We start from the raw sequence: 72,089 nt of genomic DNA, 5'->3' as shown, positions 1-72,089 counted from the left end.
TATATTGTAGAGCTAAATGGCATTTCAGTGAATACCAACCTGCATGACATATGGTTTTGAAGAGTATCAAATTCTGTTACAGAGGTTGAGAGTTAAAAAGTATATATATATATATCTCTAACTTAAAGATATGGATATTTAAATGATGAGCTTGACAGCATAAAAAATGACAATGTACCAAAACCACAGGAGAGATCAGATGGCTTTGATCATGAATGTTCAAATTAAAATAATTTTTTATTGCTTACACTGATAATATCTAAATAAACTCACCTATCCAGCTTGCTCTCATTAAAACAGATATATTCCACCATGTTTGTTTTTAGAGAGTCTTAAAATTCTAATGTTGATCTACACTGAGACACATTATAATCATGTCAGAAATCAAAGACTAAGAGAATTTTGTAAGCAGCAAGATAAAGGTGACTCGTGAAGTAGGAGGAGCCACCATTATTCTATCAGTGGATTTCTCAGCAAAAACTTTGCATGTCAAAAAAGAATGACATGATATAATGAAAACGCTGAAAGGGGGGAAAAAACCTGCCAACCAAGAATACTGTATCTGGCAAAATTATCCTTCAAAAATGAAAGAGAAACAAAAACTTTCTCAGTAAACAAAAACTGAGGGAGATTTTCACACTAGACCTGTCTTATAAGAAATGCTGATGGGAGTGTTTCAAGTTGAAATGAACAGATTCTAAACAGGAACATAAAACCATATGAAAATATAAAGCTCACAAGCAAAGGTAAATATATAGACAAATACAGAATACTGTAATACTGTAATGATGGTGCATAAACCACTTTTAATAATGTAGAAGTTAAAAGATAAAAAAGTATAAAAATAACTAACTGAAATATATTCACAGATATGCAATATAAAAATATAATTTGTGACATCAGTAACATTAAGTGTTGGGGGAGATGAAAAAAATGTAATTTCTATGTGATTGAAGTTAAGCTGTTGTCAGCTCAAAAGAGATTATTATAACTATACAATGTGTTATGTAAGTCCTATGGTAACCACAAAGAAAATACCTATAAAGATATATGAAGGAAATTAGAAAGGAATCAAATCATGTCACTAAAAAAAAAAAAATCAATGAAACGCAAAGGAAGACAGCAGGAGGAGGAAAAGAGAGACAAAAAGTTTATAAGACAGAAAAAAAATGAACAAAACGGTAATCAATATTAACTACTTCCCTATAGATAATTACAAAAGGACGGACAGATATTCCATGCAAATGGTAACCAAAAGAGATTGGGGTGGTCATGCTTATGTCAGGCAAAATATATTTTAAGTCAAAAACTGTAAAAAGAGACAAAGAAGGATATATAATGATAAAAGGGTCAATTAACCAGGAAGATATAACAAGTATAAATACATAGGCACATCACAGCACCCACATTTATGAAGCAAACATTAATAGAACTGAGGGAAGAAATAGAAAGCAACACAATAATAGTAGGGGATTTCAATACTCTACTTTCAAGGATAGAGCATCCAGACAAAAGATCAATAAGGAAACAAGGGATTTGAACATTATAGACCATATGGACCTCACAGACATATTAAGAACATTCCATCCAGTGACAGCAGAATACACATTTTTCTCAAGTGCACTTGGAACATTCTCCAGGATAGATCATGTGTTGGATCACAAAACAAGTTTTAAGAAATTTAAGAAGACCAAAATCATACCAAGTGTATTTTCTGACACAATGAGTGACACTAGAAGTTAATGGCAGAAGGAAAACTGGAAAATTCACAAACATGTAGAAATTAAACAGCTTCTTGTTTGAACAACCAATGGGTCAATTAAGAAGTCAAAAGGAAATTAGAAAATACCTTGAGACAAATGGAAATGGAAATACAACATACCAAAACTTATGGAATGCAGCAGAAGTAGTACTAAGAAGGGATTTTATAATGATACACACCTACTTAAAGTAAGATTTCAAATAAACAATCTAACTGGACACCTAAAGAACCTAAGGAAAAAAGAAACAGAAGGAAGGAAATGATTATATAATTTGTGACATGGCAAAAATCAGTTGCATTTCTATACATTAACAATGAGAAACTGAAAAAATTGAAATAAAGAATAGAAAAATAACAGAAAAAAGGAAAACTAAGAGTTGCTTCTTTAAGAAGATCAACAAAATTGACAATCTTTTAGTTAGATTAACCAAGAAAAAAAAGAAGACTCAAATAAATAAAATTATAAATAAAAGAGGAGACATTGGGGTGCCTGGGTGGCTCAGTCAGTTAAGCATCTGACTCTTGATTTCAGCTCAGGGTTGTGAGATTGAGCCCCTCATTGGGCTCCATGCTGGGCATGGAGCCTGTTTGAGATTCTCTCTCTCCCTCTCCCCCCCCATTCTCTCTCTCTCTCTCTCTCAAATAAATAAATAAATAAATAAATAAATAAATAAATAAATAAGAGGAGACACTGCAACTGATGTCACAAATATTTTTTAAAAATATAAGAGACTACAATTAACAATTATATGCCAACAAATTGGGTAATCTAGAAGAAATGGATAAATTACTAGAAGCATACAATCTACTAAGAATGAATCTCAAAGATATAGAATATCTGAATGGAGTTATAACCAATAAGGAGGTTGAATTAGTAGTCAAAAACATGCCAACAAAGAAAAGTGCAGGACTAGATCATTTCACTGGTGAATTCTATCAAACATTTAAAGATAATTTAATATTAATCCTTTCTGAATTCTTCCAAACGTTTGAAGAAGGGGGAAAATTTCCAACTCATTTTACGAGGCCAACAATACCATGATACCAAAGCCCCCCAAAATGTCACTATAAACAACAACAATAACAACAACAAGCTACTATCCCTGATGATTATAAATGCAAAAATTCTCAACAAAATATTAATAAACCAAATCCAACAGCACTTTAAAAGAGTCATGCACCATGACCAAATGAGACTTATCCCTGGGATGCAAGGATGGTCTAACATGAAAATCAATCACTTTGATACATAACATTAATGGAATAAAGGATAAAAATTACATCTCAATAGATGCTGAGAAAGTATTTAAGAAAATTCAACACCTTTTCACTCAACAAACTAGAAATAAAAGAAAATTACCTTAATATCATAAAAGCCATATATGAAAAAACCCCACAGCTAACAGCATGCTCCACAGTAGGAAAACTGAAAGCCTTTTCTTCTAAGATCAAGAATAAGTCAAGTGTGTCTACGTTCACTACTTCTATTCAACATAATACTAGAAGGACTAGCCAGAGCAATTAGGTAAGAAAAATAAATTAAAGGCATTTAAATTGGAAAGAAAGAAAAAATTATCTCTGCTCACAGATGATATAATCTTATACATTAGAAAATCCTAAAGATTACACACATACACACAACTAGTAAATTGTAACTAATAAATTCAGCAAAGTTTCAGAATACAAAATCAATGTACAAAAATCAGTTGCATTTCTATACATTAACAATGAGAAACTGAAAAGGAAATTAAGAAAACAATCCTATTCATAATCTCATCAAGAAGAACAAAATGCTCAGTAATAAACTTAAGCAAGGAGGTAAATGTCCATGGATGGATGAATGGATAAAGAAAAAAAATAGAGAGAGGGAGAGAGAGGGAGAAGAGAGAGAGAGTATTATTCAGCCTTAAGAATGAAGGAAATCCTACCATTTAGAACAACAATATAGATAAACCTTGAGTATATTACGCTAAGTGAAATAAGCTACTCACAAAAAAGTAGCCAAACCCATAGAAGAGAGTAGACTGGAGTTTGCCAGGGGATGGGGTGAGGGAAAATAGGAAGTTGATGTTCAATGGGTCTAGAGGTCAGTCATGACAGATAAAGAAATTCTAGAGATCTATTGTACAATATTGTGCTTATAGTTAACAATACAGTACTATACACTTAAAATTATTAAGAACGTAGACCTCATGTTATGTGTTTTTTACCACCTTAAAAAAGATGAGGAGGGGAAAAAACCTATTGGTATGGAAGAGAGACAACAGAGAAAGAATGGGCTATCTGGCCCATGTGAGCAGAGGTTTTGTCATTTTGTTCACTAGTGTATTCCTGGGGCTTGGTACAGAAATATCACAGTAGTTTAGCTCAAAAAAATACATTGGTTAAAGGAGAGTAAGGATCTGCACTATACTTAGGGGAAAAATGAAGAAAGAATGATCAGAACCCAAAACTTCTGCAAAACTTATCCAGAACTGGAAAAATAACATACTCAAAATATTCTTGACGAAAAGAATAAAAACTGACATACAAAATATATTCTTTTTTTTTTTTTAGATTTTATTTATTTATTCATGAGAGATAGAGAGGGAGAGAGAGATGCAGAGGCAGAGGGAGAAGCAGGCTCCCCGCGGAGCAGGGAGCCCTATGCGGGACTCGATCCCAGTACCCTGGGATCATGACCTGAGCTGAAGGCAGACGCTTAACTGACTGAGCCACCCAGGCGCCCCTACAAAATATATTCTGATAATCATTTGAACTAACACGATAAAGGAGGCTGAGAAAATGGAGAAACACTTCAGTTTTAGTAAGGTAAATCACTAACGTATCTCAATATATATTCCCTTAACGTGTTAGAACTTTGATGTTGAATAAGATGTATTAAAATACGATTAACATAACATAATAAAATAAAAAATATATAAATACAATAAAAAGTGTAAATCATAAAATATAACAAATATTAATGCAAAACTATGTTGGCAAGGGGAAAATGAGAAAAAGCATGGGAAATATTCAAACTAACACTGTGATTGCCATTAGTGTGTGGAAGGTTATTATTCCCCATTTATCTATAGCTGTAGGTTTTAAAGACTAAATGAAAAAGTAAAAAGTCCTTACCATCAAGTGAAGTAAGAAGTTTAAATTGAGACCCTGGCTTGAACTTGGGGCCATGCTCCCAAGAGACGTGATAAAGACTCTAATGTCTAGCATAGTGGATTTCAGAAATGAAAACTTTCGGCCTAAACTTGCCATAAGTTTAGGATTCAGATTTATACTTGTCACTTGGTCCAACACCCCAGATGAAAAATTAGCAACAACAACACATTGATCTTTAGCTGATGATGCTTCTCAGGTGCTTAGCAGAAACAAATGTAAAATCATTCTTGAAGACATTTGTACATATTTCTTTTTAAAATACGTATTTCTTTAAAATACATGCATTTTTTTTTAAAAAAAAGCTCCCTTAAAGGTGAGCTCACATACATAAATATATATATGAATAAAGACATACATGGAAATATATAAACAATGTGCTAGCGACAGATTCCTAAGGAGAGTAATTAAGCTTTGAGAACTTGAGACTTCATGACTATGTCCCATGACTTTACATATCTATCACATATATAATGACAGATCATGGATGTATATCTCCAGCTTGACCTCTACTCTGAATATTCATATATATGAGAATAATCATATGTAAATAGTCATAATATGTGACTACATTTATAAATATATAAATATATTGCCAAGAAAATATCTCCAATTGAATATCTAATGGCCATCTTAAATTGGTATTTCTGAAATTAAATGCTTGATTTACATTCCAAACTGCTCTTCTCCCTCTCTTTATCATCCATGATTTCTATATTTCTTTTGATTTCTTTGTCCAAGCCATTAGTAAATCTTATAAGTCAAGTTTTAAAATACATTTAAAATTTGGTAAGTTTTTATCACTTTTCCAAGTGTACTCTAGGCCTAGCCATCATTAGCTCCTTGTACTCCTACAATAACTTCCTAACTTGTTTTCTTTCTTCTACTCTTATCTCTCAATTTGTTCTCTACACATAAACCATTCATTCACCAAGTATTTATTGAACATCTACAATGGCCCAAGGACCCTTCTAGGGTCTTAATGTACATTAGTGAATGAAACAGACAAATTTTCAGTATCTGTGGTGTGTATATTTGGCCAGAATGGTTTTTCTGTTGTTAGCTCATGTCATTCTTTTCCTCAAAATACTCTAATAGGTCCTATCTCACTCAAGACAAAATCTTGATTCCCTGCAGGTATGAAGCCTTATACAATCTAATCCCCCCCTTGATTTCTGATCTCATCTCCAAATATTTTCATACCCTTACTCATTTGACTTCAGCTACTGGTTTTCTTGATGTTCCTCAAGTGTGTGAGCCATGCTTCTCCCTCAGGACATTTATCCTTTTGTTCTGTGTGGAGTGCTATTCTCTTTCTTCCTTCACCTCACTCAAGTCTCTGATCCAATTTTACCACTTTCAAGGCTCCCATGAAAACTGCACTCCTTTCTGATTCCTGATTTATTTTTCTTTAGGTAATTTATAATGTCCTAACATTTTCTATATTTATTTATTTTTTTATATCTCCCTAGGCCTACCATTCCCAAACTGTGTTCCAAGGTGCCCTGGAGCACTACAGTAAACTCACAGGGATACTTTGGGATATTGTAAATATTTCAGGGAAATACCATGATACTTGATGTATTTCAGAATCCACAAAAACTGCACATTTGAGGAAGATTGCTTTTAATGTTAGATCATATTACATTATTTTTGGGGCATATTTTTACAAAGCTGGGTTTTTGGTGCTGGTGACAGTGATAAAAAAACTAAGTACCATGAACTAATAGGTGAGGGTGGTATAATCCAGAATAATTCCAAAGTCTGAGCAGTGCTCAACAGCTGCACATTTCCTATTAGTAACTAACTGTGGTTATTAAAGAATGGAGTAAATTATTTTCTCAACATATGCATATTATTATTTTAAATAACATATTAGGACATAAATAAGTTGTTTTGACCTAAGTACTTAATGAAGGGAATTGTAAGGTATTTCTTTTGGCCTGGGGATGCTGCAAAAACCTAGTAAGAAACTAAATGTACTGTGAACCAAGACAGTTTGGGAAATTTTGCCCTAAATTATTAGGTCCATGTAGGCAGGGACTTTGTCTCTTTTGGTTTTTTTCTCCCAATACCTAAAAGAGAATTGACAGATAAGGGCACTATAGCATTAAATTCAGAGGTAGCCTTGAAAAACAATGGTAAAGGGAAATCTTTCCAGTGAGAAGAACTTTAGATATTTTTGGTGGTCTATTTTATGTAGAAGAGATGGTCTGAGGTTCAGACTGATACGTATAGTAGCTAATAGGTTAGATGGCTGATAAAATAGGATTGAAATTAAGAAACTAAGAAATCAGTTTAGAAGTATATGGTTGGACCTCTCAAAGGTGTCAAGGGTATGAAGATAGAAATTTTTCACCAAATGCCCACCGGAGGCCATTCACTAAAAAGTTCTCATTAAGCAGGTGGACAAGATGACCTATCCTGGGGATGCCAGTCAGCCTCTTTCCCTAGACACCCTTGAGTCAAAGGCTCATATAGGAAGAGCCCATGGAGACAGGGATTGAAGCTACGTATTGGCTAACAACATGGATTTCCTTTCACCAAGAATTGTTCTGGCTTCTCTTTCCAGTTGAGTTTTCAATCTTCCAACATCAGAGAGCAATCCTCAGCCCCCAACAGGGCACCATCCACTAATGGCAGGTAGATTACATTAGGCCCCTTCTCTCATGGAAGAGATTGGTGATTGACACATTTTATGGGAAATGGTTTTCTTCCCTTTTGGTAGTGTTTCTGCCAGAACAACCATTCAAGGATATTAAGAATGACTTACCTGTCACCATGATATTCCATAAAGCATTACTTCTGATTAGATGATTCATTTTATACAAAGGAAATAAAACAATGGGCTCTCCCACAGAATTATCAGGAATTTTCATAAGGCTCAGTAGAAGCTAGCTTTCATCACTCAATTGCAGCAGCTTTGATAGAATGAATAGCCTGCTGAAGACTTGGTTGTGGTACCAGCTAGGAGAAAACACCCTAAGAGGGTGGGACTGGATATGCTGGATATGCTATTTGCCATAAACTTGTGATTGATATGTGATGGTATTATCTTATATACAGAATTTGTTGTTCTGAGGAAGGTAGAAGTGTCCCCTCATTATTTCACAAAATTACCCCCTGGAAAATATTTTATCTTCCCTGCCACCTTGGACTTTGGTGTTTGAATACCTACTACCTAAGGGAGAAGTCATCCTATCAGAGAACACTATTGTAGGTCAGATAAATTGGAAGTGGAGGTCTCCCTCTGTCCATTTTGGGTACATTTCTTAACCAAAAGGCTGAGAGAGAGGATCACTGTAGCAGTCAGAGAGGGTGATACTAATTATCAGTGGGGATATTGGGTTTCAGCTGTACAATTGAGGCAAGGAGGATTTACTAAGGCATCCCTTAGAGATCTCTTGCCTAATATTCCTGATCAGTAAAAAGCTATGATAATTCAATAAAAGTAAGACCATCCAAGAGTAGAGGTTTGTTTTACTGCAGCAAGAAAAGGACACCATCCAGTCAAGATGATGGCTAAAGCTAAGGAGAGCATGGAATATGTGGTGAAAGATAAAAACTGTAATTATCAACTTGGACCTTGTGACCAGGTATAGAAGCAGGGCTGGTAGCAGTAATGTTTTATATGGCTATCTATCTGTCTTTCCTTTCATTATTTTGCTGTTTATTTTTTCACTTTCTGCTCATTTTTTCATGACTTTATGAGAATACAGTAAATAAAATGTAAGCTGACATTAGACTGCCATAATCTGAAAAAGAAAAAAAGAATAGATTTTATAGAAAAATGTATGGATGGTACTAGATATTTTCAGTTTTCCATTCCAGATCTCTACCCTTTGACCCCTTCCTTGTTTCTTTGGGAGACAAAGCTTTATAGCCTTCATTACAGGACTCTCTTACTTCTGGCTTCTGGTTGGGTTAGGTCAATGAGAGGCACCCAGAAGTGGTTGGGGGGCAGATGATGAATGAGGTCCTGTCTCTTGCCCTGTTTTGTTGGCAATAGCTTTATCCCTCTATTTAAGGCCACATATGCTATTAGTTGGTTCTTCCTGTTTTACAATTACTCTCTTTGGGTTCCAGTAATCATTCCCTCTCCTTGTCCATTCAGATCTTGTGCTAGGGACAGCACCATTCCTTATTAGTTTCCTTATCCCTCCCACACATTTATAAATGGTTCTTTTATTAAATGTACAATTTTGCTGTTTAAATGTGCTTTATCTTTCATACTAGGACCCTGACAGGTAAAAACAAATAAATAAATTTAACCAACAAACTTAAGTAATTGTCTTTGTGCCATATTTTGAGAGCAGTTAGAAAAGTAGGTGCTGTGGTGAGGCAATCTTACTCCAGAGCTTCTCTTAACCACTGCACATGATCTTCAGGCAGTTTGAAAACACTCTTTTGAAGTGATTACCCTGATGCTTTTAACTCAGACTAGAGTTTGATTAAAGTGTTTCATCCTTTGCTTCTAGTTTGTAAACAATTTCTTTGTTGTCTGCTGTCTCACTCAAGATGATGCAGTGAAATTATACCACATCTCATGAGCCCAGCAAATGCCAGTCTATTTATCTGTTTAAAAGTTAACTGAAACATGAAATAAGATCATTAATACTCTAAAAGAAATAATGTCAAAGACACTAATCAAAATAAAATTTAGATGAGTTAGGAATTCATCATTATTAATTTATAGAATTTATATTTGAATTTTGTATCAATACATATTATTTAGGATACAAAGTTTACTGATTATTATATTTCAGCTAAACCAATAAGCAAAGATAGTTCCTGGAGAATCATCAATAATATCACTTCTTATCTATCTACTAATGAATCTGTGCACTTTCTGATGAGATTAGATTGTATTCCATTCTACACAAAATAATTACTTTTTTTCTGAAACTTGTTCCATATTCTCAATGAAAAAAAAAATCTTTCATTTTCTTTTTATCCAAAATCTGAGTTTGGAACAAACTTTAAGCTCAAACAAATGGTACTGTGGTTATTGGCAAGAAAAGAAAGAATGGTGCAATGGTGTGTAGCAATAATGAAACACAAAATACTGAAAAGCATTTCAAGCAGGTGGTGCCACCTGTACCCATCTAATTCCTGTCCTGACAGTCTGCCACCCACTTGTTAAAAGGATGGAGAACTTGATACTGGTTCAGTCTTGGTAGGGAAAGGGTCCTGTGGCTCTAGCTCAAGTACTAAATCAGATATGGAAGAGGGGATTATTACTATTAGTGCCAGTGGATAATTTTCTTTCTGTGAAACAACTGTGGGGATCCCCTCAACAAATCTAGCTTTGATATTGGCAAGCTATCAAATGTGAGAATGGACACCTGTGGGCCAGGAATTCCCAGCTGTACTTGTTGCCCTGCTGTTCCAGCTGGCTGGCATTTCCTTATAAAGAGTATAGAAAAGGGTCTGGATGAGGGGGCGGCAATCCATTAGAGAAGCTCAGCCTGCTCTGAAATCAAGAAATACATTAAGACATCATTTTAAAGGGTGTTATCTTTGGGGAACCAATAGAAGAATGAAACCAAATAAAGTCAGCATCTTTTAAGAAACTCCTAGGATGCTTTGTTTTTTTCAGTGCCATTATGGTAGGGATGCTATGCTATGGTGGGAATGCTATCGAAGGAATAATGTGAAGCATATTGAATGGATAAATGAGTGACTAAATCAATTCATGAGTGTTAACACTTTTTGTTTTGTTTTTCCAAATCCCAAAACACCAAAATCAGGCTCTGATATGCACAGTTCCACTTCTGCATTTTTTTTTTTTTATTGGAAATGCTGTTGTTAAGGACATTATTCTGCTTGTCATGGTGTTGCGCTATAAAATTTATCACAACTATTCCTGGCTCTGTTGTGTTTGATCATTGATGAATTACTTTACAATGAGTCTTAGATTCCCCATCATCTAATATTTTGTGCATCATGAGAGAATTGGGGCAATATAAGAAATCATGGTGGTAACTTTCCTAGTTAATGAAAATCTCAAGCTTCCTTGGTAGTAATCCTCATTTGAGGGTTTCCTTTTTTAAAAAAATAACTGCCTCCCACCCCCTAAAAAAAGTAAGACCATGTGCACTTGAGTAGATCTGGCTGTAGATACAGTTTCTCAGCAAGTGCCAATTTGCTTCACGTTAATTCATGTTAATTTTCTTTAAGTTGTCTTCTGGAATAAAAACACAAAGATAGGCCAGGCCTTAGCATAACCCTATGACCTCTGGTCATTGTTTTCACTCTGGCCAGTGGCAACCAAGGAGGACAGTCATAATGGTGGTGATAACTTTAAGTTCTAATTTAGCCCTTAATTTATCCATTTCCCAAACATGAGATCATTTATGAACAAGAGTATTTATGTCATATCCTCCATCTACCTGGGTGTTGCAAGTGATATCCATTATGGTTTGTGTGGCCATAATTATCTAACAATAGTAACTAATCCATGGAATTACCTCACCTCCTCTACTAGGGAGAAAGAATAGGCAAACGATGTCTCTTGGAGAAACTAAAAGAGCTAGCATTAAAACAGCAATTATTGAGCACTAACATGACTTATCCAGGTTTGAGATAGTTAAAATTGTCTTTCATAAAGTAATGTGTTCTTTTGCTATTAAGTCATTTTGTTATTACATGTGTTCCAATCTTAGAGAAGGAAGAGCCTGACAGCCCTGGTGGTGTGAGGTCCAAAGTAAGATCCTGTTACTAAATTCCTTTTAGAAGCCTAGAATTTCTTCAAGAAAATGAATGTCTTATGCTTCTGTATCTTAATGCATCAAAGGGACATGTAATTTGTGTAAAACATCTATGTACATGGCAGCATATCAGAGTTCCACAGAAAAAATCTTTCTAGTAGGGATATACAGGGTCCAAAATCCTAAAAAAAATAACAATGGAAACTTTATATTCATTTTCTAGGCGACATATTCAGATTGTCTTGTGTGAAACAGCATTCAGCACCATACTAAATCTAATGCCAAGCAGAGTAACTAATCTCAGCATAGTGGTGACAGGTGCAAGCCTTATGGCTTCTTACTGTAGGTTCGCTGGGAAATGACACCTAATAATGCTGCCCAGGTTCATACTAACTCAGATAATCTGCTTTCCTATATCTTCAAGTCACTGATTTTCTAATTTTTTTTAGAATGATGAGCATTTCTATTACTAATCACTCATCTTGGTACAAATAATTCCACTTTTCTTTTTTTCTGCTCACCCTGTTGTAAAAGAATTTTTGTTTGTTTACTATTAAAGGGGTAAGACTGGTTTAGGTGAATATGTGGAAATGTTTACATGCAAACCACTTTGAATTATGATATATTTAACATATCCCCAATAGAATAATGCTACCTAAAGCAAATGTTTATTTAATATTATGGATAAAAAAACAGGTGTGCACTATGACATATGTGAACAGATCCAATTAATTTTATTTTAATGATTATTTGTATTATGTTTGCAAATGGCAGGGGTGCCATCATTTACTTCTCTATTATCCCTGATGTAATGATTTATTTATATCTTTAAAGGCATTAAAAATATAGGAGGAGGTTGTTCTTTTAGCGAGGTATAGATCTAGAATTTCATTCGCTGGCTGCCTTAAATCATAAGATACCTTTGTAATTGGAAGAAAAGGAAATATTATTTATAAATAACTTTTACTTCACAATCCAAACAAGTGAATAGTGACACAAAAACATACAGGATTACACTATAATGGAACAGGAACATTCATATTATTTCATAGTTAATGCATATCTTGCCATCTACCTATAGGGTTGCAGGGGTTGGGTGAAGGGGTTTAGGGAAAAAGAGGGTACAATTGACTTATTATGACTGCTGTTCCCAGAATGAATTATTGTCCTACTGGAATCTCATTCTTAATTTTACCTCTCAAGAAAGATTCTTCCTAATTTACTACTCTTCTTTTTTTTTTTTTCAGCTTGGAAATGTTTTTTTTATTTATTTTTATTTTTTTTATTCTTATGTTAATCCCCATACATTACATCATTAGTTTTAGATGAAGTGTTCCATGATTCATTGTTTGTGCACAACACCCAGTGCTCCATGCAGAATGTGCCCTCCTCAATACCCACCACCAGGCTAACCCATCCTCCCACCCCACCCCCCACTCCAACAACCCTCAGTTTGATTCCTGCGATTAAGAATTCCTCATATCAGTGAGATCATATGATACATGTCTTTCTCTTTTTGACTTATTTCACTCAACATAATACCCTCCAGTTCCATCCACGTCGTTGCAAATGGCAAGATCTCATTCCTTTTGATGGCTGCATAATATTCCATTGTATATATATACCACATCTTCTTTATCCATTCATCTGTCGATGGACATCTTGGCTCTTTCCACAGTTTGGCTATTGTGGACATTGCTGCTATAAACATCGGGGTACACATACCCCTTCGGATCCCTACTTTTGTATCTTTGGGGTAAATACCCAGTTAATTTACTACTCTTCTATCCGTTAAACAACTCTACTAATTTACCTGCTTCTCAGTGACCATAGGCTCTACACCTACTCGTGATCCACAACATTTAAAGTGAATATTTTTGAAAAAATCAGTTTACTTGACAAATCACAGGTTTTTCAGCTCAAATACCACATTAGAATTATCTGGTGAAATTTCAAACAATACTAATGTTTAGACCCTACACCAGACCAATTAAATCAGAATCTCTGGGGCTACTGCGCATGGTTTGGTATTTTTAGAAATCTGCCCCAAGTTGTTCTAAATTAAAGAAGGTTGAGAACCATGGTGTAGTGGTAGCAAACACCAAGACACATTGAAGAACTGTTAGAGCTCAGTATTTGCTGATTTATTAGTCCAGAAAAAAGCAGAATGAAGGGTGTGATAAAGTGGTTTTGATACAAAACAACTTGAAATTTATCCTGTATGGTAATTGCCTACTACTGAAAGATTTCTAAGCCAGAAATTGATATCAAATTTCAGTTTAAGAATGCTTATTTTCAGAGGTGCAAAGCCTCTTAACCTGCAGTCTATAGCTTAACTCAACATTCTGTGGATGGACTTCAGATTAAAAGTATGATTTCAGAAAATTTTGCACAGATAGGCACACACAGTTTCCTTGGAAAATTATTTAGCTTTCACCTTCTCAAAGTAATATAACTTAAATTATATTCTCAAAAGAATAACTAAAAATTATGTAGAAATGATTAATTTTACTGGATCACTAGGGGATTAGATGTAGAAAAACAAATTAGAATTATTGCCCTTCTAAAAAGATTTTATTCATCTATTTTTGTAGATAATTTGTCAGGGAAGATTGTTTCAGAATCTTAAAGTTTATTATCTATTGTTTATTATCTATTGTTTATTATTATCATTGTATTGTGTTTAATATAGGCTTCATGGGATAAAAACACAATTGGGACACCTTTTTGAACAAATAGTTGGAAATCCAAATGTAGGGTGGGTTTCAGGACTAGTTTATCTAATAACTCAATAACTTCATCAGTACCCAGATAGTTTCTGTCTGTCTGTCCTGGATCTACTGTGTCAGTCAGTCTACCATGCTACTGACTCCACTGGATGACTTTATCTTTTGTAACTCCTAATAGACCATCTTCTGTCAAGATCTGTGGACATGTAGGTATAAATTAAATTCTTGAGAAAAATTAGAATTTGTGAAGAAGGGAGAGAAGATATTCTGGCTTGATAAACAACATTTACCTCAACTCTTTTTTTTTAAGAGTAGTTATTAGGACTTTTAATTGCTATAATTATTGCAATATAATACTTAAAGGAATTCTTTTCCAAGAGTAGAGTTTGTGGATTAATTTTACAATCTACTATGGAGTTATTTAATGAGTAATTTGGTAAATTTTTCATAATACTAAATTTATTTAATTTTAAGATCTATACTTTTCTCAATATCTGTCCCAATTTTAGTATCACAACATTTTTCCTTTATAGAAATAATAGTACTTAGGGGCGTTTGGGTAGCTCAATCGGTTAAGCATCTGCCTTCGGCTCAGGTCTTGATCCCGGAGTCCTGGGATGGAGCCCTGCATTGAACTCTCTGCTCAGTGGAGAGTCTGCTTCTCCCTTTGCCTCTCACCCTACTAGTGCTCTCTCTCTCTTGCTCTCTCTAATAAATAGATAAAAAATCTTAAAAAAGAAATAATTATAGTTAGCAGTTGGCAAAATTACATTTAGTAATAATATGGTAATTATCTTGTTATAATTATTAAATTGGAGTTTTTAAATTTTTTAAATTATTTACCAAATATTTAAAATTTAATCACAAAAATGTAAAGTGATAAATACTTTTGTGTTCCATGTGCAAAATTTGGGTCTCAAATGTTGTAATTAAGTGAATAATAATAATGATAGGTAAAACTTTTTGAATTATTGAATGCTTCCTCTTTGCTTGGCATTATTCTTTTTTTTTTTTTGAGCTTGAAAGAAATTATTTTCTGTTCTCATGGTTTAAGAAGGCACAGGTCTACTATTCTCAGCTGCAGGAAAACAAACTAATAAACAAAACCAAAAGCATATACTCTATAGTTGTGCTACAACAAATGTCCATCATTAGCTCAAATGCAAATGAATAATAGGGCAGCTTTATGCAATTATAACATGATGTGGTGGTTAAATTTATGGACTTTGCAGTAGGTACCATGATTTGCATCTTTTTAAAAATTTTATTTTATTATGTTATGTTAATCACCATACATTACATCATTAGTTTTTGATGTAGTGTTCCATGATTCATTGTTTGCGTTTAACACCCAGTGCTCCATTCAATATGTGCCCTCTTTAATACCCATCACCAGGCTAACCCATCCCAACCCCCTCCCCTCTAGAACCCTCAGTTTGTTTCTCAGAGCCCGCAGTCTCTCATGGTTCATCCCCCCTTCTGATTCCCCCCCTTCATTTTTCCCTTCCTACTCTCTTCTTCTTCTTCTTCTTTTTTTTAACATATAATGTATTATTTGTTTCAGAGGTACAGTCTGTGATTCAACAGTCTTACACAGTTCACAGCACTCACCATAGTCCATATCCTCCCCAATGTCTATCACCCAGCCACCCCATCCTTCCCAACCCCCACCACTGCAGCAACCCTCACTTTGTTTCCTGAGATTAAGAATTCCTCATACCAGTGAGATCATATGATACATGTCTTTTTCTGATTGACTTATTTCGCTTAGCATAATACTCTCTAGTTCCACCCATGTTGTTGCAAATGGCAAGATTTCATTTTTTTTGATGGCTGCATAATATTCCATTGTATATATATACACCACATCTTTAACCATTCATCTGTAGATGGACATCTTGGCTTTTTCCATAGTTTGGCTATTGTGGACATTGCTGCTATAAACATTGGGGTGCATGTGCCCCTTCAGATCACTACATTTGTATCTTTGGGGTAAATACCCAGTAGTCCAATTGCTGGGTCGTAGGGTAGCTCTATTTTCAACTTTTTGAGGAACCTCCATACTGTTTTCCAGAGTGGCTGCACCAGCTTGCATTCCCACCAACAGTGTAGGAGAGTTCCCCTTTCTCCACATCCTCGCCAACATCTGTCGTTTCCTGACTTGTTAATTTTAGCCATTCTGACTGGAGTGAGGTGGTATCTCACTGAGGTTTTGATTTGGATTTCCCTGATGCCGAGCGATGTTGAGCACTTTTTCATGTGTCTGTTGGCCATTTGGATGTCTTCTTTGGAAAAATGTCTGTTTATGTCTTCTGCCCATTTCTTGATTGGGTCATTTGTTCTTTGGGTGTTGAGTTTGAGAAGTTCTTTATAGATTTTGGATTCTAGCCCTTTATCTTATATGTCATTTGCAAATACCTTCTCCCATTCTTTCGGTTGTCTTTTGGTTTTGTTGACTGTTTCCTTTGCTGTGAAAAGCTTTTTATCTCGATGAAGTCCCAATAGTTCATTTTTGTGCCTGGAACTATTCTAAGTCATACATATGGCATGGGACTCTGGACACTCAGTGGTACATTTCTGGTTAAGTGCTTGGATGGGTGATAATCTCTTTAGAGGTAGTGAGGTCAACCTTAGCAGAGAGGCAGTAAGTGCATGTTTAAGAATGTAAACTTTCTGTAACTACACTTGTGGTGGGCATAGCATAATGTATGGACTTGTGAAATCACTGTGTTGTACAACTGAAGCTAATGTAAATTGTGTGTCAACTCTACTTCAATGAAAATAAAATAAAGAATATGAACTATCTGGATTAAAATCTTGCCACCACCACTTACTAGCCATGAGAACATTAGCTATTATTAAATATTATCTATGATTTAATTTTTCATATATAATAGAGACAAAACTGATACCCGTTCCTAGTATAGTTGTTGTGATACTGATTTAGTAAATATAAAGCACTTCAAAGGGAGTCTGGCAGATCATATTGAAAACATTTTAAATACATTAACTACTGTATGGGCCAGTGTTCAACCAGAGGAACAGAAACCACTCTGCATGTTTCAAACAGAGAGAATTTAATACAGGAATTGATTACACTGGTGATGAAAGCCAAGATGGCACCCATGGAACAGTGAGGCAACATAGGGATTAGGAAGAGCAGGAAGCTGCTGTCACATCAAGATTATTTGAGGGGATGTGGATAAGAGGAAAGGTTAAGCAAATTCAGAGATAAGTCACACAAGAGAAATTGTAGCTAAACAGGAAATTCTGGTGGAAGTTAGAGTTTGGGAAGGGAAGTGATTGCAGCTAGAGTGGCTGTACAAAGTAGGAAGTGAACTATCCTAGCTTCTCCCTTTTTCCTAATCTCTAGTTTTCAACCCATGTGTCTCCTGAACCACAGCTAGCTACAAGTTAACTATGTAGGGGTCTGGGGAGCCTGCAGAGGCTAACCCTCCCACCATATAGGGCAGAGCAGCTGAAGGGTAATGAACAGATTTGTGAGCAAACTGGGCCATTGTTGGCGTAGATACTGTTATCACCTTTTTAGGTGATAGGTGTCTTGGGAAAATTATAACCCTACCTGTGGTCTATTTTTGTGTGATTAAAAAGATAAATAAGGCATTCATGTTTATCAGTTTAGACAATTTTACATGTAAATTCATTTTTCCTTTATATTGTCATAAAGTTATTTTTTTTCCAAAATGCATTCTTATCTACTATCTCTCATTAGAACATGAAGTAAAATAAAAAGGCAACTATTATATTCATTTTGTAACTGGAGGAGTTGAGTGTCCAAGTTTATAATCCAATCTATTATTTAAAAATCACTAGGGGAAACCAGATGGATTCCTCTTGTTTCTATAAACTTTAAGTCCATTTGCCCTAATAAGATCAGTCAATCTCAGGGGCTCCTGGGTGGCTCAGATGGTTAAGAGTCTGCCTTTGGCTCAGGTCATGATCTCCAGGATGGAGCCCCGCGTCGGGCTCCCAGCTCAGCAGGGAGTCTACTTCTCTCTCTCCCTCTGCCTCTCCCCATGTTTGTACTCTCTCTGTCTCTCTCTCTCTCTCAAAGAAATAAATAAAATCTTAAAAAGAAAAGATTGATCAATCTATCCATCTATTGTCTATGCAGCTGTAGTTTGTCCTAAGAATTCTGGTAGTATAATTTTGCAAAATAATGTTTTGTTTTTACCTTCAAATTAATATATGAGTAAACAATAGATTCCCTAAGTATTGGGTTGCATAAGTTTTGTGTTTTTGTTTTTCAAATTCAAATATTTTATTTTCAAATAGCCAAATTTCTAACCTCTCAAAATCTACTCAAGTATTTTATTTGACTTCTTCACAAAATGGTCCTTTATTTTGGAAACATTTACATGGAGTGGAAGATTTGGTAAGTCATTTTTACAATCTAGTGTAGTATTCTAATGGTATACAAGTAATAGGTTAGGAAATGTAACTTTTTCTGACATGATGCCAGTTTAACTACCTTCAATTTTTTCCATTAACATTTCTGTCATAGGGGTTGAATACAAAGGCCCCAAGCCATGGACATCATTTTTAGGTACAGCAGAAAGTTAGCATTTAACCTTTTATGGCATCTTGGTCTTTTTGAAAGTAGATAATGACCTCTGCGAATTTGAAGGCTTCACCATTTAGAATATGCGTTTTTTCTACCTAATCAGCCTCCTCCTGTGAGAATGCATGACTTTCAGCATTCATTCCACGGTTGCTTTCTTATATATGTCAGCTCAACATATTTAAAACATAGTGTAGGTTTCAGATTCTTTGAACATTATCTTAACTAATCTTTCCATTATTACAGAGCTGTACCAATTCTGTTTTTGTTTCAAAGTAGGAAAAGGAAAGTTTCCCTCCATTTATTGTTATAACTTATGGGTGTCCATACCAGGGTTGCTTGGGCCCAAGTATGGGAGTTTGATGAAATGGTTTATACACAATATGTCACACACTATCACACAGTATCTTTTTCATTCTCAGGAGGCATAACATATCCAGAGTGCCTGAGTCAAGAAGGCTTTAAATAATAGCCACCCTGTTGACTTTCATACTTTATCACTGAATTGCCCTTATTGTGTCTGCTTTGGTCTTATTTTAATATCAATTTCTTTTCCCCAGAGGCACAGATTCCCTTGTGGTAGATTCTATTATTATTTTTCCTTCATCCTTCTTTCCAACTAACTCTAGGCCAGTGTGACAATCATGAACAGTTTGCTTACTTTGTCAGTGAAAATCCATACAATTACATATACCAGGAAATTCAAAATCTTAGGTGAGGGAGGAAATAGTATTTGCAAAATGTGTAAGTCAGTGCCAAGTACATTGTATGCACTGTTATTGAATGATTGCATACATAAGTGAATGAACAAATTAGTAAGTGGATTGAACTCCATCCCAGAATTACTCGAATCTTCACTCTTGAACCAACAAGTAACCAAAATAATACAAAATAATTATTTATATATTTTCTATTAAAATAAAAATTCTTTCCCATAGAAAATCGATCTAGTTTAAATTTGATAAATAATTAAAAGCCCCAGGCTTTCTCCCACCCATAGACCCAGATAGGGTTTTTGACATCTGCAACTCTCCTGGGATGGAATTTAATGCTGGCCCACATGGTTACACCAGTGTTGCCATTTCAACCTAGAAACCAGTTATTTACAGACATAGCCCACTGTCCATAGTTAATAGGTCCTATTATTCATCAAGATGATTAGCCAAATTCACTATAAATGCTTTAGATGAGAAAACTGTTATCTATATCTTCATTTCAAATATGCACCATAATGATTTGTACACAATTTGTATTAATAGTTAATAAAAGGTCTTTCTAACTATACAGATAAAACAAAGAATGATAGCTCTTTATATTTTAAATTTTTGTCTTCTATGAAAAAAACTAATATTAGTAAAATATTTGGACTTAACCTATTGACAATGAAATAATCATTTAATAAATAATGGAAGTGTATCCTGAAGTTTTATTTTATACTTATATATTTAAATCCTCAATTATGAGACTTGATAATGTGAATATATTCAAATCCTTGTAGAAATTTACACAAATAAGTTACACAAAAATATATATTAATTTTAAGAATCTTTAATTATCTATAAAGTAAAACTTTTACATATAATTTATGTAAAACTTCATGTGTAATTAAAACTTTTAAAAGATATATAATAAGAGTTAGAAGTAAAATAAAAGAAAACTGAATACATTTTAATATTTGGTGGTAAAATGATTTCTATTTAAAGGTGCTAATCATCTTGCATACATGTCTAAATAGAAGATGTTTTCTGATGGATTTCACTTTAGTTTCTGTTTGAAAAAATTGGAAATATTCTGATCTTTCAGGAAGTAAAAAAAAAAAAAGAGTTTAAGCTCATAAAAAAGAAAAAAGTAAGAAAGAAAAAGAAAAAGACTTAGTGGCCCTGCTTAATGTTCATGTCATCAGTTAAATTAGATGTGACAGGACCAGTAAGTCTGGAGATTTTCACCACTAGTGTGATTGCCTTGAAGTATTTTGTCTCCTTAGAATCTCTTTGGCTCCATTTCCCAAGGAAGTTGACTCTATGTTAATCCTGTTGACTCTTTCACAAGGGTTTTAAATAGTCTGTGACCAGCCCTAGGGAAGAGAATGCTTCTCTGAAGACTGCTAGCCCACTTAGCCACCCAATCATCATCCTTCTCCTAGGAAAGAATGCTAATTACAACAAGAGATTGCTTGTATCTTAACACAGCGATGAGAGTTGAAAGAGTCAATTACTTATTTAGGGATTGTGTATGAGGTTAAAGAGTATGCCCTCTCAAAGATCTTTAAACTGAGAATTACCACATTCAAAGAAGAAATGTCTTAAAATGGTGATGAGGCAAGGCAAAATATTTTCATCACTCATAACACAATCATGCTTTATAAGCAAGCTGGTGTTAGGTTGACTTATAGGGATCTGGAATCTTTATCATAATACATAGGGCACATGGAATTTAATAGGTTGACCTTGAAAACAATTTTTTATTATTTTTATCACTTTATAAGTAACATTTAAATAACCTGCTACTGAATCACATACAGGTCAAGATTTTAAACTTTACCCTACTTTTGCTTCAATGATGAAAATACTGGTATTTGTTTTATGCACGCTTTCCCATTTATAACATTTAAGGTAAATGTTTTATTTAAATTGTAAAATCTATTTAAACACTCCAAAGCAAGAGTCTTGAAGAAAATGAACATTTTAAGTGAATAATTTTTAAAGAAGAATACATGTTTTATTAATAACCCTAATCAGAACTTTAGATGATGAATGACAATAGACTAAAGTGTAGTAGGAAAGCATCTCTTTTGAAGGGTAGAAAATGTCTCTCGAAAGATATTCAACTAGCAGAAAAAAATATACACTTTAAAACAATGCTTTTATATTACTTAAAGTTTAAATAAGTTTAATTTTTATATTATTACCATGATCATGATTCAGTTATTTGATTTACCTAGTTGTACTTCCAGTATGAATGTAAAATAGTTATTATGATAAAATTATTACTATGCAAAACACTAACCAATATTTATAAAGCTTTCATCAGTTTTACAGATCATCGATGAGCTCTGGTTTCTAACAAATCTCTACTCAAGATGATTATGTTTCTCATCTTTAATTATTATCCTTTCTAATCTAATAAAATAAAACTGAAAATAATTCTCATGGGATATATTCATAAAAGGTCTTTTAGGAAATAGTAATAATAGCAACTTAGACTAAACTAATTGTGGGGAAAGGTAAAAGCTGATACTCCTTCCCAAGAGCTAGTTTTAAGCATGAGAGCAATTTGAGATACTGTTGGTACATTCCAGAACTCCCCTTGGTCTTAATTAGAACAATTGAAAGAAACTGTTAATTTTGATCAGCTGGTGAAAAGCCCTGCTGTTGCAGTCAGTCATTTCTATGGAGTTCAACTTTCAAGTTCATAAGCAAAAGGGTTAGATTAAAGGATTTTTCCTACCAGTAAATCATTAGCACAAATGCATCATTTCAAAATTAATACTTTAAGATTGAGTTGTATTTTAAGGTTATAGAGTTGCTAGTTTAAAATGTGACACACAATGTATAAGTAATTCATTTCACAGTGGGTTGTATATTTTTAGTTTCCATATTTAGAGCTAAATAGAATATTTTAATTTGTGGAAAATCCACCTTTGGGGAGCATATGCTGATATTCATACTATATATCTACATGATAATCAAAAATAGTTTTGGGCAGAAAGTAATCTAAGGAGGCCACACAATACACAACACACAAATTAGAAGGGGCTACAGTGAAGGGGAAAAGTAAGGTAGGAATATGGTGAATGAGGTGCCTTCAGCAACTTTTGTTTGTAGCAAACAAACAAACAAACAAAGAACAATGGGACCATGAGAAGAGAAAGCTAGATAAGAAAGACATCACATACAGTTACCTACCGCAAAAAATGGAAACACAAGATTTCTCATCAACTGTCATAGCAAGCAGAGAGGGTGTGAATATGCTTACCTGAGAAATCTGTCATTGATGATAGACATATTTAGTTGCTAGTATTGTTATTGATTTGCTTTTCCTATATAGATGTTGATTATTATTGCTGCCACATTGATCTCCAGGTGTGTGCACTTGATGGTACGCCAGGTGCTCTATTGGGATTGAGGAAGATAACATTGGAGCTTCTGAGTATATTTGTTTTCTTTTTTTCATATTTTCTCCTTTATGATTTATAATGTGCATATTGTATTAATAAAGTAGTCCATGTATATCTACATACATTATATGGATGAATATAATGGTGCACAATTAAAATGATTTGGAGGCTACTGATCTGTATAATGATTATGTTTCAATTATGATCAAGGTCCCTTCAAGCCTAACTTCATATTATGCTAAGTATGTGATTGTATGACTGTTTATATTTGTATTTAGATTAAATACTTAAGTAATTTTATATTTGCATCACATGGAGGGAAAATTTTCTATTATCTACCCAGCATCAATGAAAATGCAAGTATCAACCCACACACCTCAATTATCTTGCTGGCAGTCTGGGTCCATATTATGTCTCACCTTTGAACACCATGATTATTGTTTAATCTTTACTGAAAAGAAATGTTTCCTAAGGGGTTGTACACATAGCTTCATTTGCATATATAATAGTTCAGAAACTGTAGGATGTTGGGACAGTTGTTAAACACCCATTTGTATTTCCATAAGCATCTATAGGTGATAGTAAGGAAAGAAGAGTTAACATAGAAAGCAGCAGCAGCTGGATGAATCCAGCAGGTATAGAGGCTGAGAGGAACCAGAGGCTAGAACCAGAAAAAGTATATAATACTACTCAACCCTAACTGGCAGGGTGCTCAGCACTGGGTGGTCTCAAGGGCCATGCTGGTGGAAGCCAGCACAAACATCACCCCAATCATTATACATACTTCAGTTTTTCAGTCAGGGTAATACAGGTAACAGTAGACTGTCTCCTCCCTTTTCCTCAGATGGAGTCTTATGAGAACATGGGCTTTTGTTAGTAAATTGATGAGAACATTCTGGAATGCTCAGTTCATGCTTCTCTGTTTTGTTCTTAGGAGAGTAGCCACTAAGGTATATGCGGCCATTTTTCGTTTCTAGTGGATAGAAGAGGGTGGTTCTTAAGCCAAGCAAAGGTTGGGGAAATATTTTAAAAAGTGTGGAGCCTAGGACATAGTGTCAGATTCTGAGATTTCTGGTGTAGCCCAGGAGTCTGCCCTTTAGAAAAGAGGATTCTGATGCAGTTATTTAAAAGCACTACAGAAATACTCTTCTCTAATCCCTTGCTCAAAAGTTTAAGCATGAGAAGTATTTCAGAATTCTGAACTTTTGGAGTTTTAGAAAGGTAATGACCTTTCTAACGGCCATGTGTGACATAATATACTCAGCAGGTTCTGGGAGGTAACATACCAGTATCAGTCATGATCCAGTCAAGGAAAGAGAAATCTCACTAGATATTTCAGTAGAGGAAATTTAATATGAGAGATAGGCTACACAGGTGTTAGAGAGAGAAAAAAAACATTGGGGCATCCAGAGAAAATAAGAGCAAGAAGAGTTTATGGGAATTTAGAAGGTTAGGAGAAAAGCATTTCCCAACTGTAGCGATGGGGCTGATTCTATAGGCATCAAAAGAACCTAGAGGCTGGAAACAATTGTGGAAGGGATTCTGCTGAGAACAGCAAACCAACAGGAAAAAAGCAAGTGTCCTCTCCTGTTCCTACCTCCCTTTAGTGCCTCTTACTGGTAAAATAGAATGAGAAACCAGTTAGCAAAGAAGAAATGTGTTTGGAGTGGCTCAGCCCCAGCTTTGCAAAGCCAAACATGGAAGGCTATATTGGAGTAAGAGACAATAGCTTAATAACAGGTTAATATTTGCCCCAAGTAGGAACAATGAATAAATGGCATAACATCTGCTCAGTTGAGGTTTTGCAGCTAAATGAATTTGTTCCAAATTTGAAAAAAGAAATAGAGCCTTTTGGATTTCAAAGTTATGGATAAGGCAGTTTGTACTTGTACTACCCTGTGTTAGAGGAAAGCACATTCTCTGCTTTTTCAGTCTTCTGGAAGATTTTCCCTAAGCACACATTTTGCTCCTTTACTGACTTAACTTAGAGAGGTAGAGTGGATTCTTTGAGAAGAATAACTAGCACACTTAGATCATATCTGTCCTTTTTTTCCTCTTGAGTACAAACGTGACCAAGGAAGGAATGAGTTTCCTTCCGCTCCTTTATGTCATAAATCAGACCCACGCAGGACTTTTCTGTGTGGAAAGGCTTTCCAAGTTCAGTTTTGTCTATGACTGGAATTTAATAGTGCAAACGCACATGGCAAAGAGATCTAGATCCACACTCAACAATTTGGCCTCTAAGAGTAATAAAGGTGATAATTTTGCTTCCTTTTTTACTCATCAGGGAAGGTAAATAACAATGGTATGAATATTTGGGGCTCTATAAGATAACTTAATTGCTCAACATAATAATGTAAATTACAAAGTTCATTGATGGAGAGGGCACTTTGCAAATATTTTCTACCTCTTAATGATATTAGCCTATACTCTCCTTTAAAATTGTTGGTCCTTGGGAGATGTGTGCAATGGTGCTCTGCCTTACAAGTAAAATAGTTAAAGCTTCAGATGTGTTGAAATCTACCCTGGTGAGGAAATCTAATCTGGTTGGCTGTTACTCTGGATTTGTTTTCTGAATTTGGAGCCCCGAAGCTTCTTCCACACCTTTCTCATGTTCAGCTTGTGTAGTTGTGACCAGCACTTACTGTGTTGCTAATATTCTGAGATAGTTTCTGAAATCAATGACTCACACTTCAGAAATGTACAAATGAGATAAGAGAGTTGGATCCAGGATGAGGTCCTCACCTGTGCATACAGTGAAGTTTCATGCAAGAAAATTTTGAAGAAGGAGTGGGGGGCAGTGCCAAATTTGAAAGCAAGGAAAGGTGATTAGGAACTGGAGGACTGTGGTGGAAGTAACATCTTTGTGAAGAAGAACTTAACCTCTCAGTTGGTAGTTCTTTGGACCCTGAAGGAAAATCTATAGTAACCTTGAACCTTTTATCAACTTTAACCATTCACCACCTTTGCTAAAACTCCACTTATAAATAGCCCTGGTCCCTGAATTAAAAACTGTGTACTATGTTTGTTTGTCCAGCCAAAATAGTCATCTTGGATTCACTGAGGGGTTGACTGATAGTGAAGAAGTGTGGCTTTTCTTATTTATATTCCTTTGCAGATGCCCATGGAGAGGAAATAGCATCTTTTTTGGAATTTTGACCTTGGGCTTTTAGGTGGTGACCAGCAGTACAATGAATATTAATATATAATAAAACTGAGAGTAATTGGTGGGATAAGAGCATGGACAAATAGGGAACAAGAGGTGGAAAATCAAATTCTTCTGTGCTAGAAGATGCTGACTTAAGAACCAGGTGGATGAATGCTCAGGTTACCCAATTAATGTAACAAAATTGTAATCTGAAACCAAAGCTGCTAAATATAGACATATTTTCTGGGATCCCTCAAAGCTCTGGAACTGCACAACTGTTAAGGAATACAGATATTGGGCATGGAGAGGATTTTGCCCAGGCCATAGATTTAAGGAACCTAAGCTACTGTCTACTTGCTAAAAAGACTTTTTCTAATTCAAACAGACAAATAGACACTCAAATGAGGCCATTCACATGGAGACAAAGGTATTGGTAGAGGAAGGCCGAGATGGGGAACAGAAAAAGACCAGGGGCCCAGAGTGGGGAATATTGAGAGGGTTTCCATGCAAGCCATATCCAAGGTGAGCTAAGGTTTTCTGAGCATATCCCTGCTTTCTATTGGTCATCTTCAAGTTTATTATGAAGTAATCACTCTATTACATCTCTCCTATATCATCTTACTACAGTCTCCAACAGGAAACTCAGCCACAGGACCATAGCTAAAGAGTCTAGGCAGAAATCTACTACTCATAATTAAAGGGTATCAAGGACAATGTTTATTTTCATGTTTGAAATAAAAGTTATCAAAGATACATATTTTTTAGATTTAATTCAATCTCCCAGATTCTTTAAAAGCTCCTTAAACTACTTAGAAGTCAAAACATTTATTATGTTAATGAAACAAATCAGAATTTCTCACTTGAATATAAACTGTATTTTAGGTAAGTAGCATTGTCAGTGTCCTTGGTTATTCAAAATGAAAAAAAAAAAGAAAGAAAGAAGGAAAGAAAGAAAGAGAAAGGGAGAAAGAGAGAAAGAGAAAATGTACCTTGACTCCAACAAGTTAAAATATAAGCTATAGATCAAAGATAAAGCATCAGTATTATCAGTTACCCAATTTTAGATTCTTAGGATATGTCATCTTCTTTTGTCAGTGTCTAAATCCAGAGGTCACATTTGAGTTATAAGGATGGAATCCTTTATATCTGTAGATGACATCATTGTCTGCCTGCTATGGCTACCTATGCAGAGGTTGGGGTGATTGCTCACCTATAGGGGGAGGAGATGTTCAATAACCTACCTTTTCAGTGATTGTGAAAGTCTTCACTCTTGAGTAGTGTCTACAGCAATAAAAAGAGGAGCTGTGCTCTTGTGAGCCTCTCTCCCTCAAGGTCCCTTTTACACCCTCTCTTTTGTTCCCCTTTACTATTGCAAAACAAAACAGAATAAAAATAAAATAAAACAAAACCAGTTGTGGGGCACCTGGGTGGCACAGTTGGTTAAGCCCCTGAGTCTTGGTTTGGGATCAGATCATGATTTCAGGGTCGTGAGACTGAGCCCTGAGTGTGGCTCGAGCTGGGCATGGAGACTGCTTAAGATTCTCTTTCTTCCTCTTCTTCTCCCTCTGCCTCTTCCCCTCCACTGTGTGCATACATGTGCACTCTCTTTCTCCAAAAAATAAAAAATAAAATAAACATCACCATTTGGAGGCAAGTAGATAAATCCGGAATGTAGAGTTTATTTGAACACTGACCTGATCTCTTTAATAATTCATAATAGCCAAATCAGTCTGCAGAATTTTTTTTGGATTAAAATTCAAACGAATTGATTATAGAATGACGTTTCATGTAATTGGGGAAATTTGGATATGAACTAGGTATTAAAGTATAATAAGAGTAAAATGCCAGGATGTCTAAAATTTGCTTTAAACTACTTCAGTATACAAGCAAATATGGCAAAGTAATAACAGTTTAATCTAAATAGAACATATAGGATTCACACTACTACTTTTACAATTGAAAAATTTTATAAAAAAATCGAATGAAAGAAAATTTTACAACCTTCAGAAACCTGCTTTAATTCCTTTACACTATTTATAGTCACCATGAGCTGCGCTGAGTCTGCTTGGGATTCTCTCCCTTTTCCTCTGCCCCTCCTCCCTAAAATAAATAAATAAATCTTTTAAAAAAGCACACAAAACCAGTTGTCTATTTATTGACATAATTTCCTGCTAAAGTTTAATAAATACATATTTGTTTCATTTTAAATATACAAAAGAAAAAGGAGAAGGACATACTTATATCACAGGAGTTCTTTTTTTTCTTTGATAGATTAGACTATTCAGCATCTCTCTAAGCTGTGAGCTGATTCTATGTACTGGAATCAATCTTTTAATTACATAACTTTGATTTTAGGTAACAGGATACCAGGAAAAAACTTAACAGAAGATACAAGAAAAATATGCAAAGACTAGATATATTTTTTTGGTAAACTTCTTTTTTTTTAAAGATTTATTTATTTGCTAGAGAGAGAGCATGCACACAAGTGGGGGGAGGGGCAGAGGGAGAGAATCTTTAAGCAGACTCCCAGCTGAGCAAGGAGCTTAACGTGGAGCCCAGTCTCATGACCCAGGAGACCACCACCTGAGCTGAAACCAAGAATCTGACACTTAACCAAGTGAGCCACCCAGGCGCCTCAGGTAAACTTATTTCTTAATAACTACCTTCTTGAACTCTATACTACTGCTAGATTTTACCACATGATGTTCTTCTACTGCTTTCTTGCACCTGCATACCTACATTCTCTGTCTAGAAAGTTCTTTCTTTGAGTGGTCACATGGCTAATTTATCTGTTATGATTTCATTCCAAAAGTTTTTCCTGTCTGTCACACTTGAGTTTTACCATCCTTACATTGTACTATAATAACCTGTGTTTTCTTATGTTAAAGCATTGACTTCTGGTTTCTGCTTTAACATGCCAAGAGATTGGAATTTATCACTCCTGTCCTTACAACAAAAACAAAAAGGACATCCTGAAAATCAATGACTTTTCTTGGATCTATCAAAGAATTGAGGTTACAGGGCAAATTGCTACCCCCATAATTAGGAGAAACAGACTCATACCAAGAGACATGGTTGAGATCTGCCTATCTGGAGCATAAGTTGCTGGAACCTTACACTGGTAGGAACATTTAAATGTTACTTTTGACAAGTTGTTGGAGTCTGAATGTCAACTGGCATAACATTAAGAAACTCCTGGGGTCATAGTCTTATGGGAACCACCCCCCTTTTCATAAGCTTTACATCTAGCAACTACTCTCCCACACCTAAGTTCTCATGGCAAAGAACCGAGAAATATACCCTCATAATGCTGGCAGGGGAAGGGAAGGAGTAATCATTGTGATATATGCCCTGAACTTTTTCCATATAAAAGGTCTATACTCCAGGAGAAATGACTTTGCCAATATTTTATACTAGTTGGAAGAGGGGCATTCCTTCTCCCATTAGACAAACTTGTAGCCTTACTGTCTCACCTGAGGGAGGAGAAAGAAAATTCAAAGAAACAATAACAAAAAAAAACTCAAAATGGATCAGGGATTCAGAGAAATAAACCAGGGGCAATGTAGGCAAGGAAAGGAATAGGGAGCAGAGGGGGAAAAAAGTTATACCACTGAAGAAACACCTGTGAATATCACAGCCCCAAGAGACAGGCTCACTAAAGGTTTTCAGATTCAACTAGAAGAGTATAGAACCCTCTCCTCTACACATCGCTATAACACCAATATTCCTTGAGTATAACAGTGTATTACCGCTGAAAGACCCTGATACTTTCAGTTGAAGAATATATAGGGAAGCCCAAAGTCAAGAGGGGAGATAAAAATAAGGACATTAGAGGACAAACATTAAACATAGCCTGACTCCTAGCCAGATTATCATACATTCTCACACTAAATACCAGATTACCTCAGTTCTTATTATATATTACACATGTCCAGCTTTTAATAAAAAATTACAAGATATGCCAAAAGGCAAGTAAAAGCAGTGTGAAGAGATAAAGCAATAATCAGAAATAGACTCAGACATAAATGTTGGAATTGCCAGACAGGGAATTTAAAGTAACTATGACTAATATGTTAAAGGAGCTAATGGAAAAAAAAAAAATTAGACAACAAGCGGGAAGGGATAGTTAATATAAGCAGAGACATGAGAACTTTAAGAAAGGTTTATCAAAAAGAAATGCCGGAAATAAAAACACTAATAGAAATACTGAAAGCCTTTGATGGACTCAACAGTGTACTCAACATAGCTGAGGAAGTAAGCTTTTCTAAACCTGAATATAGGTCAGTAGAAACTTCCCAAGCTGAGAAACAATGAGAAGAGAGAGAGAGAAAAAAAAAAGACTGGGAGAAAAAAGGAAATAAAAGAAAACAGAACTGTAGGACAATTTTTAAATGTGTAACATGCACATTGCCAGCATCCCTGCCCTAGAAGAAATGTTCCATTTTTCATGAAGAAGAAAAATGATATAGTTCAGAAACTTGGATCTCTATAAAGGAAAGAAGAGTATTGAAGAATGAATTCATTAAAGCAAAACAAAATCTTTTATTTTTCTTGTTATTAACTTATCTAAAAGATAACTGTTCAATGTAATAATAACAACAATGTTTTGGGTAATTATAGCATGTGGATAAGTGAAATGAATGACAGTAGTGTCACAAGGGATGGATCAAAGGGATTGAGAATACTCTGTTATAAGTTACCTGTACTATGCTTGAAGTGATTTTATTAGACAATCTACTCCTTTATCTTAAGATTTCCTGTTGAAATATATTTATCCTTGGAGACCTGCTGTGAAAAAAAAGATTTTTGAAGTAGATAAATTCCTCTCCAGTGATAAAGGCAACATGATGACCATTTAGATTTCTCTATCATTGATTTTTTAAGCAGCAGAGCCTTATAGAAGAGTACTGTAACTAAGCTAACTTGATGAATTTCCATAGGAATTTCAAGTGGTCTCAGATATACTAAATCTGTTTTAACTAGTGTATATAAAAACTTACTTTTCTGGGATACCACTATTTGTACTCACAGGATGGTACTAGCAATGGCCTGAATCCATAAGTCAATGCAGTTTTTAAAAATATCTTCGCTTGAGCTAGACTAAAAACATATTATCTTCTATGAATGACAATACTAACCTGAATTTAATTTCTTTCTCAAGCAGAATAATTTTATATAAACCCAGCCTAGTGGCTCACTCGAAATTGATGTTCTGGCCTTCAATTAAGTAACAAAGAAAAAAAAAATCCTAATCAGTATTAGAGTGTAAACATATACAAAGTATATAATATGAACCTCCAGTCACTAACAGGTAACATATGAGGTACTATCAAAGGTAAGATCATTTGGCACTGACAGGAAACTGAGAAAGCTATAAATATAGATTTATTTTGTGAATGTTTATATTATAATATATATATTATATTAAAGTATATGTATACTCTCTCTATATACATATATACACATATACACACATATGTATACATATATATGTACACACACGTATATATATACACACACCAAAGGATAGTGAAAAAATATCACTCACATAATGAAATTTAGGACAAATACCGACATATACGTTTAAGAGTTACTTACCCTTAAATCAGAGACCTTCAAATATCTATCATTTAAGAATGAGCATATTATAATAAAAACTGTAGAAAAAATGTTATATTAATTTTTTTTCTCAAAGCTGATTTTAAAATAGAACATACCATATTTGCATAGGAAAACTTATTTAGTTTTATTTTGTCCAGGAATTATTTGCCAAAGCTAATTTATACTTCCAAAATAAAGTAGACAAATTCCAAGACTACTTGCATAATATTCATGTAACGTGCTTTTCACAGGGTTTACATAAGAATGTTCTTGTAATGTAAATGGGTGGGGAAGCAGAGGGCAGTGAGGTAAAGACTGGAATCTTATATGTGTTCTAAAAAGCACTTCCATTCCCCACTTTTCCCCCTAGTAAATGAAGACAGGATGAATAGCTAAAATTACTAATTGGTTTACTGATCAGTTGTACTTTGTTCGATTGATTTGCAATTAATTCTGGTTTGTGATGCACTGAAGAAGAAGGTTGGCGCCAACCTTTGAGGCAGCTGATACTTAATACCCTGCTGGAGATTGCAAGGCAAGGTATACATATTCGGTCTGGAGACAGCTCCTAGAGCCTTTCATGAAGAATTGCTCTGCTCCATCTTTCTAGGGAAGGCGAACTCATATTATTTGTTTCAAGTAATAACAAAATGTAAAAATGCTTTTTAATTTGATGTTTTTAATTAGGAACAAAAACACTACATACAAATAGTTTGGGATTATAAATCCTTTTGCTCATTTTCTTCACTCCTATCTGTACCAAAAACTCCACATAAAGTCAGTCATGCACATACATATGCACCGCACACATAATCCAGTTAGCTAAAGAGAATCTGAAGAGCTGTTCCCACTAAGGAGAAAAGGATTAATGAAAACTTAAGTGTTAACCTTTCTAGGTTAATTTTAAATGTAATTTCCATTTTAAATATCAGAGCCAGAGGCTAAAGAAATAAAGCCAAAATATTGAGATTACCATTATTAGACAATCGTGGGTTAAAAGTGTGCAAGGCAAAAATACCTTATTAGTCATTATGACATTATGCATTTGCTGACTCTATTAATATTCTTCCCTGTCCACCCCTGCCCCCACTAAGGAAATTGTTCATTTCATGCCTTTTGTTTGTAAGTGATTTTTTTCTGTCAATGTCCAAACTTTTATAAGATTTTTCATAGTGTCATTTGTTTACCATATTTTCTATAATCAGGAATATATTGATGTCAATACTATAAAATTATATGACCTTGTTTAATAAGAATTAAAATGATAATAATACATATTTTTCTGGTTCTAAAATCTAAAATCCTCCTGTATAGATATAAAATGCAAAGTTTCACAAAAGTGTTTTAAACATTATTTGTATGTCTTCATAATGGTACAGTGTGTCTCACAGTAACTGCTGATTTTCTGAAATATGTGAATATATTTTCCTTTCACTAATATCTGAATAGCTACTGTATCAGGATTGCATTATTTATTATTATATAATTATTAATTATTGCAAATTTATTTATTAATTCATGAATTCAGTAAAATATATCAAATGTCTACTTTGCATCCCAGTGCTAACCAGAATGCTAAGTATTAAACATACAAACTCAAATAATGTCAGATCCTCAAAGTCAAAGTGCTTAAAGTTTATGAGGAAGTCAGTCATGGAAACAGATGAGATGATGTGTGATAAAGGCCATGATTAATGTATTTATAAGGAAGTCTTCCTGGAGGTAGGACATCTAAACCCAGGTTCAAAATAAAAGGATCTATGAGCTAGACGAAGTATGGTGGGGATCTGATAGACAAGAAGTGAAGAAGGAAGTATATCAGTCAATATGACAGAAGAGCAATATGTGAAAACTCAGGAGATCCTGATACACTGAGGAAACTCTAAGTAGATTAATATAACCAGACAACAGTTTTGTATGTTGAGCATAGGGGAGGAGTGGCAGTGGGTAGGTGTTGATTGTAAAAGGAAGGTTGAAATTATAAAATACAACATTGGAGATAAAAAAAAAAAAAAGGCCAGACTTTGAAGGGCTTATTAGTCAAGCTAAGGAGTTTGATGTTGAAGACAATTAGAAAATTTGACACTGCATAACATGATCTGATTTTCAAAAGTATGCAAAGTAAATTAGAGGTAAGAAAAAAACTGGGAGCAAAGGAGACAATTTAAAACAAGTTACTATAAATCAGGAGAGAAATTATGAGACTATGAATTAAGGATGAGGGAATAGAGGGAAGAGATAGATTCCAAAGGAAGAGAGAAATTTTATAGGACATGGCAGTGGTTTAGGTGGTAGGTTGGTATGGGAAAGGGAGGAGGCATAGGTGATTCATGATTTCTGAACTTGTTAGACAGAAATACAGGAGGTTTATACTGTAAGGGCGATGAAATGAAGAGTGCAGTTTTGCATGCATTCAATTGCAGTTTAAGGACATTTGGTGAAGTCATCTAATCTGTCAGAGCTCTGAGGAGAGACGTGGGTAATAAATTCCTTCATAAGATGTGAATAAACAATTTGTAAGTGAATCCATGGGAGTGAATATATTCAGTGGGGCCTGGTGGGGTGTGAACTCCGCACCCACCAGGAGTTTAAAGACTAGTGAGTAACTTCATGAAGACATTGATAAAAAGTGATTACAAAGTTAAACAGAAACCAGAAGGAAAGAAGTCATGAAGTTAAAGGAGACTAGTATTTTAAGAAGGCAGTAGTGGCTGAGTCAGTTCTGAGAGTCAGCCATCATTACTTACATGGTTCCTTTCTTGTAGAGGATGCTGTCACTGTGAAAATATCTTTAACATTTGTAACTAAGGGAATCCTAGAACCAACAGAATGGTTCTCAGTACTAACTCCAGCATCTCTCAGAGCATCTACAAAGTTCTGGACAAATGATTGGTATTTGAATGACTTTTTTTACTCAGTATCTTACCAAATCAAAAATAAAATGAAGGTTGGAGAACAGAATTTCCTCTCATTTAGTGAAAATCCCAAATTGCAGACTTCATTTGTAAACCATATCTTACCTTAAAGGACAGCACTTAATAAACAAAAATATAACTGACTAGTAAATTGTTGAAAGTTAAAGAAAAAAAAAAATCTCACAAAAGTCCTAACTCACTATTAGAATGAGGTATTTGATAACATCTGTAGTAGTTTTTGGAGTTTTAAGGTTATTTATTTATCTATATTGAAGGCACTCAATTTTTATATAAGAATATGGTCATTTAAAGTTTATTTGTTTGGTTCCCCCCCCACCCACTTTACTGAGATATAATTGTGTATATAACATGTTTAAGTTTAGGGTATAAGATGTATTGATTTGATACACTTATGTATTAATAATGATTACCACCATAATATTAGCTAACACCTCCATCATGTCAGATAATGGTCATTTCTTTTTTGTGGTGACAATACTTAAGATCTACTCTCTTAGCAACTTTCAAGTATATAATATGGTATTATTAGCGATGGTCACAATGCTATACATTAGATTCCCAGAACTTATTCATCTATAACTGAAAGTTTGTACCCTTTGACCAACATCTCCCCATCCCCTTACCTTTTAGCCCCTGGCAACCACTATTCTACTCTCTGGTTCTATGAGTTTGCTTTTTTAGATTCCATGTATAATTTGTATCATTTAGTATTTGTCTTTGTCTGACTTATTTCATGTGGCATAATATGCCCTCAAGGGCCATACACATTGTTGTAAATGCCAGGATTTTCTTCTTTCTCATGACTGATATATATTATGATACTATATAGATGTAAATATAGGTAAGTTGCTGGATCTATTTTTAATTTTTTTTAGAAACCTCCATATTGTTTTTCATAGTGACTGCACCAATTTATATTCCAACAACAGTGCCTATGAGTTCCTTTTCCCCCACAATTTCATCGACACTTATCTTTTGTCTTTTTGATGATAGCTATTCTACTACATGTGAGGTGATATCTCATTGTGATTTTGGGGATTTGCATTTCTCTGATGACTAGTAAGGTTGAGCATCTTTTCATGTACCTGTTGGCCATTTGTATGTCTTCTTTGGAAAAATACTTATTCAGTTCCTCTTCCCATTTTTCTAATTGGATTATTTGTTTTTTGTTTTTTGTTTTTTTTCTATTGAGTTGTCTTAGTTTTTATATATTTTGGATATTAACCCCTATCAGATTGATCTGCATATATGTTCTCCCATTCCATAAGTTGCCTTTTAATTTAGTTGGTCATTTCTTCTGCTGTGCAGGAACTTTTTAGTTCTATGTAGTCCCACTTACTAATTTTTGCTTTTGATGATTGTGCTATTGGTGTCATATTTAAAAGTGTTGCTCCAATAAAGGGAATCCCTTACACTACTGGTGGGAATAAAAGCTGGTGCAGCCACTCTGGAAAGCAGTGTGAAGGTTTCTCAAAAACTAAAATAGAGCTACCCTACAACCCAGCAATTGCACTACTAATTTACCCCAAAGATACAAATGTAGTGATCTGAAGGGGTACATGCACCCCAATGTTTATAGCAGCAATGTCCACAATAGCCAAACTATGGAAAGAGCCAAGATGTCCATCGAAAGATGAATGGATAAAGAAGATGTGGTGTGTGTGTGTGTATATATATACACACACACATGCACACACACAATGGAATACTACTCAGCCATCGAAAAAATGAAATCTTGTCATTTGCAATGATGTGGATGGAACTAAAGGGTATTATGCGAAGTGAAATAAGTATATCAGAGAAAGACAATTACCATATGATCTCACTGATATGTGGAATTTGAGAAACAAAACAGAGGATCATGGAGGAAGGGAAGGAAAAATAAAACAAAACGAAATCAGAGAGGGAGACAAACCATAGGAAACTCTTAATCATAGGAAACTGAGGGTTGCTGGAGGGGAGGTTGGTGGGGGGATGGGGTAACTGGGTGACGGACATTACGGAAGGCGCATGATGTAGAGCACTGGGTATTATATAAGACTGATGAAAAAAGAAAAAAAAGAAGAAAAAGTGTTGCTTCAAGACTCGTCATAGAGCTTTTTCCTTATGTTTTCTTCTAGAAGTTTTATGGTTTCATTTTATATGTTTAAATCTTTAACCCATTACCAGTTAATTTTTGTGATTGATGTAAGATACGGTTTAATTTTATTCTTTTGTATGTGGTTATCCATTTTTCCCAACACCATTCATTGATGAGATTATCCTCTCCCTATTGAGTATCCTTGGCTCTCTTGTCAAATATTAGTTGATTATATAAGTGAAGGTTTATTTCTGGGCCCTGGATTTCTGTTCCATTGGTCTATATGTCTAATTTTATGACAGCACCATACTTCCTTGATTACTATACCTTTGTAATATGCTTTTAAATCAGAATGTGTGACAACTCCAGCTTTGTTTTTCAAGAAGGGGTTTATTTAAACACATTTTTTTTTTTTAACAGCATGTAATCCTTAGATTTTCAGAGACTAAATTCTAAGCCATGGATATTCTTTCACTGAGGAGGTTTATTTTTCTGGTCACAGTTAGAGACTCCCTTTATATTTTAAGTTCTGATTTTGGACAACCATCCTAATGCAATCATGTTTTTAGGCTTTCTAATGAAAAAAAAAAAAAACAAATAAGCATTTACAATATTTTTATCAATCTCCGAGTATCAATAACTAGAGCTATTGATTAAATAAGCATGCCCATTACTTAACTGCTATTTATAAGTCTGTATTTACAAATATTATTTGGACACTGAAATGCCTCTAAAGTCAGAAAATAGCAACAATCAAATGCATTTTAATAAATGTAGAAGACTTCTGGGGCACCTGGGTGGCTCTGTGGGTTAAAGTGTCTGACTTGATTTCAGCTCAGATCGTGATCTGAGGGTCATGAGATCAAGGCCCATAATGGTGGGCTCTGTGTTCAGGAGGGAGTCTGCTTGGGATTCTCCCTCTCCCTCCCTTTCTGCCCTGCCCCCCCCCACTCCCTTCTCTCTCTCTCTCAAATAGATAAATAAATCTTCAAAAAATAATTAAAAAAACCCCACCACTGGGTACCTGGCAGTGTCATCTTATAAATGCAGGACAACGTTAATGTATCGTTAGCATTGTTCTCATACTTGGGTCAAAATAAGTGGCGCACAGTGAGCACTGAGGCTGATACTCAATTTTATGGCTCTATTACTTATCGATTAATTGGAGAGGTTTGGCAAAACCAATTGGTTTACATTTCTTGATAATTTATTTTTTTATTTTCCTCTATCTTTCAAGATATAATTAATTGAAAAAAATGCAAATTCTCCAGAGATTTGTAACACCCACTTAATACACTATTAACAATGTGATTAGCAATACACTATTAGCACACTATTAGACATCTTTTCTTATCTTTTTGATTTAGACATCACCAGGTTTTCTGTATACTTAGTCCCTTTTGGGGAAAAAAATCCATAAACTCTTAGCAATTTGTGAAATTAATTTTAAGTATGACATAACTTCTTTTTCTCCCACATATTATTTCAGAAAATTCATCTTGCTATGAAATAAGTTTCAGTAAGTAAACAAAGAATGTATTCTAATTACTCCATTGTAAGTTTCACTTGGCACGAAGAATAGTCCCATCCCACCTGGAGAACATTTCACACAAGAGATACCCATTTACATTACTATAGTTTTAATTTCAGCATAGGTCAGTTTTCATTTCCAGCACTCCTAATCTTGAATCTTACTCATATAGTTTATTAGTACCTGATAATGGAGGCTCTCTTTCTAAATGGAAATTTGTTTCTTTCATTAGGAATATAATGGCATGCTCCAGACATATAACCAAAAGAGAACAGAACAGGGCAAATAAGTTGTTCAGACTTAGTAGAGCTAATAAATTAGATATCTGATTTGAAGTATTGAAGAACAGTGATAAGAAAATGAATTCCAGACTGTGTATTACTTTAAAGTACACTTTTCCCTTACATTATCTCTTTTTAAAAAATTTTTTATTGTTATGTAAATCACCATACATTGCATCATTAGTTTTAGATGTAGTGTTCCATGATTCATTGTTTGTGCCTAACACCCAGTGCTCCATGCAGAGCGTGCCCTCTTTAATACCCATCACCAGGCTAACCCATCCTCCCACCCCCCCTCCCCTCTAGAACCCTCAGTTTGTTTTTCAGAGTCCATCGTCTCTCATGGTTCATCTCCCCCTCCGATTTCCCCCCTTCATTCTTCCCCTCCTGCTATCTTCTTTTTTTTTTCTTAACATATATTGCATTATTTGTTTCAGAGGTACAGATCTGAGATTCAACAGTCTTGCACAATTCACAGTGCTTACCAGAGCACATACCCTCCCCAGTGTCTATCACCCAGTCACCCCATCCCTCCCACCCCACCCCCCACTCCAGCAACCCTCAATTTGTTTCCTGAGATTAAGAATTCCTCATATCAATGAGGTCATATGATACATGTCTTTCTCTGTTTGACTTACTTCGCTCAGCATAATACCCTCCAGTTCCATCCACGTCGTTGCAAATGGCAAGATCTCATTCCTTTTGATGGCTGCATAACTACTATTGTGATCTTGTTTCTGCCACTGACTGAGTTTCCAGCTCCATTTAAAATCACATATATTAAGGACACTATAGTCATCAAGAGCATTCCCATGGGAATGGTGAGAGGGTTTCAAGAAGACTCCAGTGTAAGAAAGCTGTCTGTCACTTTATCTTCTTGAACTCTCTTAACTGATGCCACACCTGCTTATATAAAGGCATCCCTGCTTTGTCAGAAAGGCTTGTGTGGTTAGCCAGGATGTGAGGCAAGATAGAGGGGCGAGGGATGATAATGAAAAAGATGATTCATATGACTTTTTAATCCTATATCTATTCATTGTGATATTTAGTTGTACAGTTTCTCAATTGGGAGAACATGAATCCTTATGGGACAGTTTTCTGGCTTATGTCATAATTTAGTCAGCATGCCACATTTTTTATGTGTTATGAATCAAGAACTCTGATAGTGGATCTAAGGAATCTATAAATCCACTGCTTGATAATGAGAAAGCTGCATGTTCTAGTATTTGAAGTATACAATCAATCATTTACTATTAAATGAGAATGAGTCCAAGAACAGTAATTGGTGGAGAAGATGTTAATGAAACATAAGATATAATTGCTAAGTTCAAGGAAAAATATTATACCACATGATATTAATGATGAATATATAGGGCCAGAAAATGGAGAAAACCACCATGAGGAGAGAGAAAGAGAACCACAGTAATACAGAAGTTAATTAAATTGTGAGAAATAGTGGAGACAGTGGGGAAATGAATTGTATCTCTTTTGTTTGTTTTTAATAATATTGCATCTTTTTTAAAAGTATGTTCTTGAAAATAGATGTGGTGGGTTTTTTTTTTATAAAGATTTTATTTATTTATTTGAGAGAGAGAATGAGAGAGAGAGCACATGAGAGGGGGTAGGGGCAGAGGGAGAAGCAGGCTCCCTGCCGAGCAGGGAGCCCGATGCGGGACTCGATCCCGGGACTCCAGGATCATGACCTGAGCCGAAGGCAGTCGCTTAACCAACTGAGCCACCCAGGCGCCCTAGATGTGGTGTTTTAAGACAGCACCATCTGCATGAACCACACCACAGATCTGTGGCCCCCTATAGACCTGAATAACAATAAATACCATGCTTATTAAGAACCACTTGAAAGGAAGCGGAAAAGCTCTGTTGGAAATGCATTCAAAAAACGTATTCTCAACAAAGCAAGCTTATGAGAAATATGACTGTTTAGGTCTAAAGGCATAGCCAAGGTGTAACCATTCCCATAGGGACAACCAAATTAATTGCAGGTCAAGAATCAGGTAAAGAGGACATGGGCGGGGCACCTGGGTGGCTCAGTAGTTAAGCGTCTGCCTTCGGCTCAGGTCATGATCCCAGGGTCCTGGGATTGAGCCCCTCATCAGGCTCCCTGCTCCACGGGAAGCTTGCTTCTCCCTCTCCCACTCCCCCTGCTTGTGTTCCCTCTCTCTCTGTGTCTCTCTCTTTCAAATAAATAAATAAAATCTTAAAAAAAAAAAAAAAAGAGGACATGGGCAAGCCATAGTATCCTCAACTCTTATAGACAGGGAAAAGGAATATATTTTATATATGATTTGGAAACAAGGGTTAGGAAGAATATCACAAACAGAATAGAAGACAGCAAATTGATGAAGTTGTTAGTAAATTAACATTATGACAGGGTCAGTGTTCCTACAATAAAATTGGTAGTTGGTACACAGTGAGTTCCCTGGAGTCTGCAAATGTAGGTGCTGTTCTAATCTCTTCCAGTGAACTCCCAAGAGTTTTCCAAAATCCATTAAGCAAGTGGTTAAACCTGGAGCAGTAGGGTCTTTAGGACCCTGTCCAGATCTAAGGTCACCTTCCACCCTGATTATAGTGCTAGTGCTAGTGGCTTAGTATTATTCCAATATTAGGGCATCATCATATATGCTTTTTAAGACTAAAAAAAAATCTATACCAAAATGAAAAAAAATGCTTTAGAAAACTTAGGAATAGCACAGAAATTTATAGACTTGAGCAATTATAGTGGTGCTATGTATTATTCTTAATAGAAATTAATTTGAAATAGGACTATGGCAGAGGCACCACAAGCACACATCGAAAACGGGAAATTTCCATCAATATCTACAGGCACTCTATGTCTATCACTAAGCTAAATTTTGGGAGTGATGGGAATGGGTATAAAATGTCTGTAGAAAATTTAGATATCTTACAACTGCATGGACTTCATTTTTCTCATTCTTATAATGGTGGAGTATAACCATGTAACAAATATTAACAAGAAAATGATTAGAGGATACTTTATATTGTTTCCAAGCAAACATTTTAGAATGGGTAACAATGTGTATATCTTTGATTGTGATATAATTTGGCTCTTTCTAAATGCTGAAGATTGTGTTCCAGTTCTTGTATGTGCCATAGCTACCAAAACATAAAGCCATACTCCTATTATTTTTCCCCTTAAGATCTTAACATATTTTACTTTCATTTATGTTTTTTCAAACTTCTTTTGGGAAATATTTATCCATTTAGCTTTGTGCCTTCCAGTCTTCCTTTTCTCTATGTTATTTCAATACATTTTCCACATAGCTGGTTTTATTATTGTAGCAGCAGTAGTGGTAGTAGTAGTAATAATAATAATAATAATAATAATTATTATTATTATTATTTTATGTCAGATTCCATTTAAAAGCCCTTATGGTTTTCATTGTCTTTAGGATAAAACCAGAAAATTTTCAAAATCCATCCACCCGACTTACCTTTCCAGTTTTTTCTTATCCGTCTTACCGTCCTATGTCCCCAGCCTTCTACCCCTCCACGTACATACATACTCTTTATTTCAACCAACTTCCTTTACTTTTTGAATATGTCATATGATCCTTAAATTTTAGGACTTTATACCAGATATTCCTTCTGCCCGAAATGCTACTAGCCCTCATACTTTTCCACACTTGACTAATTATGACTGATTATGAAGATCTCAACTATTTCGTCTTGAATTACGTGTCTTCCCTGTGAGTGTATAGACTGCCTTAATGAAGACCTAACACTTACCATCATATCTTGCACATACTTGCTTGATAAATATTAGTTAAATAAGTACATGTAGAATGCCCTTGACGTCCTATGCCCTTTTTCAAATCAATTTACACCATGACTTTATCTAAATCTTTTTCTCCTTTGCCAGAAGAAGTGTCCTTCCTCCTGTTCAAGGCTAGTTCCTCCATAGGACCTCTGCTCACCATTTCTCCAAACCCTTTACACAAAACCATCTTTCATCAATAACCCCTTCCCACTTAGGTATCTTCTAATTCTCCTTATCTCCATTAGATAATTTTTAGCATCTTAAATGTTAGTATAATAAATAACTATACTTATTACTTAAACATATAATAGGTATACTTATTCCAAATTTCCAAAAAGCAAATAAAAACAAACCTCACCATCCCATGTTTTCTTTATGTTACTAATATTCTTTGTTGCTAAGCATGCTATATTGCAGGACCAAATTAAACTACTTAAATTGCACTGTGTATTGATTAATTCAATTTGAAAAATATAACAAGAAGCAAGAAGAAAGATGGTTGAGATTTACACACTTAAAAGAGGGTATGGGGGGTGGAATGATCACACTACCCAATCATGTGGTTTTCAATGTTCTTAGGCAAAAAGGTGAAACTAAGTTCAGAAGCAAATAGCTGGTGAGACATTTTAGACAAACTAAAAGTAAGTAAAGTATATGTGAGCCAACCATAGGAGGAAGTGATAGAAGACCAAGTAGATGTTAAATGTTCCTAGATTCATCAACCTCACCTACTGACAGTGACCAGATTTGATGGCATGGAAAGGAGATCAGCAAATGGAACTTTTCTGGAGCTACATTTGCTCTATTAGAGGGATCCAAGCCTCCCACAGTACAATTCCCACTTCTGCGCCACCACTCCTTAAGCTGCTTCCACCTGGGAGTGTCTGTCCACCTTTGTCTGGGAGATCCTCACCACATTTTAAATGCCTGGTCAAAATGTCTGCTTCTAAGAATCCTTCTTGATGTATGCTCTTGTAATTCTAGTTGCTATTGTAGCAGATGCATTTTCTTTATGATATTTAATAGAAAATGTTTTTCACGTAGAAAATTCCCTTATCGTATATTATATATATTTGTATGCCTGTGTTATGTTTCCAGATAGTCTGAGTTATTGTTGAATTTGTCTTCTGTGAACCACCTATCAAATGTTGCTCTTTGTCAAGGATATGTATTTATCTTGGACATCTTTTTGCAAATACTAGTATTTAGATTTTAGAGAAAACATCACAGTTTTATTTTTAGTAGTATAAATCTAGGTGCAGTGCCTGCTAATTCAATTTTATGTTTATGTTTCTTCATTTATGAATATGTGTCAATATATTATAAGTGATTGGCTTATTTATAAAAAATATGAAATTATTTATTATGTTCTTTGCTCTAGAGAGCTAAAATGTTGTTTTAACTTTGATTAGGCCTAGCATGAACTACTTATTTAAAAGAGAATCCCCAAAGATAGGAGGGGAAATCAAGGGTACTTTCCATATTTAAACATTCAATAAAGGTTGTTCAAGTGAAAGATTATTACCAAATATCTTCTCTTTTAAAAAAAAGCATCCACGTATTCCATGTTTTCTTTTTATTAGAGCAAACTAAGTTACTTCAATGAAAGTTTGTGAGTTTCAGAAATTGTACGTAGTGATTTAAAGCCATACATAGTTAATTGCATAGTTAAATATATGTCCCTAGGACCCTCTGAAAAGGCATGGTCTTAAGACCCATATAATATGTTCCTATTTTCCTAGTGCTTGCTTATCTGCTTTTTATCAACAGGAGTTTTACAAGGTCCTTATTTTTGCAAGCAATTTAATACAGAGTTGCTATAAAGAAACCCCAACAAAGTACTTTGATTTTCCAACATTCTAAGTTACATTCTCACTCTTGTTTTTGCTGAGTTTTCTGCTTTCAAATAATTGGTCAGAATTTTATTTCTTAAAGGGCTCCTTGTGTTTCCTAATCACCTTTTACTCTACTTATGGCTTCCATATAATTGCTTCTCTAATTTTAGATAAAGGAATAGAAAAAATTTAGAAAAATCATTATATATATTTCAGCTCTGAATCTGTCACTTGCACATATTCCTGCTTATTCAATTTTATGTTCAAAATTCTTTATAAATGTGTTCTATGTGTTGCATGCCAATTGTACAGTCTATGAAATGATTTTCTAAACTTTGTTTTTTTTCTTTACTACTGAATAGATTATTCTAAGTATACATTTGATTAAAGTTGGGATTATTTTCTTATGAAACTTAATAATAAATTATAATAAAGAGGAATCAGAATCAAAGACCAGAAAGTATGCTTGCCTTCCATATTCAAAGATTCAATAAATATTTGTTAAAGTGAAAGATCATTAAAAGAAAATATCTTTCTTTCTATTCAATGTCCCATAAAGGTAGAGGGTGAGAGTGGGATTAGTAGTCTGGGGTTCCTTGAATTTAATTGCCTAATAGACTTGACATGCTACTTAGTAACTTTTTTTTTTTTTTAACCTAAAGCAAATACCTTCTCTCTTGTCTGTACCTGGAAGTATAGAGTCAAGCTCACCAAACTGTCTTTTGTATGCCTTACTCATTCTTTTACTTTTTAAAAGGTTAAAAACATAAATACTTATGAATCCCTGCCCCTGAAAAGTTGTTTTATACCCCCACAAAATCATCATTCATCTTAATCCACTGGCTAATAGGAGAGAAAGAGGTGGAAGGTCTGGAAGAGGATGTTCTTGAACTAGAACAGGTTTTTTTTTTTTTTTTTTTTTTTTTAAGATTTATTTATTTATTTGAGAGAGCGAGAATGAGAGAGAGTACATGAGAGGGGGTAGGGTCAGAGAGAGAAGCAGACTCCCCGTCGAGCAGGGAGCCTGATGCAGGACTCAATCCAGGGACTCCAGGATCATGACCTGAGCCAAAGGCAGTTGCTTAACCAACTGAGCCACCCAGGCGCCCTAGAACAGGTTTTTAAGAAGCATTTGTTTCTTCCTAATTAATCATATGGCACAGGATGAGTGGGTTATTTGTTTTTGTTTTTTTGTTTTTTGTTTTTAAGATTTTATTTATTTATCAGAGAGAGAGACAGACAGACAGACAGAAGCAGGCAGAGGGAGAAGCAGGCTCCTTGCTGAGCAAGGAGCCCAATGTGGGACTCAATCCCAGGACCCTGGGATCACGACCTGAGCCGAAGGCAGAGGCTTAACCAACTGAGCCACCCAGGCGTCCCATGTTTTTATTTGTTTTTTGAGCAAATAGAAGCTAAGAGGCAGGCAAATATTTAATTCCATGATGAGAAAAGAGGTAATTGTGGTTAAGAACTGAAAATATTAATGTATTTAATTTCCTACAATTAATAAAAAGTAAAATTTCTCCTATTATATAGATTATAGCTTGTGCACATTTTTTCCAACTGTTCATATATAATCAGTTGAAAAATAATTATAGCAAAAGACCAATAATGCATCCGTGAGCTTGGAAAATGATGATAAAAATGAGAGGACAAGATTTGGGGTGAAACAGACTGAACTTCCATTCCTACCTCTGACATTTACTAGTCATTAATACTTTCACTTGCTTTTCCCTTATGTTTTTAGAAAAGTTCAGTGAGAAATAGCATATACATAAATTACTTTCAGTATTTAATTGAATATATTTTAATTACCCCTGCTGTTATTTTCCTTCTTTGGACACATTTTCCTCCTTCCTCCTTTACCTGTTTCCACATATATGTAGCTTTTTCCCCCATAGGCCTTTCCTTGTACCTCTTTTCTTTCGTCTTTATACATTATCTCATTCTGAGCTGTATTCAATTCAAATGTTTTTAACTGTCAAATGTGCAAATGACTCCCAGATCTCCATCTATTACACTAAAACTGCTTCAGACCTTATGTTTTCTTATTTTTATTTTCTCATTTTCCCTCATGACTAATGTTCCTTGAGCTGTCCTATTTTATGTAACATTCTTGAGGTACAACCTTATTTTTATCCACACTTTGTACACAGTTTCCCTTTTTATATTTTACTGTTGAAAAGCTGCTCTAGTTTTACTTCCCAACCCTTACTGCAAATTAGAATTTATTTTATTTATCTTCTTAATTAAATAATTAGGTATCTCTTTTTTTTATTAATTTACTTAGAATGCAGTGAGCCTATGACGAGTTTAATTTGGATTGCTATTACAAACAAACCATATTATTCCAAAGTCTTTATAACTAATCCATATTGCATTTTGGAACTCTCATTTCCTTATGCAGGCTTAAATAAGTAGACATTGAACTTTCTGACTTTTCTTTAAAGTTAAAAATAATGTTAAATAAATTTCATTAATCAAATTAAAAACTAATTTAGAAGAAACAGGTTGGGACCATAAATTTTAATGTAGACATTTTATAAGTTCTTGTTTGAAAGGAGCAGTAGTATAATCCTGGATTCTGAAAAGCGTACAGTTCTGTGAGTTTTGGCAATTATATATGATTCTGTGACCCAGCTACCAAAGCCAAGATTTAGAAGGGCTCCATCATCCCTCCAAATTTCCTACTGTCCATTTGTAGTCAATTCCTGCCAACCCTAGCCCCTGGCAACTACTGATCTATCTTTTGTCTACTTAGTATTACCTTTTCCCAAATGTCATATAAGTGAAATCATACCATGTGTACTCTTTTGGGCTGGCTTCCTTCACTTAGCAGAATGTGCTTGCAATTCACCCATGCTGTGTGTGATCAATAGCTTCGTTAATTTTATTGCTAATTAGTATTTCACTATATGGATATACCAGTTTGTTTAGCCATTACTGGTTGAAGGACATTTGAGTTGTTTCCACTTGGCAATCATGAGTAACGCTGCTCTAAACATTTGCATACAGGTTTTTGTGTGAACACAAGTTTTTATTTCTCTTAGGTAAATAACAAGTAGATTTGCTAGGTTGTATGGTAAATGTGTGTTTAATTTTATTTTTTTTTATGTGTGTTTAATTTTAAAAGAAACTACAAGCCTTTCCAAAGTTGGTTGTACATTATGAGTTTCCACAAGCAATGTATGAGATTTTCAGTTGTCTTAAATTCTTATTAGCTACATTGTATTTCATTTCTTTCGTTAAAAAATATAAAATCATTTTATTAGATGGCGGTACCTACAGTGATAGTATAAAATTTATTTTCATTTCCCTAAAGATGGATAATTGTAAGTATCTTCTAATGTGCTTATTTGCCATCCATATATCTTCTTTGGCACACTGTTTATTCAAGAATTTTGTCAAATTTTTATTGGGTTATTTTCTTGTTGGGTGTATGTATGTATACATACATAAATATAGATAGATATATACATACACATATTGTTTTTTTGGATCCGTGTGCTTTATCTTATATGGATTTTTCAAATATTTTCTCCTAGATTATGAGAAAAAAATTTTTTTTGCACGGCTCTAAGTATCTCTGGCCCTGATTCATAATAAGAATTTCCTTTTTATTTTGACTTAACTATTTTAGTTTACAACAAAATTGAGAGAAATGTACAGAAATTCCCCATTTACCTTCTGCCCTCACACCTGCATAGCCTCCTCCATTCTCTCTTACTAGAAGAGTACATTTTTTTACCAAGGTTAATCCTACATTGGCATATATATCATAATTATCCAGAGTCCATTGTTGATCTTATATTTCACTCTTGGTGTTCTCTGAGTTTCCAAGATCTGTGGTTTGGTGTCTGATATTAATTTGCAGGAATTCTCAATCATTGTTTTAAATATTTGTTCTCTTCATTTATGTTTTCCTTCTCCTTTTGATATTCCCATTATACTTGTGTTATACCTTTTGTAGTTGTCCCACAGCCCTTGGATAGTCTGTTCCTTCATCTATTTTTTTTTTCAGTCTTTGTTTTTATTTATTTACTTATTTATTTATTTGGTTTTGAGGGCTCTACTGATATATCCTCTAGCTCAGAGATTCTTTCCTCAGCTGTGTCCAATCTACTTATAAGTCCTTCAGTCTTTCTTCATTTTGAATATAGTACTTTTTATCTCTAGCATTCTTTAAAATTTTTTCTTGTGATTTACATCTCTATGTTCTTATATGTTGTCAGCTCTATCCATTAGAGCCCTTAACGTAGTAATCATAGTTGTTTTAAATTATCTGATAATTCCAACATCCTTTCCATGTCTGCTACTGATGTCTGCTTTGTCTGTTCAAATTGTGTTTGTGGCTTTTTAGTATAACTTGTAATTTTTTTTTCTTGATAACCTGATGTAAAAGGCCTTCAGCAATGTGGTGAGGTGAGGAGAGAAGGAAAATATTCTATAGTGCTACAATTAGGTGTCAGGTTTTTAGTGAGCCTATCCATCTAGACTGTGAACTTCACAAGTGTTTCTGGCTTTTTCTCTCCCCTTAAGTGGGACAGGATGACTAAGGCTGGCTGGAGTTGGGTGGTTCCCTTCCCCAAGTTAGTTTGACTGTAACTAATACTCTAGCTGTTTAGGCTCTGGTTAACTAGTTTCCCCTGAAGGCAGGTGTTGTTAAAAAGAACTAATGAATTGTTGAACACCACATCAATAACTAATTATGTAATATATGTTGGCTAACTGAACATAGTAAAAAAATAAATTAATTAAAAAAAAAGAACAGAATGCTCTTGCATATTTCAAAATGGTTCCTTTTGTTCTTTCCCTTTAGGAAATATGCTTAAGGGAGGTTTTTTTTTTTTTTTTTTTTTTTTTTTTTTTTTTTTTCAGTGTTTAGTGTAGGAAATCTGGTCAGGCTCCTGGAGGCAAATCACAGAACTGATGACTGGGTCTCCCTAGAGTTTTTAACTCAGTCTGTACTGAACCTCCATCAATTTGTCAGTTAAAGTTCAGGTTTTCCTACCCTGACACTGGTTCCTGTGGAGATTTTTATTTGTGAGTCTCTTCTCTGGGAAGCTGTGACTCCTTGTATTCACCTGTCTGTTTCCAATTCTGGAGGCAGCTGTTTGCCCTCTGTCCTCCTCTGTCTTACGGATTCAAAAAGAGTTAATGATTGTTCAGTCTATTTAGCTATTTACTTGTTAGGATACCTTGGTGACTTCCAAGCTCCATACAGGCAGAACCAAGGAATTCTCTTCTCTTAACAATGTCTTTTACAGAGCAAATTATTTTAATTTTGATAAACTCCAATTTATTATTTTTTCTCTTAAATATATTGTTTTTGGAGATATACCTATCTTTGCTTAACCTAAAGTCAAAAAAATTTCTCTTATGTTTTCTTATAGAAATTTTATAGCCTTATGTCTTCTGTTGGATCTTTGAATTATTTTGAGCTAATTTTTGTCAAGGTGGGATGGTTAGATCATTTTTTTTTTTTTGGTTTATTTGGCTTTTGTTTACAAATAAATGACTAGTCAGCAACAATAGTTGAAAAATCTCTTCTTTTTCCATTAATTGTATTTGCATTTGTCAAAAATCAGTTGGCAATATTTATGAGGGTGTATTTTTGGATGCTCTATTCTACTCAGTTGATCTATGGGTCAAGTATGCCACCAATACCTCACTGTGGTCTGAAGATCAATTAGTGTGAGCCCTCCAATTTTGTTCTTTTTCACTTTTTTTTTTAAATTCTAGTTCCCTATTCCCTTATAAATTTTTGAATCAGCTTGTCCATCTCTACAAGAAGTTCTGTTCTATTGGATTTTGATTGAGACTACTTCAGATATATAGATCAATTAGGGGATAATTGTCATCTTAAGAATATTAAGTCTTCTAATCCATGAACACAGTGTATCTTTCCATTTACATAAGCCTTATTTGATTTCTTTCATCATTTTGTAATTTTCAACACAAAGTTACTAAACACATTTTGTTAGATTTAAACCTATATATTTTATTATAGTTTTGTTCATTTCTTTTGATTTACAAAGACTTTTACATTATTTTCTTCTTCAGCATAAAAAAAGAGATGAGTTCACTGATGAAGGCTAAAGATTCTTCTGGCTTAATCATGCAGATTGGCAGTTTTGCCTGCTATCATGGATATTTTCATGTCCTTATCCACATTCATCATTTTGCACCTCTAACATTAACAATATACTTCTAAAGCAGATTGAAGAAACAAAAATAAACATATCTCCCCTTTAATTGAGATATGAATCTCCAGGAATGACTCTACTTTTCTTAAAAGCCAACTAGAAGTTTTTGGCATAAAAATGTTATCTCCTAAATCATAGCCCATTGTGAAGTAATCTGTCATACTGACCTGTCACTGATTGAAAATGTTACTGCTATCTCAAGAGATTTTGCAATCTCTACTACATTTAATTGCAGACATCTTCTGCATATAGGATAAGCCTTTTTGTTCAGTTCTGCATCATAGAATTGTTTTTCTGAAGACATTTGAAGTAAAAATGAAAGATTCACTTTTGATTTCAATCTTTTATAACATGACTAATAAATATATTGCAGCTGAGATGACAAGGAGATAAGTAGATAGCTTCTGAGCATTTCTAAATTCACACATGAACAAATGACAGCTATATCATAACCCAATCCATTGCCTGACAGATGACATATTTCTTTGGTAAGAATCATAAGAATTCCCATCTCAGAGAAGATAAAATATGATAAAATATATATGACAGAATTGAAGAAAATTATTATCACTTATTGAGAGCATTCTATACATAAGATCTTTCTAGTTTTAAGCATTTTTGGATGGGCTTTATATGTATCATGCTATTTAGTCTTCATAAAATACCCTAGGAGAAATATATAATTATACTGCTTTTCATATGATGACACTGAATTACCAGGAAACCAAGTCTGGGTTCCTGTAACCCATCAATAGGGAGATATGAGGCTTTAAGAAATGTGATGTGCCCTTTCCCAGGCGATCTTACCTGACATCAAGAGCTTGACACTAACTGTCAAATGGGTTTAGTTAATTTGTCCCTATGATCATGCAGTCTTGCCTGTAAAAACCCACTACTGTGTTTTCCACATTACATTATAATTATCTGTTTCTGTTTTTATCAACACTCCTAAAGTCTGAGCTTCTTGAAGGCAAGAACTATGCTTGTTTAACTCTGTTGACTGATGAAGCAGAACAAGGATTCCAGCTAAGGATATATTTAACCTATTTGGTCTAACTTTAGAGAGGCCCTGCACTAGGACATATCAGTTTGTGAAAGCATAGATAAAATATGTGGGTATGAAAAGCAGAGAACAGGGGTGCCGGGGTGGCTCAGTAGCTTCTGCCTTCAGCTCAGGTCATGATCCCAGGGTCCTGAGATCTAGCTCTGTGTCAGACTCTCTGCTCTGCTCCTTCCTCCAACTAGTGTGCGTTCTCTCTCTCTCTCTCACATGTGCACACACACTATCTCTCTAAAATAAATAAAATCTTGAAAAGATAAATTAAAGCAACAAAGAAAAGAAAAGTAGAGAACATTTTAGAGGTTCACGTATGGAAGACTGGTTTGTCCCTTCCAATAGAATAGCAGCAGTTAAGCACTCTCTCCTAAACTAAAAATTCAAGTATTCTAAAACAAAGTGTATGAACCACCTGGAAGAGAGCAAGGCAGCTAGCGTAGGAGATGATCCCTAGAGTAGAAGCCTCTGTGCCTGGCATTTAAAGGCCCCACTATTTAATGATGGCTTCCAGATAAGCATCATTGCTTCCCATGCTAAAGTAAAGACTTTAAATTAATAAGCCCACCAATGTGCACAGAGCTTTGTAAGCTTATATTGGGGATGTGGGGCTCATTATTAAATATGACCAAATACCCATGCATCACCAAAGATTTAGGGAAAACTTGCAACATAAACAAGAAAGATTAAGATAAATAATTTTTTAAATAACCCTAGGATAAAAGAGATACATTAAAAAAACCCTAAGAGACAAATATGCATGTATACATACATACATAATCCTAGGAGAAACACAATACAGTATAGGAGGAGGGGAAAGATGGCGGAGGAGTAGGGGACCCTATTTCAGCTGGTCCCCGGAACTGAGTTGGATATCTACCAGACCACTCTGAGCACCCACAAAACCAGGCTGAGATGTAAGAGGATCTGGATCTCTACAAACAGAATATCACAGGTGGTTGGTTTTGAGGTACGAAGCAGGGAGCCGTGATTCGGCGGGGAAAAATCGGAGGATAAACGGCAGCGGGAGGGTGCCTGGCTGTGGGGATCCTACACCGCCAGTGAGCGACAGCCTCGCGCGCTGCGGACGGGCACAGACTCACAGACCGGTAGTGGTAGCAGCGGGGAAAGGACTTTAGGGCAGCCCCCGGGTCAGAAACCTGGAGCAACGGAGTCGCTCCATCAACAGAGTGACTAGAGGAGGAGCCCCCAAAACAGAAAAGACTCAGAGATTATGACTTATGCTGCAGATTTACAAATGGATGCAGATATAACCAAGATGTCGGAGATGGAATTCAGGCTAGCAATTGTGAAGACAATGGCTAGAATGGAGAAGTCAATTAATGGCAACATAGAGTCTCTAAGGCAGAAATGAAAGCTGAACTGGCAGAACTTAAAAATGCTATCAATGAGATCCAATCCAATCTAGATAATCTAACAACTAGGGTAATTGAGACAGAAGAGAGAATAAGCGACCTGGAAGACAATAGATAAAAAGGGAAAAGAGAAGGCCAGGGAAAAACAACACAGAATCCATGAAAATAGAATCAGAGAAATAAGTGACACCATGAAGCAATCCAATGTCAGAATAATTGGAATCCCAGAGGGAGTGGAGAGAGAGAGAGGACTAGAAGATGTATTTGAGCAAATTGTAGCTGAGAACTTCCCTAATCTGGGGAATGAAACAAACATTCGAGTCCTAGAGGCAGAGAGGACCCCTCCCAAGATCAAGGAAAACAGGCCAACACCCTGGCATGTAATAGTAAAACTTGCAAATCTTAGAACCAAGGAAACCATCTTAAGGGCAGTTAGGGGGAAGAGATTCCTTACGTACAGAGGGAGGAACATCAGAATAACGTCAGACCTATCCACAGAGACCTGGCAAGCCAGAAAGGCCTGGCAAGACATATTCAGGGTACTAAATGAGAAGAACATGCAGCCAAGAATACTTTATCAGGCAAGGCTTTCATTTAGAATGGATGGAGAGATGCAGAGCTTCAACGACCGGCAGAAACTGAAAGAATATGTGATCACTAAGCCGGTCCTGCAAGAAATATTAAGGGGGGTTCTATAAAAGGAGAAAGACCCCAAGAGTGATATACAACAGAAATTTACAGGGGCAATCTATAAAAACAACGTCTTCACAGGCAACATGATGACAATTAATTCATATCTTTCAATAATCACTCTCAACGTGAATGGCCTAAACGCTCCCATGAAACGGCACAGGGTTGCAGATTGGATAAAAAGACAGGACCCATCCATGTGCTGTCTACAAGAGACTCATTTTGAACCTAAAGATACATCCAGACTGAAAGTGAAGGGATGGAGATCCATCTTCCATGCCAGCGGACCTCAAAAGAAAGCTGGGGTAGCAATTCTTATATCAGACAAATTAGATTTTAAACTAAAGTCTGTAATAAGAGACACAGAAGGACACTATATCATTCTTAAAGGGTCTATCCAACAAGAAGATCTAACAATTGTAAATATCTATGCCCCCAACATGGGAGCAGCCATCTACATAAGCCAGCTGTTAACCAAAATAAAGAGTCATATTGATAACAATATGTTAATTGTAGGAGACCTCAATACTCCACTCTCAGCAATGGACAGATCATCTAAGCAGAAAATCAACATGGAAACAAGAGCTTTGAATGATACATTGGACCAGATGGACCTCACAGATATTTACAGAACATTCCACCCTAAAACAACAGAATACTCATTCTTCTCGAGTGCACATGGAACTTTCTCCAGAGTAGACCATATACTGGGTCAAAAATCAGGTCTCAACCAATACCAAAAGATTGAGATTATTCCCTGCATATTCTCAGACCACAATGCTTTAAAACTGGAACTCAATCACAAGAAAAAATTTGGCAGAAATTCAAACACTTGGAAGCTAAAGACCACTCTGCTCAAGAATGTTTGGGTCAACCAGGAAATCAAAGAAGAACTTAAACAATTCATGGAAATCAACGAGAACGAAAACACATCAGTCCAAAACCTATGGGATACTGCAAAGGCGGTCCTAAGGGGGAAATACATAGCCATCCAAGCCTCACTCAAAAAAACAGAAAAATCCTGAATTCACCAACTAACTCTACACCTTAAAGAACTAGAGAAAAAGCAACAAACGATGCCTAAGCCACGCATTAGAAGAGAAATAATTAAAATTAGAGCAGAAATCAATGAATTAGAAACCAGAAACACAGTAGATCAGATCAATGAAACTAGAAGTTGGTTCTTTGAAATTAATAAGATTGATAAACCACCGGCCAGACTTATCCAAAAGAAGAGAGAAAGGACCCAAATTAAAAAAATTATGAATGAAAGGGGAGAGGTCACGACTAACACCAAGGAAATAGAAACAATTATTAGAAATTATTATCAACAACTATATGCCAATAAACTGAGCAATCTGGATGAAATAGAGGCGTTCCTGGAAACCTATAAGCTGCCAAGATTGAAACAGGAAGAAATTGACAACATGAATAGGCCAATAACCAGTAACGAGATTGAAGCGGTGATCAAAAACCTCCCCCAAAACAAGAGTCCAGGGCCTGATGGATTCCCTGGGGAATTCTACCAAACATTCAAAGGAGAAGTAACACCTATTCTCCTGAAGCTGTTTCAAAAAATAGAAGCAGAAGGAAAACTTCCAAACTCATTCTATGAGGCCAGCATTACCTTAATCCCCAAACCAGGCAAAGACCCCATCAAAAAGGAGAATTTCAGACCGATATCCCTGATGAATATGGATTCCAAAATCCTCAACAAAATCCTAGCTAATAGGATCCAACAATACATTAAAAGGATCATCCACCACGACCAAGTGGGAATTATCCCCGGGATGCAAGGGTGGTTCAACATTCGCAAATCAATCAATGTGATAGAACACATTAATAAGAGGAGGGAGAAGAACCATAGGGTCCTCTCAATTGATGCAGAAAAAGCATTTGACAAAATACAACAACCTTTCCTGATTAAAACTCTCCAGAGTATAGGGATAGAGGGAATATTCCTTAAGTTCATAAAATCCATCTATGAAAAACCCACAGCGAATATCATCCTCAATAGGGAAAAGCTGAGAGCCTTTCCCTTAAGATCAGGAACACGTCAAGGGTGCCCACTCTCACCACTATTGTTCAACATAGTACTAGAAGTCCTAGCAACAGCAATCAGACAACAAAAAGAAATAAAAGCTATTCAAATTGGCAAAGAAGAAGTCAAACTCTCTCTTTTCACAGACGACATGACACTTTATGTGGAAAACCCAAAAGACTCCACCCCCAAATTACTAGAACTCATACAGCAATTCAGTAATGTGGCAGGATACAAAAATCAATGCACAAAAATCAGTTACTTTCTTATACACTAACAACGCAACTGTAGTAAGAGAAATTAGAGAAACGATTCCATTTACAATAGCACCAAAAACCCTAAGATACCTCGGAATAAACCTAACCAAAGAGGTAAAGGATCTATACTCTAGAAACTACAAAACACTCATGAAAGAAACTGAAGAAGACACAAAAAGATGGAAAAATATTCCACACTCATGGATCGGAAGAATAAACATTGTTAAAATGTCTATGCTACCCAGAACAATCTATACCTTCAATGCCATCCCAATCAAAATTCCAATGACATTTTCAAAGTGCTGGAACAAACAATCCTAAAATTTGTATGGAATCAGAAAAGACCCCGAATTGCCAAGGAAATGTTGAAAAAGAAAAACAAAGCTGGGGGCATCACGTTGCCTGATTTCAAGCTATATTACAAAGCTGTGATGACCAAGACAGCATGGTACTGGCACAAAAACAGACATACAGACCAATGGAACAGAACAGAGAACCCAGATATGGACCCTCAACTCTATGGTCAAATAATCTTTGACAAAGCAGGAAAAAACATGCAATGGAAAAAAGATAGTCTCTTCAATAAATGGTGCTGGGAAAATTGGACAGCCACATGCAGAAGAATGAAACTTGACCATTCTCTAACACCATTCACAAAGATAAACTCAAAGTGGATGAAAGACCTCAATTTGAGACAGGAATCCATCAAAATCCTAGAGGAGAACATAGGCAGTAACCTCTTTGACATCGGCCACAGCAACTTCTTTCAAGATACATCTCCAAAAGCTAGTGAAACAAAAGCAAAAATGAACTTTTGGGGACTTCATCAAGATAAAAAGCTTCTGCACAGCAAAGGAAACAGTCAACAAAACAAAGAGGCAACCCAGAGAATGGGAGAAGATATTTGCAAATGACACTACAGATAAAGGGCTGGTATCCAAGATCTATAAAGAACTTCTCAAACTCAACACCCAAAAAACAAATAATCCAGTCAAAAAGTGGGCAGAAGATATGAAAAGACACTTCTCTGAAGAAGACATACAAATGGCTAATAGACACATGAAAAAATGTTCATCATCATTAACCATCAGGGAAATCCAAATCAAAACCACATTGAGATACCACCTTACACCAGTTAGAATGGCAAAAATGGACAGGGAAAGAAACAACAAATGTTGTAGAGGTTATGGAGAAAGGGGAACCCTCTTACACTGTTGGTGGGAATGCAAGTTGGTACAGCCACTTTGGAAAACAGTGTGGAGGTTCCTCAAAAATTTAAAAATAGAGCTACCCTATGACCCAGCAATTGCACTCCTGGGTATTTACCCCAAAGACACAGATGTAGTGAAAAGAAGGGCCATATGCACCCCATTGTTCATAGCAGCAATGTCCGCAATAGCCAAACTGTGGAAAGAGCGGAGATGCCCTTCAACAGATGAATGGATAAAGAAGATGTGGTCCATATATACAATGGAATATTACTCAGCCATCAGAAAGGATGAATACCCACCTTTTACATCAACATGGATGGGACTGGAGGAGATTATGCTAAGTGAAATAAGTCAAGCAGAGAAAGTCAATTATCGTATGGTTTCACTTATTTGTGGAACATAAGGAATAACATGGAGGACATTAGGAGAAGGAAGGGAAAAATGGGGGTGGGGAATTGGAGGGAGAGATGAACCATGAGAGACTATGGACCTGAGAAACAAACAGGGTTTTAGAGGGGAGGGGGGAGGGGGGATTGGGTAGCCCGGTGATGGGTATTAAGGAGGGCACATACTGCATGGAGCACTGGGTGTTATACGAAAACAATGGATCATGGATCACTACATCAAAAACTAATGATGTACTGTATGGTGACTAACATAACATAATAAAATTTAAAAAAAAAAGAAATACAATATAGTTTAGAAGTATAGTGTCAAACTTAAATAAAACAAAACTTTAAGTAGAATCCTTATATTCAGTTGAAAAAATAAAAATCTGGAATAAGATCCCAATAAAAAGCAGCTAATTAAAAGAAAGAACTCTTGGAAATTAAACATTTGTTTCCAAAATATAACACTAAATAGAAGGGTTATAAGTATAATTGAGAAAAACTTTCTAAAGAAAAGCAAAAAAGGAATGAGATTCAAAAAATTAAAAGAAAAAAATACACAGAATTCCAATTCTGGATGGCCAAAATCTGATCAATATATTTGACAAAGACTAAATAGAGAAAATGAAGAGAAAGACATATCAAAGAAATAATGCAAGAAAATCTATCAAGCTAAAAAGAGATGCCTACAAACTGAAATGGCCTACCATATGCTAAACAAGTTTAATGAACAAGAACTAATTAAACCTATCATTGTGAAATGGAGAACAACAAATTAACAGCCAGCACCACCACAATAATAATCATAAACATTAAGAATTGAGCATTTACAGTAATGTGGCATTTTACAAAGATCTTCTCACTGTTTGCCCATCCATATACCTCTTCCCCTGACTTTATTGTTCTGGATCTTTAAATGTTGCTTCTCCAGTTTCTGCCCAGTCTGCTAAGCCATTTGCCCCTGCACATTATTCCAAGTATATGTTTATCTTGGGCTATTTCTCTCTTCACAGAAAGATGATGAGATGCCATGTCTGAAGCCCTGTCCTTTGGAAAGATTTCTCCTCACTGATTAGGGGCACCTTTGAATGGGTCCATGGTACATTAGTAGTTTATATTTGACTTACCCCCACATGCTAAGTTGACCCATCTGAGAATAAAGCTCAAAATGTTTGTGTTATCTAGTTTTAGCCCTCTTTCATATATGAGAGAAGCATCATTTCAGTTGTAGCAGATGACAGTGGTTCTGAGCTACCTCTTCATGTAAGCTTATGTGTACCATGAGAACCTTTTTGAGCTTGATTCCAAATGTACTGCCTCCACTTTAAAATTGCTATTAGACCTGCCAATATCAATTTGGTAGGTCTGACAATGTTCAGCTCTTGATGGACAATTCTTGTCACTAGGTCAATTGATATCCCGTGTTTGGCAACATATTCATAGGTTCTGGGGATTAGGGTTTAGAAATCTTTGGGGGAGCATTACTTTTCCTATCACAGGTTAGAATAGTTTCAGGCCATAGCACTCTCTCAGGAAGGTTTTGGCTAGGCTAATGTGAAGTCCTCAGGCCACAGGTGCTAATGGGAGGATCTTGTATCTTGAAGGAATGAGACTGCATTATTACTCTCACTGTTTTCCATCTTCAGTCATTGGCTGGGAGCAATTTTGGGGGAGATGGACTCAGTATAAACATAGTAGTGGATCCAAAGGGGAACGGCCAATGCTATCAGTTGGTTATGGTCCCTGAAGCAGAAGATCTGAGAGGTGACTTTTTATGGCTGCCACGAAGGCCTATCTAGTATTGCAATTTTATTTTACTATTTATTGGTTTAGTTTTCAATTACCTACCAGTTACCCACCATGATTCATAAGAGTTTTGCGTATTTCTGACTGGTCAGTATTAAATGGGAATTAAGATGTAGATTAACACAGAGATGTGTCATCCAGATCGCTTTTGAGGAAGAACTTGCTGCCTACCTGGGTGTATGGAGTGTGGTGACTAGAAAGCATCCAGCTTGGAGGACTTTCAGAGTCTTCCTTAGTTTCAGAGAATTGCTTTCCTTAAGTCATGCCCATCTAATAAATGCTCAAGGTAGGGTACAAAAGGCCAAAAATTGAATCCAATATGGGACACTCTGACAAACATACTAACTCCAGAACTCCCAGCAGGATTGGCCAAAATTTTATCAGTTTTGCATTGAATTTTGACTTCTTCTGCTCAAATGTACTTCATCTCCTTCCTTTCATAGGTGCTGATATCTAATAAACATATTATATGAAACTTCATTTCAGTCTGGTTCCAGAGAACCCAACCTATGTTATACAAGAAACACCACCTCTTCATTCTTTAGGTATTCCAAGGTAGTATTATAACTGCTAACTTAACCCGTTACCTCAGGATAAGTATTGTTTTTTTAATTTACTATATTGGCTGGGGGAGGTGGGAAATCTTCCCTACTGTACAGTGAAAGAACTCATATGAATTTTCTGCCAATTTCTGCCAATATGGAGTGTGTCTATTCCAATTATATATTTGTGATCTGAGGAAAGGAGCACTAGGAGCAGTGGTGTGTTGGAGCTGGCTCATGCTGGCTCACAAGAACCAATCACAGACATCTCTTCCCAAATCCATGTTCTCATGTTGAGACCTTGAACTCAGTCATGGTGGGAGGATTTACACCATGGAAACAAACAGCTGCTATAAAAAACAAAAAAAAAAAGAGCTTTTTTTCTCCTCAGAGAGCCAGTTTGTAAATATTAGCCAGCAAGTTACTGACCAAAGGTATATGTGGAACCAGTAGACCCACTGTCAAATGAACCTGAACAAGGGCTTTCTTTATTTTCTGACCCATGTTTGCCCCTACTAGAATGAGGCAAGATGGCACTGCTTCTTTGAATATTATCGTAAACTTGAATCGAATACCCCCCTCTCTCAGTGTGTATTACCCTTTTCAGAAGGACTTGAAAAATCACTATAGTATGTACTTGCTCTGTTATGGCAGGATCCTTCCTCACAGAGACCCAGCTTCAAGTCAATAGATGTGGATCTAAGAGTTTAGTCTGGTAACTGAAAAAGGCATTTGGCATTACTAACCTCATTCTTAATATCTTTTGATTATATTTATTAATTGATTATATATATTTCTTAGCTGTCTATGTTTTATGAGCCATCTTCATAGAATTCTGAGTGTCAAGCACTCCTGACTGCCCTTCTAACTTTGCTGCTCATTGCATTAATTATATCCACCTTGGTTCAGACAATTAAATGCTGCCACCTGGCCTCTGCTATTCCAGGACTGCATCATCTCCATTACTACCAGGGTGGCTGGTGCTGTAATAGCATCTCTTAACTGAAATCTCAATATGCATAGCACAGACATTAATGAGATTTTAAACTATGCTCATGCCATCCTCTTCGTCCATCCTCATTGCCTTGGTAAACAAAATGTCCTAATGTCCCTCCAAAGCAACATGGTCAGTTTGTGAGTTTTCTAATTTGTATCATAAATCTATTCTATCTGTGTATATGTATGTATATATATGACCATCCCATTGGTTCTGTTCCTCTGGAGAACCCTAATACATGCATTGATTTATTTCTTACCTTCATATATTTCTTAATAGTATTTTATGTGTGGACTTCAATATTATTTAAATTTTAAGTTATACAGAATTTTTCATGTAGTTTAATGACAATTTTGAGATGGAATTTTAATAAGTCATATCTTAGAACTTCTTAAACATTAGAGTTATGAAACAATAACGTGTACCCTTGTAAGATAACTGATCTTACAAGTATAGATGCTATCACACCAGAAGAATGGGCTTGTTCTTTCTTGAGAATTGAACTGGAGCATATAAATTTAGAGTTCCATGTCTACTTTTGTGATTCTATGAATAATTACCATCTTCACTATAACTAGTTATAGAAGCAATTGTTTTCAAAAGTATAAAGTAAATGAAAGGTTTGATGTCTTATAGTTAGTTGGCTTTATTCTGTTGTAAGAAACAGACTCATGTTTCCTCCAATGCACCAATGTATTTAAAGGAGGATAGAGAATTAAGGGAAGGAGGAGAAGTCACATTTCCAGGCTTAACAGAATGATGGAACTGAAAGGTGCTTTTGGGGACAGTGCAAATGGAGATGGCATGGATTATCTAGTCCTTTGTACTTTGTTTCATATCCTGAGCATGGCCATTGGGGTTAGTCATATATGCGTATTCACCTAGCCTCTTCTCTGAATCAGATTCTTCATGAATAAGGCCTAGGAATTAATATTTAAAAACTACGCCTAGTTCCATTCATATAACCAAATGAGCACGTCCCCATGACCCAACCTTGCAAAAATTGTTCTTCTCTAATGATCCATCAGTTTGTTGCAAAGCTTTTCTTTGTTTCTGCCACTAACCACCACTTAATTTTACCTTACATATGTCTCTCATTTAGCCTCTCAAAGGGGAATCAGATCATTTCTTTCAAACATCTTTAGTTAATAAGTCTATTCATAAATTTTATTTATATGTGTATGTGTATGTGAATATGAATATGCATACATATCTCTAGCTGCATGTATATATATGCATATTTATGTATATGCTGATACATATATGTATATGTATACACGATATACACATATGTATATGCATATGCTTATATACAGTTGCATGTATATACACAAACATACCCACACATGCAATTGTATAAGAGCAAATATATTTTTCCAACTTACCTTTTTGGGGCCAGATCTTGAACTTCCTTTTTCACTGCTTCTGCTCTTCTTTTTCTGTCCTTTTTGAACACTTGCTATTCATTAAACACAATGATTCTGTGTGGCATCTTTGCCAAAAGAAGGGTTACACCGGGTCAATATTTTGGAGAGAGTTCGATTTACTTCTCTGTCTACTTCCGTGTTGTTGTTGTCGCAGGTTTATTGGCAATATTACAGTATAGAAGAAAGATTTCAAAACTCCAAATGGTGTTTTGAAGTCCATTCCAACTATGGGCTGAGTGGGCTGAAGATTGGGCAGACTGCTAAAGTTCAAGAGCTTCAGCATTTCCTTAGTGTCAGAATCCACTCAAATGACCTCCTGATCCAGGGCTGAGACTCAGGAACATAATTCTCTCTTTCTCTCTCCTTCTTCTGCAACAAAATGGGGATAATTCTCCTGAGGCCACTCTGAACCCCCTTCATCAGTTGTGTGACATAGCCTGCTATTCTTGTTTTGGATATTCTTGCTGGGAATAATGGCGAGCCCTTGCACAGGTGCTTGTTCACGTCACATGGATGTTGTTACACAGGCACATGTAGTACATCTCTATGAAGACCTAGGTCATTTTCTTCACAGTTTTGGTGTGAATGCTGCCCAATTGATGGTTCCCTGGAAAAAGAGTTTGGTCTGCATTTGTGAATTCATTTTCTACTGCCTTATTTTTTGTAGGAGCTGAATTTTCCTGTAAGATGTGCCAGCAGGTGAAAGAATAGGTCTTTATCAAAAAACAGATTGAGCCTGCCCCGTGGGATTGCAAATATAGAAGTAATAGATCTGATGGATGCTGCTGCAGTTTTTAGAGTAGCAAGACTAGCTACACATTAGAAGCAAAAACATTATTGAGATTGAAAATTTAATGGAGTTCACTGGTAGAAATTGGAAGATAGTCTCAGCATTGAGTTCATTGTTCTCAGCATGGTAGAACTTTGATCCTGATTAGGAGCTTTATACCTTGACATATGAAGATAATTTTAACTTGACATTGTGTCACAGATGGTGAGTAATTCTTCAACACTATTATAAGGAGCCTGTACTGCTTTGTCTTTTTACTACTCAACTAAGATTAGGTCTTTGAAAATAAATTCACAGGCATTTATTTACAACTTTTGCTCACCTGTGTGTAGCATAATATAAACGCTGAACTTGAAGAGAAAAAGCAGAGATAGAAAGGATTGAATCATTTTGCATAAAGCTTGAGAACCATTGCTATAAGGAAAAACCATGGTGGTCCTATTTCTTTGTCAATCAAACATGAGAGCAATCAGTGGGGATTTATTTTCTTCAATCTTAAAAATACATTAAAAAGGAAATAGCCTCTTTTTTGGCTTCCAGATGCTGTCCTGTCTGCATGTGGGACATAGAATCTGGAAACCCCTTGGTACCATAGGGTTAGATTAAAGAGCCATGCTCAGGGTAACAGAGAGGGAAAGGGAAAGACCACTCTCTCAATGACCCAATTATATTGTCAAGTCACTGAATTAGTGAAACATGGAGCCTCCCTTCCTCCTAATTCCTTTTTATTTGAGACAATATATCTCATTGTTCAAACTATTTTAAACTGCCCATTCTCTTACTTGCAGCCAAATGCTTTGCAACTTATTTGCATAGATTAATACATTTGTTCTTTTCAAGAAGTCTGTGACATAAAGCAAATATTAATAGCTTCATTTTAAAAGATGAGTCTCTTGCAGTTCAGGAAAATCAAATGAGCTGCTTAGTTAGGAGCAAATCTATGATTAGAATTCTACTAATTAATCCTGGAGCTTAAGGGGTATTATTATACAGTGTCACATTGCCTTTCAAAAGGAACACATGCAGAATGACTGAATGCTAATGAGTACACTTTTACTGTATACAGTGCCTCTCTGAAGAAAGACATTTCAATGGGGGAGACCCATTCTGCTCTAACTAGGTAGCTAGAAGTAAAAAGTGATAATGGAACAATTGCCCAAGTAGGAAAAGCCAATTATTGTATATTAATTCTTTCAATTGCTAGTTCATTCATTTTTTTCATTCATTCATTCCCTCAACATACATGTATTGAGTACCTTTTATGTGTCATGAAATATACTAGCATCTGGTGCTATAAAAATAAATTATAGATAGCCTCACCTGAAAGAATATACTATAATACACTGAAATATATTATAAAGTATATAAATCTTAAAAAACATAAAAATGTGGAATGAAATATTTTGCACCCAATATCAAACCCAATGGATTTAATCCTGGATGGAATTTCTTCCTGACTCAGGGAGATTAGCAATGGGAAGAAGAGAAAAGGACCCAGTGGATAAATTTCAGAGGCAGTAACATGAGTGATTAATACATATTTGTCAGGGAAGAATGTTAACTTTATAGAAGATGGCAAAGGACATCATGACTTCAAAGGAAATAGCTAAGCAAACAAGCAGTTTGGCTTGCCACAACTTCAGAGGTGCTAGAAGTAGATAATGAGTCTCAGTAGATCAAAGTGCTGATCTATTCATTGCTCACATCACAGCAGACACTAAAAGCATTGGCAATGTGACATTAGTTTCCCATCATGACGTGGTTCCACACAGGTGACACGATGGGCCACATAATGGCCTCACACTCAGTAGATTGCACAGTAGTTAAAGAAGCCAAGAATAAGGCTCAACACCTATTGCAGCAGGCAGTAAGCAAGTCAACCAACCTCCCTTGAGAAGCAAGGTCTCACATGGCAAGGTCTCACATTGTGGTTGCTTTGACTATTTTAATTGCCTGTGTAACTAGCTACCAGAGGATGGTGAAGTTTGCACTATGGCATACTCAGCAAAGATGTGTTGAGAGACTTGGGGCCAATAGTGAATTGTATCTCCTAAAAGTTTCCTTAGAATCAGATTTCCTAAAGGAAGTCTGATTTTTACCTTTACCATTTACTGGCTCTACATATTTGGACAACTTATTCTGCCTCTTTGCCTCTCCATTTGTAAAGTGAGATTTTAATGGTGTCTTGTCCATGAGATTGTTTAAAATAGGGCCAGACATATAATAAATAATAAATGTTCATTTTTACTATCATTCAGTACAGTGACATTTTCAGGTTGCTGAAAGAAAGAACGGACATGATTAAAATAAAAAATGGCAGTTGTACTTTTGCCAGACATGCACTAAAGCATCTATATGGTTTGGGGATGCCTGGGTGGCTCAGTTGGTTAAGCATTGGACTCTTGGTCTCAGCACAGGTCTTGATCTCAGGGTTGTGAGTTCAAGCCCCATGATGGACTCCATGTTGGGCATGGAGCCTACTTAAAAAGAAAAAAAAAACAGCAAACACATATATGGTTTAGACAAATGAAATCAAAGGTTTAATGTTGAATGAGGAAGAGGAGGATGACAGATGTCCCCAAATGGTCACAAAGCCAAAAGAATCCATGTAGATGGGTCATTTGTTATTTCAACACACTTGTTTTTTGTTTTTTGTTTGTTTTTTGTCAGTAGAGAATCAATGCCTATGCCCATCCATATATATGCTTTAGTGTACCTCTGGTCGTCTTTTTATTAATAATGACAATAATGTAATAGTACTAGGTTATAGTTATTGAGTGCTTACTCTATGCCTGGCATTATTTTTCAGCTTTAAGTACTATGCACAGACTAATTTATTTAATTCTCAAAACTACTGTATGAGCAAGTACTATTATTACCTCATTTTATAGATAAAGAAACTGAAGCAATGAGAGATTAACCAAATTATTCAAGGTCATAGAATTAGTGTCTGGATTATGACACAGAGGCTGAAATATAGAGTACAAACACACAACATTTAAGAAGGATAGAACCTGATAGCATGTCAAGCAAGGAGATTGTTTTCTGCAAAAATGTAATCCATTTTTTTATCTATATACCAGAGATATTTATGTATTAAAAACCCATGATCAGTAAACAAATCCTTAATGAATAAATCATTTTGATCAGCCTTTCCCAAATTTACTGCTAGAGTTCCAGTGACCCATCTGCTGACCTGGAACTTTGGTGTCAAAAGTTCTTGCTGATCTTTAACCATGCATATCTTATAGATTCCCAGACTAGTAAAGGGGCTTTATTTTCTGTCTTGATAGATTTATGGATTTATTTATTGTAAATTACTCACAAGAGAGAGACATTTCATTGTAAAACACTCCCTGGTATTGATTCAGTAAAATGAGGGTGTCATCATTAAACAAATCTTCCCGAATACCCATACTATTAAAACTAATTGACTGTGTCTCTTCTTTAAGGTTAGCTATGCGTTTCATGTGCTCACTAAGGAAGGTTTTGTCTGGTATTTCTACCCCATCTGCACAGCATTTCAGATGACACCTGAAGGCTTACTCAAGGTTTCATGAAGATTTCCCTACATTTTGATATAAGAAAAATAATCTAGGAATGCTAAAAACAATTAGGACTTTTAAAATTATTTTCACTGTAATATATTAATGTCTATTTATTTTTTAATGAAACTACAATAAATTTGATTTTTAAGAAAAAAAACCCCACCATTTTATTTATAGTGTTTTATATGGGACATTTTAGAATTTTCTTTTTATTGTTGGTTTCCGTTATCTTGTATTAATTCTTTGATATGACTAATGGCTTAGAGGAGTGGTTGGTGTCCTCCTTGTTCTTGATTGCTTCTCCAGATGATTATTCCCCAATTCACCTATTTAAAATAAAGGAGTGCTCGGATGGCTCACTTGGTAGAACATCAGACTCTTGATCTCAGGGTCATGAGTTCGAGCCCCATGTTGGGCATGGAGGCTACTTACATAGAATAAAATGAAATAAAAATAAAACAAAATAAAGTAAAAATAACCTATTTGTTGGAGTTAGTGCTCTATAGCTGAATCATTGACTCCTTCTTCATAAAGTGTAAACTTTGGCACACTACTCATGGTTTTCTCTTTCATCCATGGACATGTCAATATCCACAGGACTGACTTTTCCAATTCCCTGACATCTATGTCTCTTGATTTGTTTAATATTACTTCATCCGCACTACCAAAATCATATGTTGAACACTGTCATCACCAGAAATAACTCTTCCACCCAAAATCATTGAAATAGAACATGAGATTCCCTGATAAAATTTTCCTATTATTCCAGCTTGAGAGCTCAAATATCCCTACTGGGACATTTTCCTGAGTTCTAGGAGACTCTTCTTTCTATCAGTCTGGTACCCTTCTCCTTTTATTTCTTTTCACATTCAGTTTGGGTTCTGTGGTCTATCATTTCAGTCACAATCTTGCTCCTTTCTTATATTATCAATGTGGCAAAATCCCCAACATGGGCGAACAAAAATATTTACCTACTTTCTATTATTTTGCAGCTGATTCTTGTTCAAGAAAGTATGCATTAGAATAAATTGGTACCACTGTCAATTTATGATTACCAATCTCATATGCTTCTTAATCAGCACAGAAATTCTATGTTTTTCCAGTTGATTCACTCTCCTGGTACTTACAACAAAAACTATTTAAAACCTTCTTCACTCTCTTCAAAACACTAAATTTGCCATTCCAGATGAAAATGGGCATGGAGAAAATAGAAAGCATGAGACAAAAATTCACTCAAATGTTCTTTAATTTTTGGACATTTGCACCTATTTTTTCCTTGGTCCCTTCTTTAAGAGAAGTTGTTCATCATCCCTCTATAGCCAATCTTTTCATCATTCTTCTGGATCCCAAACATCCTAAATTTCTCAAAGATTAGGAAGGATATTGGTTTGGAAACCACCCTGCCCTCATTCTGTATAAGGAGAAATTTGGAGGGCCAAGAAGGAAGGAGTTGTTTACACTAGTATGGTGGAGCCTATAATACTTTACCCAAGTGGAAAAAAAATATTTGCAAATAATGGTCATGTAATTGTCCCAAAAAAGTCAAATCAAAATCACGCTCAAAGGAGGAATATATTCTACACAAATGAGATTAGACTGTATTACCACTGCAGTAACATTCATAACATTCCTTTGTTAAGGTGAGCTTGATTTTTAGGTAAACACATAAAAAATTTAGTCATAGCTCTCTCCCTGATAGGAATGTAAGCCAGAATGGGAGCATTTGTGTTTACCCTCACTTTTTGCTTACAGGCCATAGCGCTTCCTATTTTGAATCAAAAGAAGTAAGTAAAAAGAAGCCTTTGAGATCATTTGGACTAAGTTGAAATACTTTACACTGTCAGGCACAAAAAGAGACCAAGGTTGAATATAAGAATGGTGGGGAAGGGAGGAACACAAAATTGGGGTAGCAAGGATGAATTTCCCAAGAGCAGATGATAGGACCAGATTTGGAAGCTTGAAAATGGAAAGTGGGAGGAAAAAAACGAAGATGGAACATACTCACAACAAAGGTCCAACTCTGTGAATTAAGAGACAATAGAAAACGTCAAAGGTACTTTCTCCACATTTTCTATGCTGTGTTATTCTTTTGAGAACACTTGCTGTTTCACTGAAGAACATGGTTTTCCATCTTAGAGCCTATGTTGGGTTAAGTCTGCAGAAGATTAGCCTAACCAGCAGAATTTAGGAGTGGAGCTGTAATTTCATCTTAGCCATCTTGAGGGAAGTCTGATGGAGACATAGACAAAGCTTTCGTGGTTTACCTGAGAATTGCTACACGATTTTGACTGATCATCACAGTAATAGTTTGACCCAAGTGCCATGAGCATCAGAAAAAATCCCTCAGAGATTGAAAACAGTAAGAATAAATTTCTTGCCTCTTCATAGCCTTACTGCCCCCAAACAGCACTATCAAAAGTTAACATGAAGCTCCTTGGAACAAGAAAGAAGGACCTGTCATACCTGGGAACTCTTAAACTATTTATTTCAATCTTATCTCTTTGTCTACTGGCAATGTTTCAATTCTGCTCTCCTACTTCCTAAGACAATAAGAGCAGCGACACACAATCAAGTCTTTCAGCTATCATTGAATTTCTCCTCTTTAATTACAAGTTTTAACAGAAGAACAAAGTGGTCATTCCACTCTCTTTTCATATTTCTCATTTATTTACCCCTCAACTCTCTCAAATTTGGCTTCCATCCCTGCTCATCATTCTCTTGAAATAGTTCTGTTCACCTTCCTATTAGTGTATCGAGTTTTTATTCTCCAATATACTCAATACTTGATCTTCTGATTGCATTCAAATGGTCTTTCCATTTTTCAAAACTCCCTTCCCTTGGCCTTGGCAATGGCACATTTACCACTTTTTCTCATGCTCTTTGGTCATTTCTTCCAGTCTTCTTTCCACCTCAACCTTTTCTAGCTGGTTTTGAAATATTGACATTCCTCAAGGCTTGTTCCTGATTTTCACTCTTCTCTCATGTTCCATTGTCTCTTTACACTATCTCATCCATGCCTATGACTTCAATTACTGTCTCTGGGATAATGATTCTAAAATTTCTCTTTCTAGCTCTGAGTTCTCTGAATTCCATACCTGTCAAACTGGCTAGCGAACATCTTCACTTGGGTATCTCAAAGACACCGGCTCTACACCCTAGAATTGAACCCACGGCTTTCTTTCCAAACTTTGCCATCTTCCATTATTTCCTTGTAGGGTAGAGTGACATAATGATACTGAAATTTTATATTCAGAATTTGTGGTGATAGAAATTTGAGTCATCATTAAGGAAGAATTACTCAAAAGATAAATTTATAAATGGAAACAATTTCTAGAGTGGTCTTATTTCAGTAGGATGGCTTCTCAATTGTTGCAGGATATTCCAGGCAGTTGAATTAAAGAAATTTCATTTTGTTCATAATATCTTGATGCAATGTTAGTTTTTTTTAAATGACTTTACAACTTGTGTTGTCAGAAAAAAAAATATTTTTCTGAAGTCATGCAGTGATGTAAATATAGGACATCTTCATTTGGATGAAATTCTTATAGGAATTATAATTAAAAAATACAAGGGGATGCTTTAAAAATATGTATCATGCCATTTTATTTAAAAACAATTTTTAGTAAAATTGGAGGAAATGAGAAAAAATCATTTGGCATATTACATTTTGGATCTCCTGAGCAGGATCATATTAATAATAGAGTCACCACTATCAAGATTAAGGAAGATGTTCCATTAATTTTAATTAAGTAAACCTGCCTATGGATTGCCTTTTGAAAAAAATACTTAAGAATTTTATATCTCCCTTCAAATTACTGACACAGACAGAGGTGTGAGGTCATTTCTTAGACTTTTTCATCGCACCCAAAGTGAAAGGGATGTGGAAGCATGATGAGAATCAGCCTCATTTGCCCATTTTGAGCTTAATAAGGCACTTTTACACAGATACTTAGGGCTCTCTTGTGACTGCACTAGTTCTAATTAATGCTTGCCACCTATCATCCCTGGGCTTAAGAACGAAACCAAGAGAATCCCCTAAGGGGGAGGAAAATGAATTTTTAAAAATATCTCTCAGAAAGATTTGATGTAAGTACTTTATAAAAACAATATGAAATGATTGAAAATATGTCTATATGGTTTTCATTAATATGCTCACATTCACGCTCTATTTGTTGAATAATTAACAGAAATAAATGAGCATTTCTTTCCATGTATGATGCAAACATTATGAGCAAGTCACATTTTAATTTCATACTTGATGTTTCAGCTTATGCTATGTTTTTAGTTAGTGCTGGCCTATTAAGCTGCTAATTTATCTACTGTTGTGAAGGCCTCTGGAAATGCTGCTCCATAAATAATAGAGCAGTGATCCATAACCACCTCCCCTGTAACAGCATCGGGTCCACTGCAGCTAATAGGAACGAACTGCCGGTTGCTAGGTGCCAAAATGCTGCTTGCCTATTTAGGAAGTGATATAGTTTTGTCTCCCTGCTAAGATGACAAAACTGTAATTAGAGATTAATCAAGAGCTACATTAGTGCCACAGTTTCCTGCAGTCTGACTTTTGTTGCCCACCAGCAGTTAAGTGCATCTGCCTGTATTTACCAGTTCTCTGGAGATTTAGAAATTTATTGTCATATTTACAGGAACAGCTGCCGTGCAAGTTGTCAAATCATAAAGAACTAACTCAAGAGAATGCATATAATTAACTACTCTGTCTTTAGTCTATTTATTTTTAAAATGAGGCTTCATTTAAAAAGATTAAATAGCATATTACATAACCAGCTATTTTTTTTTGTTCTTGGATTTTGTTATTTTTCATTAAAACATTTCCACAGTAATTTGTACTGAATAAATAAAGATCAATTCAAATATTGGAAGGGAGACAAATACATGCTGGTAGCAAAGGAGGCTTGAATCTTGTGATTTTTCTGGGAGCTGGGTTGGTGATATATGTTAACATCATTTAAGATTTATACTGCTCTGTTTTTTTAAGAAAAATAATGCTGAGTTATTATGGAATTGATCTTTAAGTTTCATTTGCTATTCCTTTAGATTTTTTGCTATGTGTGCTTTGGGAAAATTATTCTGTCATTTCTATTTACATATGTTGCATTTTTATTTTTTCAAATGCTATAATATTTGGGCATGTTAATCACAAGCATTTTTCTTTGTTGAAAGCCTGATACTCAGGTGGATTCTTGGTTTAGTTGATTACCATAGCAAATACAGTGTCAAAATTAAGACTATTGAAATAATTTTAAACTTACATGATAAGGTTATGAACAACAGTAAGTAATGAATGTCTTAGTATTTCTATGTTTATGTTTATATGCAATTATCTTAAAACTTGAAGTGGAATTAAATATAATATGTATTTTTTATTGTTTTAGCAGTTTTAGTAAACAGTTTTGAGTGAAATCATTGGAAAATTATATTTGTATAAGCACACTTTATAAAATTATATACATATCACACACAGACACAACGC

The 72,089-nt window shown here is 35.3% G+C and overlaps 1 pseudogene; it reads right to left on the bottom strand.

Moving 5' to 3' along the window:
• Positions 1-62,342: 62,342 nt before the first annotated feature.
• LOC118006766 lies at positions 62,343-68,355 on the bottom strand (annotated as a pseudogene).
• Positions 68,356-72,089: the final 3,734 nt, after the last annotated feature.

This window comes from Mirounga leonina, unplaced genomic scaffold (genome assembly GCF_011800145.1).
Source record: "Mirounga leonina isolate KUSES-001 unplaced genomic scaffold, KU_Mleo_1.0 Mir_99, whole genome shotgun sequence".
Taxonomy (NCBI): Eukaryota; Metazoa; Chordata; class Mammalia; order Carnivora; family Phocidae; genus Mirounga; species Mirounga leonina.
The sequence above is the reverse complement of the archived record's forward strand: the minus strand, read 5'-3'. Positions and strand labels throughout refer to the sequence as shown.